At 37.9% G+C, this 69,866-nt stretch overlaps 4 protein-coding genes across 5 annotated transcripts; 3 read left to right on the plus strand and 1 right to left on the minus strand.

Annotated features, from left to right (window-relative positions):
• Positions 1-7,843: 7,843 nt before the first annotated feature.
• On the plus strand, positions 7,844-21,179 carry LOC121996168 (probable beta-1,3-galactosyltransferase 2). The gene is made up of 11 exons (XM_042550018.1): positions 7,844-8,170; positions 8,742-8,844; positions 9,051-9,115; positions 9,230-9,438; positions 9,520-9,583; positions 9,836-9,908; positions 10,010-10,130; positions 20,146-20,233; positions 20,323-20,448; positions 20,527-20,636; positions 20,832-21,179. The coding sequence occupies exons 1-11, from the start codon at positions 8,070-8,072 to the stop codon at positions 20,978-20,980; spliced, it is 1,209 nt and encodes a 402-aa protein (XP_042405952.1). The 5' UTR covers positions 7,844-8,069; the 3' UTR covers positions 20,981-21,179.
• Positions 21,180-21,346: 167 nt separating this feature from the next.
• LOC121996167 (protein transport protein SEC23-like) lies at positions 21,347-29,257 on the plus strand. Its single transcript, XM_042550017.1, has 12 exons — positions 21,347-22,245; positions 22,324-22,497; positions 23,134-23,295; positions 24,624-24,766; positions 25,503-25,578; positions 25,686-25,858; positions 25,944-26,022; positions 27,025-27,102; positions 27,307-27,468; positions 27,549-27,812; positions 28,147-28,251; positions 28,811-29,257. The coding sequence occupies exons 1-12, from the start codon at positions 21,466-21,468 to the stop codon at positions 28,955-28,957; spliced, it is 2,343 nt and encodes a 780-aa protein (XP_042405951.1). The 5' UTR covers positions 21,347-21,465; the 3' UTR covers positions 28,958-29,257.
• A 669-nt stretch (positions 29,258-29,926) lies between these two features.
• LOC121996169 lies at positions 29,927-32,948 on the minus strand. The gene is made up of 3 exons (XM_042550019.1): positions 32,477-32,948; positions 31,864-31,998; positions 29,927-31,780 (listed from the first exon to the last, which is right to left on the minus strand). Exons 1-3 carry the CDS (start codon positions 32,891-32,893, stop codon positions 30,149-30,151), a joined length of 2,184 nt encoding a protein of 727 aa, XP_042405953.1. The 5' UTR covers positions 32,894-32,948; the 3' UTR covers positions 29,927-30,148.
• Positions 32,949-33,468: 520 nt separating this feature from the next.
• Positions 33,469-37,170, plus strand: LOC121996170 (N-terminal acetyltransferase A complex catalytic subunit NAA10-like). 2 transcript variants are annotated; one of them, XM_042550021.1, is made up of 3 exons: positions 33,534-33,625; positions 33,701-33,814; positions 36,291-37,170. In XM_042550021.1, the coding sequence occupies exon 3, from the start codon at positions 36,319-36,321 to the stop codon at positions 36,955-36,957; it is 639 nt and encodes a 212-aa protein (XP_042405955.1). In that variant the 5' UTR covers positions 33,534-33,625; positions 33,701-33,814; positions 36,291-36,318; the 3' UTR covers positions 36,958-37,170. The 2 variants fall into 2 exon arrangements, with proteins under 2 accessions (XP_042405954.1, XP_042405955.1); XM_042550020.1 differs by lacking the exon at positions 33,701-33,814 and having other exon boundaries at positions 33,469-33,625.
• The last annotated feature ends 32,696 nt before the right edge of the window (positions 37,171-69,866 follow it).

Here is a 69,866-nt window from a genome sequence, read left to right on the forward strand (position 1 = left end):
GGAGGTAGGCCAATATCGGTCGGGATATACCTCCAAAGAGGGTAGGTTTGTATCGACCGAAATATACTTCCCAAGAGGAAGATTCATAACAAGTGGCATATACCTCAAAGGAGATAGGCTAATATCGGCCGGGATATACCTCCAAAGGAAGTAGGTTTGTATCGATCGAAATATGCTTCCAAGGAAGAAGATCCATCTCAATTGACACATACCTCAAAGGAGATAGGCTAATATCGGCCGGGATATACCTCAAAATGAGGTAGGTTTATATTGACAGTAATATGCCTCCAAGAAGGATGGCCAATATCGGCCGGGATATACCTCCAAAGAGGGTAGGTTTGTATCGACCGAAATATACTTCCCAGGAGGAAGATTCACATCAATTGGCATATACCTCAAAGGAGGTAGGCTAATATCGGCCGGGCTATACCTCCAAAGGAGGTAGGTTCACATCGACCGAAATATACTTCCCAGGAGGAAGATTCACATCAATTGGCATATACCTCAAAGGAGGTAGGTTAATATCGGCCGCGCTATACCTCCAGAGGAGGTAGGTTTGTATCGACCGAAATATACTTCCCAGGAGGAAGATTCATATCAAGTGGCATCTACCTCAAAGGAGGTAGGCCAATATCGGCCGGGATATACCTCCAAAGAGGGTAGGTTTGTATCGACCAAAATATACTTCCCAAGAGGAAGATTCATAACAAGTGACATATACCTCAAAGGAGATAGGCTAATATCGGTCGGGATATACCTCCAAGGGAAGTAGGTTTGTATCGATCGAAATATGCTTCCAAGGAGGAAGATCCATGTCAATTGACATATACCTCAAAGGAGATAGGCTAATATCGGCCGGGATATACCTCAAAAGGAGGTAGGTTTATATTGACAGTAATATGCCTCCAAGAAGGAAGGCCAATATCGGCTGGGATAAATAATATAGAAGGGCACCGATAGAAGCCTCATGAGGAAATAATAATCATTAAACTAAACCTAGTCATGATTAACTTTGACCGATACAAGGAACCTTGGTACATTGAGCTATCCGTGATATAATAAAAGCAGGAGAAGTGAGAAGAAACGATAGAAACACTTTAAGAGGACTCATGAGAAAGAATATAGGCAAATATTTCAAATAAGAAAATTAATAAAGATATCTGCAATATGTGATTCTGTGACAGGTATTATATATTTTGGCGGGAAATGTGTCTTTAGATTATTTTGCAGGTGTTAAACGACAAAGAAAGTACATCTGGGGTACAAGAAAGATTCCTTAAAAGTCAGGCACCACAAGTACGCAGCTGACGTCATCTCCTAACAAACTCTAACAAACCGGGGTCCACTCCATGACTACGGAGGTTATATGAAGTGGTATAAAAGGGGGAATCCTCTCCGTTGGCTAAAAAAGTTCACATCATCACTCACATCTAGAACCCTAATTTTGCAACTACTGTTCATCTTCTTCTTCCTTCTTCTTCCACACCAAGAGAGATCACTGACTTGAGCGTCGGAGGGTCTAGCCAGGGATTCCCACCCCGGTCTTAGGTCACTGACGGTAGTGTTGGTCGGTCTTTTGTGCGCAGGAAGCTTTGAGAGCTCCGGATCTGGGTGTTCTTCGATCAGATCTCTTCATCGCCATTGGTATCTTGCATCGGGAGGGCACTCTTGTGGCTTCATCCTCTTGGATCTGCTTTGAGTTTCTCGGATCGGCGTTCCATAGTATTACTCTCCATCAGCAGTAGGTTTTTTCTCCCGGCTCTCCGTTTTGTCCAGCTTCTCAGACAGGATCAGTTATGATTCTAACGATGTAACTAAGTGTGCAGGAGAAGTCCAGATAGGTCGACGGGCTGACCGGATAGTTGGCACGATGTCCAGATAAGTCTACGGATTGACCAGATATCTGGCACGAAGTCCAGCTAAGTCGATGGGTTGACTGGATAGTTGGCACGAAGCCCAGACAGGTCGACGGATTGATCGGATGTCTAGCAAAATAGTAAGTTAAGGTAAATCACTGGAGGGGAGTGACTTGATGAGGGCGCGTTCTCCGTTTGAGGGAACAGTAAGCGTCGATCCAACTTAGATCCATTTTTGAAATCTAAGTCGAGATCTTGACTAAATTCTGGTCTCAAGAAGACAGGATCTAATTACTACTCTATTTGTCATATTGTGCTAACTTTGTTTTGTAGGATAATATAATTTTTATTTTACCTCGGACTAACATTTTCTTGCAGGAAAAAGGGTTGCTGGAAAAGGGGGTTCGGGCACCCAGAATGCCTGAAGCTTATCTTGTCGCCAGTGTGGAGCACACTGATTAGTTGGTCGACGTTACGGTCCAGGTGCAAGAGAGCCCGGAACTGCTTATATAAGCAGTCTTCCACCAAGAGCCAAACACGACTTCTTCTACGATTGCTCTCTTGCGCGCTGCTCCAAAGACGCTCATGCGACGCTGCGAAGCTCCTCCAAGAACCTACGACTCAGTTTCATTTTCCTTATTGTCGGTATTTTGTATAGTTCTTGTACTAAATTGTATAATACTTTTGTGAATTATTAGTGATTGTCCAACGAAAGCACTCTCATGTGCAGGTCTTGGAGTAGGAGTCGACGATGGCTCTGAACCAAGTACAATTGATTTATTAGCATTGCTTCAATTTTTCTGTTTTCGCTGCTTACTCGATTAAGTTTTAACGATCGCTATTCACCTCCCCCCCTCAGCGAACTTTACGATCCAAAAGCAAAGATGTTACCGACAAATATAGCTTATTTCGTCACTAAACACCCAACTATTTAAGTCAAAATATTATGTGTTGGTGAATCGTAGCAAAAGGTGTTAGCGATGAGATCAAATATAATTGTCGCTAGCATTAATTTTAGTCACAATATTATTTAAATCATCACAAATGTTTTTGCGACGAAATAATTTTAGTTAGGGACTAATAGTTTCACGTCGCTAAAATATTAGCGACGAAATTATACAATTCGTCGCTAATATGTGTTTATGACAAGCTTATAACGACAATCCTAGCGACGAAATTTTATCGTCGCAAATATTTGTTACCAATGAAAATACATGTAGCAGCAAAAAGTTTCGTCACAAATTCAAGGCCATAATTGATATTTTTAACATGTGCATGATTGTTGATTTACTAATTAAAATCAATAAATTATATGTAACTTCTGACCATATATAAAGATTAATACTTAATTATACGAATAAAATAAAATTAAGTAGTTTAAAATATATATTTTCATTGCCCTAGCTGTGCAACCTTCAAATACAATGCATAATAATTATTTTCTTCATTTCCCTCTAAATTTAAAATTTTAGATATGTCCCTAAAGTCATCAATTTGGGTTGGACTTGTCGGGTTGGTCTGCCCCACCAAACAATTTAAGTAGGTTAGATTGAAATTTTATCAATCCAAATTCACTGCAAGCCGACCCGCCTAGGCCCGTAACCCGTGTAGGTTGGCTCACGACGGGTTTAGGTTGACCCACGGGTTGAGAAATATATGTAAACTAAGTTTTATGCTAATTTATTATTTTATTTTATAAATGTCTGTTTACATTTAAAATAACTACTTTTTGCTATATTTGATTGATAAAACATTTCTGAAGTAAACGTTGAAGATAGGAAATTTTTTATTTTTATTTTTTTAAATTTTTAATGGCCTTGTGGGTTGGCCCACTTAACCCGCAACCGTTTTAGATTGGGTTGAGTTAGAGATTTTTCAACCTGCCAAGATAACGGGTCGCCTGTCACCCTACCAAATGGTCAGCCCGCCACGGGCCGACTTGCCCCGTCACAGGTTGACTCGTTTGACAGTTCTATACGCCCATATTCACGATTATATAAGGTTCCGTGAATATAGATGAAGGTATAATTTTTTTCTTACACGAAGGAAAATTTTCTTCATCTTTTTTGAGTTTTTTTTTACTTTCTCATGCATGCAGTCTTACATTTCAGTTTTTTTTTACTTTCTCATGCATGCAGTCTTACATTTCAGTTCATCACTAGGCAACACTAATAATATTAACTCTGTCGACAAGTCTTGCTTTGCCGGATATAATTATTTTTTATAAAAATTTTTACATTTGACTTTGATTAACATAGGGTTAAAATTATTTTTTAAATATAAAAAGATAAAATTTTACTTATACAAAATAAAGGGAGGTCCATAGTTATTTTTCCTTTTATAAAATTTAGGATGGTGTTTTAATTTTTGTCCTTAATCATTAGTCTTTGGCTACGTTTGGTAAGGTGTAATCTGCCTTGTAATATAATTAGGATTACATTACAAGGTTAATTATTTTGTTTGATTTAATTTTAAATTTTTATGACTACGTTTAGTTGGGTGTAATGTAATCTAGCTTGTAATGTAATCAAATTTATAATGCAATATAATATAATCTTGATTACATTACTACGTTTGGTAATATAATGTATGCAATATTTGATTATAAGGGTGATTACATTCTTTTGTTTGGTATCCATTATTTTTTTATAAGAAATGTAATTCATATTATTATAAAATGATAAAAATATCCTGCAACTTCTACCGATGACCGCTGCATCTCTATCGGAGCTTCCGTCCGATGACCGATGACGGTCGGCCGGCGACCGGCGACGGCGGCTGGCGACCGGCGGCGGCGGCGACCGGCGATGATGGTCGGTGGCCGGGCGACGGCCGACGGGCGGTCAGCGGCTAACGGGGGGTGGGTCGACTAACTAGGGGTATATTCGACATTCAAATTTTGGTTAAACAGTGAACTCGTAATGTAATCGGATTATATAGTATTTGCTTTGTAATCTAGATTACAAAACTTCACTACCTTTTGTAATCGAGATTACATTACATTACAGGTTTAAAGTTAAAACAAACAAAATAATCAGCCTTGTAATATAATCCTGATTACATTACAAGGCAGATTACATCCTACCAAGCGTATTAATATAATGTAATCTAGATTACAAAAGGTAGAGAAGTTTTGTAATATGGAATTCTGGATTACAAAGCAAATACTATGTAATCGGATTACATTACGAGGTAACCGTTTAATCAAAATTTAAATGTCGAATATACTCCTAGTCAATCGTGGCCGTCATCCACTGTCGTCGGCTGCCACTGTCCACCGCCAGCCGCCGGTGACCACCGTCGGCCGCCGCCACGGACGACCACCGCCCGCCGCCTCCACCGGCGACCACTGCTGACGATCGTCACCGTCGCCGGTTGCCGGTGGCGACTGCCAATGGAGGAGGTGACGACCGTTGGTTGTCGCAAACTCTAATAGAGGTGCGGCGACCATCAGTAGAGGTCGCAGAATATTTTTGTCATTTTATAATAATACGAATTACATTCTATATAAAAAATAATGGGCACCCAACAAAAGAATGTAATCTAATCAAAGATTACATACATTACATTATCAAAACATAGTAATATAATCAATATTATATTACATTTCATTATAAATTTGATTACATTACAAATAGATTACATTACACCCAACTAAACATAGCCTTTATATTTTTATCGTGGAAATTTAATGGGCTGGGCCTTGAGAGGTATGTGCTTTGAAGCACATCCCCTTAAGGCCTTAAATAAAATACCTCTCCTCTGTATACGAGGGCTCTTTCGTCCCCGGCCGTCTAGGGTTCATTCCTCAGTCTGCGAACCTTGAATACGAGTTGGATGGCGGCCGGTAAGCTCTAGTCGTCTTTCGAATCGTATCGATTTTGCGTTTTTCTTCTTCTGTTTTTGTTTTGCTGTGTTCTATCTGTTGCCTCTGCTTCTTCGGTAAAACTTTGTACTTAAAAAATAATTAATGACGAAAGTTTTATTTAAAGGAAAATTTGGTCCTCATAAAAATAATATTTTCTATGCGCAAAATTGTCTAAAGAACGCTGGATTTGTATGGGCGAATAAATTATGCGAACGGTTGGTGACACGTTAATTATAATGACGTGGACATGTGGTTAGTGTGTCCGCAAAAAAAATTACTTTCATCGTTATCACTTATCAGAGAAAAAAAGTTGAGTGGGAATCGGATGGAAATAAGAATATTATAAAAAAATCTCAATTTGAATCCGAATTTAATTCATGCTCCAACATATCTGACCAACTTAGAATAATCCATCCCATCCGATATTTTTAAATTATTTTTCTATAATTTTTTATTTTAATGTTTTACGTATCTAAAACATCATATTTTTTAAAATTTAATTTAATTTTAAAAAATATCTAAAACTTAAATCTGGGTCAATTAAAACTCATAATCTAAATTAACCCCAAAATTTCCTATCCAAATTCAAAAACGTCCTAGTATGATATTTTTTTGAGTCAACTCGATCAAATTGATGGATTGGGTTTATTTTTGATCTTTAGAAAAAAAATGATTTATAAAAAAGAGAAATGATATTCTTAAAAAAAATCTCAAGAAAAATTCTTAAGGATAGACACATAAATAATGGGACTCACAAAAAGTGAAATGATGGATCCCATTATTTATGTGTCTATCCTTAAAAATTTTATTTAAAATTTTTCCTTAAGAATATCATAGCTCTATAAAAAAAAAAGTCCACTATCTTAAAAGGTCATCAGTCTGTCAAAAAAAATATAAATAGAAGTGCCAAAAATGAATAGGGATGATATTGGTATTGTCAAAAATAAATATGTATCAAAAATGAACTTGACTCGTTAACCTGCCAACCAGAATAAAATCGAATTGGAGTTTAAGATTTTCAGATTCAAATCACTTCGGATAAGAGATTTTGAAGTTGGTTTAGTTTCAGATCCATTTGAGTTAACCCAAGCTAAGCTAAATTTAAGATTTAAGATTTTTTTAGTTAAATTTAATTTTATTTTAAAAATTAAAATGTTTACCTAAATATAGAATATAGTAAATTATAAAACATTAAGATAAAAGTAATCTCACCCCTAAATATGAACAACATTTTATTTATAATTTTAAAATTCTCTCCTTTATTTTGGGATGAGAATCTAACTAAATATAAATTTAATCTCATTCTAATGATTAATTAGGTTCGGTATTGTTGAGTCTAGATGATTGATCTAATTTTATAAATTTTTTTCTTCGATTGTCAAAATAAATCAAGAAACATTTACACCTAGAAATTCAATTTCTTATAAACCTAAACTTGGTCCCATTTGGTTTAATTACAGTGACTTGATCAAGTGGCTCTCTTGATATATAAAGGGCCTCCGGGTCATGGTGTTGTGGTAGGACATTCAAGTTGTCTTCCAGATACCTGCGGTTCGAACTTTCGGTTACGGTATATTTATAGGAATTTTTTCTCCCTGGACTTCTAGGCTGGCCATTACGTGCACTTTCTGATTTATCCTGATGATCGATAGAAAATTTTCATGGAAACGAATTGATCATCCTAGACTCAATATTACTCAACTTCTTGATTAATCTTGTTTTTTTTCTCTTGATATATAAAGGATATATATCATTGCTTAGGGACGTCACTTATTAGCTTTAATTTTGTTATCAAGATACAAACGTCTTACCTAAATAGGGCTTATTTATTTAATTTTCTCGTCCAGTTTAATGGTCAAATGGGCTTGCTATTAAACCTTGGGCACGGCAATTTCTGTGATCTGAGATAGATCTGCTCTCTGAGACAAATTAATTCTTACTCTTTGAATTCTACTCAACATCGCACCAGCATCCTCCTCCAACAACTGATGGGTCCCGTCTCTGTATGACCGATGAAAAAGCAGGTACATCATTAGCATGAGAAATAAACAATTCTGCGAAGAAGCACGTCGTAGATGCTTTGCTTATAATGATCATTAACTCCGACAATTATAGATATTAAATGAATTCACAGAAACATATATCGAAGTGGAGAAGAAAGAACGTGCATCATTTTTGGCTGCAATCGCATCTCTCACAGGCGAAAACTCACAAATTTGCAAGATCTTCTCCGAGCATTACCCAAAAGAATCCTTTTTGGAGCACTTTTTGGGTTCAGAGTCCAAATCTGAGGTCTCGCGAGGTTGGGAGGAGGGAGAACTGGGAGGGTGAGAAGGAGAAGAGTGATGAGTTGGAGGAGCAGAGGAGGAGGAGAGACCGTGTCTAAAAGATGGACCTTTTTGCTTTGCCTTGGCAGCTTCTTCACTGGCCTCCTCTTCACCAACAGGTAGTTTCTTCTTCCTGCGTTTGATTTCTCCTTCTGCCAGTGGATTTTCACTTTGTGCTTGCTTTTTAGATGGAGGGATATGAGCAGTGGTTTTGATTTTTAAGAGATTGTTTGGATGAGAAAGTCGAAGTGGGTGGAAATAAATTAGGATTTGAGAATCTTAAATAAGGGGTTTCGGTTTTTGCCCCTTTCTCTTTATCCACGAAAAGGGATATTATTTCTTCTGTTTCAATCAGTTGTTATAGTCAATGTTTCTGAAACTTGATGCTGTGATGCATCTGTTTGAGATAGATTGTGAGCTCTATTCGACAAGAAGACAATAAGAACAGGAGTAGTTTGATGGCGTGTTAAAGATTGATTAAGCCACCTTAGCTTCTAAAGCTTAAGCTGCTGTTTATGTATAGGTTTAACAAGCATAGATCATGATCTAATACTTGTATGTTGACCTAAATTCTTCTGACAGTAAAGAGTAAGTGGCCGTGAAACAATTTGTTTTCCTAAAAGTGACATGTAGCTTGAGTTATGGCATTGTTGATTTGTTTCTCATTGCTGTTTTTTATCTCGATGACAGAATGTGGACAATGCCCGAAGTGAAAGAGAGCGATATAATTCGAACTAACAGTGCCAGTGTACCAAACAAAGAGCTCATAGCCGAGAGATATTTTTCGCAAATGGTAATTTCTCAACATTCTTTTATTGTTCACCAAAGAGTTGCTTTGACTGTTCAAGTGACTTCCTAGGTCTTATTTTATTCCACTGTGTTTCAAGGATAATTTTTGAATTAATAGTGAAGATATTGTTACTCTTGCCAAACTCTATAACATTTCATGAAAAAAAAAAAAATCCTTTCCTGTCTTGAATGCTCTCTCATTCTTTTCAGATGGATCAGAAGGAAGAAGCGAGAAAAATTCTAGGGGAAGGTTCATCAACTGTCGATGACCTTCAGTAAGCAAGCTTATGCCATTGTCATTACATTGCATCCATGCATTTCATAGATGATTGACATCTTTAATTAAGTATCTTTCAACTTGACAAGAATTTGGGAAATCATGGGTACAGATTGATAAATAAAGCAGTTTCAAACTTAGAGATGGAACTAGCAGCAGCAAGGACAACACAAGAATCTATACTTAGAGGTTATCCAATACGACAAGAAGTTAAGGTTATTAAAACAATAAGACACAAGTATTTTATGGTTATTGGGATCAATACTGCATTTAACAGTCGAAAACGAAGAGATTCAATTCGTGCTACGTGGATGCCACAAGGTTTGCAAATATATCTAATTCCCTTCTACTTCAGACAACTGAATCCTTTTGATAATTGATCGGATTTGAAGCATGGTGTAGGTGACAAAAGAAAGAAGCTAGAAGAAGAAAAGGGGATCGTGATTTGCTTTGTTATCGGTCATGGGTGAGCACCCTCCAAACTCATTATAAACTAGTAGACCGACAAACATTCTTCTGTCAGCTCTTTATACAGGAACTTTTTCTTCGTTGTGGAGTAAATTTCCTCAGTAGTATCATGTTAGTGTCCAAGAGAGGGAATTAAATGTCATTAATATTCTTACTAATATTGTATAAAACAAATCATTTCAATATATTTGAAGTATTATGTTACAAAAAGAAGAATTGTATTTGTCACAAGTTGATTGCTTTGTTGTAGTGCTACTTCAGGTGGAATTTTGAATCGAGCTATCGATGCTGAAGAAAAAAAACATGGTGATTTCTTGAGACTGGTAAGATTGCTTTCTTTGTCTTATGCTATCATTCCACATACAATTTATATCATCAAAAGGAAAATTGAGAATCAGGACCTTGATTGTGTATTTCTTTGCAGGATCATGTTGAAGGATACCTTGAGTTATCAGCCAAAACAAAATCTTACTTTGCAACTGCTTTTTCTTTGTGGGACGCGGAATTTTACGTCAAGGTTGATGATGATGTACATGTGAACATAGGTAAATTTCCTTTGAATAATCTCTGATAGTTCAAGATTAACTCGTAAGTATCTGCATATGTACAAAAGATCTATATTAGGTGAAATGTAAAATTGTTGGGATATGCCCGATGCGGTGTGTGCTTAAAACACGTTTCGTAAACATGTACAACGGAAAACTTAACAATAAATAAACTAATTTATTACATCACACACACCACACACATGCAAGATAATCGCAGAAGGGCATCAACTTTTTTCGACGTTATCGAACCTCACCTCTATTTGTATCCATGCCAAGCTCTTCAAGACAACTCCAAGATAACAAGCTTCACCTCCGGAAGGTACTAGCCACAAGAGAAGAGAAGGTTCAAGAAAAAGAAGAAGAAGCAAAAGGAAGATCTTCTGCCTTTGGGTGACTCACGGCAACAAGAGGAGACCCTCTTATTGTGGTCAGCGACAAGAGAGAGGGAGAGGGCGAGAGAGGTATTGGGTTTAGGTTTCCAAAACCTAATCAAACTAATAATGAATTGTGTGTTAATTCTCTCTTAACTATATCAATATATAGTCCTTTTTAATGAGTTGGATTAAAAAATCTAAATCCAACCCATTATGTCTTAACAAAAAAATTAGCCCATTAACCACTTGGTTTAGTTCACAACTAAATCAAGTTGGTTCATAGCTAAACCAAATTGGTTCATGACTAAACCAAATAAGATCCAACTCTTTCATAAGAGATGTGGCCCATCTGCACTTCCGTTCCGACAAATATTTCCATATTTGTCTTATATATGATCCAATCAAATATTTATCTCTTGATCTGAGAATCCTATTCTCTAACTTATTTTACGTCTTTTAGAGACTCATAATGCGTGTGATCCAATGGGTTCCCGGTTTATCTTGGTCACCCATAATTAACTACTTAATTATGGAATGGTCATGAGTGTTACCTAGTAGTACATCATGATCTCCAATTAACCGGAAAATCACAGTTGATTTTAGAACTAATTCTAAACCCTTCAGCAGCCAGGGAGTCGTGCCTCGTTCTTTTCATTCGTCTTATACTTACTTGGTTAGGACATGGTCACACCTAGCCCAAGTAATATTTCCTCATTCTGCGGATTCAAATTAGTCGTACATGTATACAAGAGTCACATACTCTTAACATGTGATGTTTTAGCCAAAGACTTTGAGTAATAATCCTAACGAGTGGCTAAAGAATATACGTCTCCTTGCAAGGAGCGTTGAATCCTCTGTGGGCTATTAAAACACCTTCGGACACTTCGACTTATACCTAATCATCTTGGGTCCACATCTCCATGAGATGTTCGCTTAAGATGTCAAAATATAAGTCTCCATGACTAAGATGACTTGTATATCTCAAGTCGAAGGAAACTTGCACTCGAGCTGCATGAAGAATTTCACCGATATATTCATATATGTACAGAACTATATGAAATTTTACAGTTATTCACTCCAATGAATTGATTACCATAACTAGCATCCATGTTTAACTCTGACATCCCAATGTCTCCAGCTAGTGAATAACAGCTGCTTGGCCGAACCAAGGAGTATAACCTGTGCTAGTCGTACAGAATTGATGATGTCCAAATGTATCAATTCGATGACTAGGAAAATTCCAATACGTTCATAATTACACATGTAGAGATAATCACAAGTTGTGATCCAATCACAAATTCTCTCATGCTATGAATTGTATTGCGGATATTTAGTAAATGAGTTTAAGACTATTCAAATATATAATATGCACTCAAATAGTGAATCTATATTTATCAGATAAATAGTAAAACTAGAAGGCGATTGCCTTAGGCTATCCCTCAAAATCTAACGCTCCCACTTGGTCTAATGCTTATCGCCACGGTGTCCTAAACAGTAAGCATGGGCGTGACTCTCAAACTTACTTTGTAGTACGGTCTTTGTCAAAGGATCCATTAGGTTCCTTTCAGTAGGATTTTTTTCGAGTAGTATTTCTTTCCTACTAATGATCTCCCTGATCAGATGATAGCGGTGAAGTATATGTTTGGATCATGAGATCTAGGTTCCTTTGCTTGTGCAATGACTCTAATGTTGTCACAGTAAACAAGTAATGTTTCAACCGTGGATGGAACCACACCAAGTTCGGTAACGAATTTCTTGATCCAAACTGTTTCCTTTGCTACTTCCGAAGCTGCAATATGTTCCGTTTAATAGGTAGAATCTGTAACAGTGTCTTGCTTGGAACTCTTCCAAATAATTGCACCTCCATTTAATATGAATATGAATCCAGACCATGACTTGGAGTCATCCTTGCCCGTCTGGAAACTGGCATCATTAGACCCGCGTATGATCATATCACCATCTCCGTATACTAAGAATATATCCTTAGTTTTTCTCAAGTACTTAAGGATCGTCTTGACAGCCGTCTAATGAACCATTCCTTGATCTGACTGGTATATGCTTGTAATACTCAGAGCATATGATACATCGAGCTTTGTACATAACATACATGATAGATTCTATTGCGGACGCATAAGGTATCTTATCAATGCAAATCCTCTCGTCTTTTATGCGTGTGCACATAAACTTCGAAAGGTGAATTCCATGCCTCATAGGTATGAAATCTTTTTTGAATTCAGACATGTTAAACCGTTTTAGCACTCTGTTTATATATGTCGACTGTGAAAGACCAAGTAATCTTTTCGGTCTGTCTCTACAGATCTTTATCCTTAGGATTAAGTTGTTTCTCCCATGTCTTTCATGCAGAATGGCGTGGGCAACCTTAGAACTGACATGTTGTGTCCTATAAGTAATATGTCATCAACATATAATATTAGAAATAGGATAACACTTCTACTAACCTTTTGATACACACAAGGTTTGTCTAGATTTTGTGAGAAATTAAACTCTTTAATCGTCTTATCAAAACGGATATTCCAACTCCTGGATGCTTGCTTTAGACCAAAAATGGACCGTTGAAGCTTGTATACTTTATTCTTTTTAATAGATGTGAAACCTTCGAGTTGTATCATATACACGTCCTCGAGCAGGTCTCTATTAAGTAAAGCTGTTTTCACATTCATTTGTCATATCTCATATTCATAATGAGCTGATATGGCTAGGAGTATTTGAATGGATTTAAGCATGGCTATAGATGAGAAGGTTTCGTCATAGTCAATGTCTTGCTCTTGACGATAGTTTTTCACCACCAACTTTGCTTTGTAGGTTACATTACCATCTATGTCAATTTTCTTCTTGAAAACTCACTTGCACCCTATAGGCGTAATGCCTTTAGGTGGGACCATCAAATTCTAAACTTGGTTTTCGTACATGGAATCCATTTCCGACTTCATACTGTAAGTCACTTGTCTTTCTATGAACTATTCAAAGCTTCTTCGTAATCAGTAGGTTCCTTATCCTCAATGAATAACACGTCATTCGATTCTCTTACAAGAGATCTATATCTCTCAGGAACATTGCGTGTCTTAATTGATCTACGAGGAGGTTGTGTCATAATCGGTTGCAGTTTTTGATTAGGCATTTCATTAGTGTCTATTGGTGTCTCTTAAACTTCATCAAGTTCAACTATACTCCCACTTGCTTCCTGCAAGAGAAACTCTTTCTCTAGGAATGCAGCATACCTTGAAACAAATACCTTTTGTTCCAAGGGGTGATAAAATTGATAACCCTTGTTTCCTTAAGAGTATCCAATAAATAAATATTTATCAGACTTAACGTCCAACTTGTCTGATACAGTTCTCTTCACATAAGCAGGACATCCTCATATCTTCAAATAAGATATGAGGTGTTTCTTACTACTCCATATCTCATATAGAGTAGTTGAAGTTGCCTTCGTCGGAACTCTAGTTAGCAAGTAAACAACTGTCATGAGTGCATAACCCTAAAAGGTTTTGGGAAGATTTGCACGATCCATCATTGATTTAATCATGTCTAACATGGTTCGGTTTTGCCTTTCTAATATACCATTATGTAATGACGTATAAGGTGGAGTCTATTGAAACAATATATCATTGTCCCTTAGATAAATTTGAAACTCTTGGCTTAAATACTCACTACCTCGATCAGATCGAAGTATCTTAATACTTTTATCAAGTTGTTTCTTTACCTCATTTATGAATTCTCTAAACTTTTCAAAGACTTCAGACTTGTGTTTCATTAGATACACATACCCATAACAAGAGTGATCATCAATGAAAGTATTGAAGTAGCTATAACCTCCTAGTGCGTGAGTTGGCATTGGTCTATATACATCGGTATGTATGAGCCCAAGTAACTCATCAACTCGTTCACTCTTTCTAGAAAAAGGAAACTTTGTCATCTTGCTTTTAAACATGAATCACATGTATCAAATGTATCTAATTCAAATGATTCGAGAATTGCAATCTTTTATAATTCGGACATGCGTTTCTTGCTTATATGACCAAGGTGATAATACCACGACTAAGAGGTTAATTGATTATCTATTCAAACGCGTTATTCAAAGTCTGAAGAACGTGTAGATATATCACCAGATATATCTAACGTGTAGATGCCATTGCATAAAGTACCGTGTCATAAAGAACGTTATTCAAAGTTATATAACAACAATTGTTACTAAAAGTTAAATGAAGACCTTTTCTATTTAGGCAAGAAATAGAAACAATATTCTTTATTAATACAGGAACAAAATAATAATTATCTAGTACAAGTCCACTAGGAAGCTTTAACAAGTATGTTCCGATGGTGACTGCAGCAACCTTTGCTCCATTCCTTACTCGTATACTTGATTCTCCCTTGACGAGTCTTCTATTATTCCTTAGCCACTGTATCATTACATATATGTGAGCCTCACTAGTATCCAATATCCAAGTGTCTGAGGAAATAGCATGACAATCAATAACAAAAGTACCTGAAAAAGATGAGTCATCAAATGTCTTATTCTTCTTCATGGACTCAAAGATAAATCTTGCAGTTTCTACGCTAGTGTCCCATCTTTCCACAATGGTGGTATGAGCTCTTTTGTGTTGGTTTTACTGTGTTGGCCTTTATGCTCTTCCCCTTAGCCTGATGTTTTGGCTTTCTCTTATAACTTTTCTTGGAGGAGTCTACTAACAACACAGTTTTATGTTCACCTTTAACAGAAGACTCCATAGTCTTGAGCATATTAATCTTCTCGGGGATGATCGATTCTAAATTGTTCATCTGATAGTTAATCACAAATTGTGAATGACTTTTCGGCAAACTATGTAGAATTAAGTCAATACTTAACTCATGATCCATCCTAAAATCGAGTGATGTTAAACGCTCTATGTAGTCATTCATCTTTGGTATAAATTATACTTCTGCATCTTTGATTAAAAGAAAAGCTTGGAGACCTCAAACCTTTCGGATCTAGCTTGCTCATCAAATAACTCACGAAGGTGATAGACAATATCATAAGCATCTAAATGCTCATGTTGTTTCTATAGTTCAGGAGTCATAGCGGCTATCATGATGCAACTTGTAAGTACAGAATCATCCTTAGGTTTTTGATGGGTCAACAATTGGCCCGTAGTTGCATCGACATCAAGACTTGTGGGAAGAGGCTCATCAAGGACATAAACTAGCTTCTTAGCTTTGAGAACAATTCTCAAACTTTGAAACCAGTCTAAGAAGTTCGACCCAGTCAGTTTCTTCGAGTCCAAAATCGAACGCAGATTAACAGAAGTCATAATTAAATGATTAACTTAAAATAAAAAAATAAGAATGTATTAGAGACATGATTTTATTTATGTAAACAATTTATATGTAATAAAAGTCCGCTTATTTATCAAATTCAAATACCTTTATTTTGAATTCGGGAGATAGTAGGGTTTTTCCAAGTGGATTGATATCCATCATAGATAAGAACAACCTTGACTTTGGTTAGCAAGCCATTCTTAGCTATAGCGGTAGGTAACAAGTTTGCCGATTGCATATCGCTTATGTGCAACTATCATATTATGCTAGCAACTAATTGATTTTCGCATAAACATCGGGTTGTTAACATATTAACAAGTATATATCAAATGCATATCACCTAACTTCATCTCTATCCATATTGATCATGACTTTGGTACAACAAATCAACGCTTTAAGTTTAAAATTAACCCGTTAATTATGAGATTACATCTCTATAGTTTGAACATATTTAATTTCAAGTTGAGCTTTACTTTGACAACAACATAAATAAGAACTTAAACTCTGATTCTTACCATAACGGAAGGTGTAAGTTTTAATATTGTGTAAGGGATTTGGTCTTATCTATGTTATGCAAATATTTTATCTACATGAGATTATACGCATGACATAAATGATGACATGACACATCGCATGTATGACATAGCATGACACATCACACATACGGCAAGATCTAATTATATCGCATACATGGCAAAATCGAATCATGTCATAATTAATACATCTATATGACATATAATATGACATGAACATTACATAAATTTAAATATGTTATAAATTCATTTTGAAAATAAAAATATGATATAAATCTAATTTTAATAAATCAAAATTTATCTAATCAAATTAGGAAATCAATTTCTAAATTTAATTAACATATCTCAAATTTTTCTATCAATCAAGAATCTTTAATTATTTTAGAAACAAAATTTTAAATTAATTTCCTAACAATTTAAGAAATAAATAATTAATATTTCTTAATATATTACATAAACTTTCTAAAAATGGAATATTTTAATAAATCCAAAAAAATTTCAGAAAATATAATTTATATAATTTAATTTATAATATCACAAATTTGTATTTTTAAAGAATTTCAGATTTTTTCAAATTTAATATTACCTAACAAATTAGGAAATTTTCTAAAAATAAAATATTTCTCAAAATTTTAGAAAATTTCAGAAATAATAATTTCTAAATTAATAGAATATTTCTAAATTTATTTTTTTTAAAATTATTTCAGAAAATTTTCAAAATTGGAATTTCTGAACAATTTAGGAAACTTCCAAAAATAGAAATATTTTAATAATTTTAGAAAAATCAAAAAAATTAATTACATCACTAATTACGAACCGTAAAATAATTTTACGATCATGTTGAAGTACGATCAGGTTCTGATACCACTGTTAGGATATGCCTGATGCGGTGTGTGCTAAAAACACGTTTCGTAAATATGCAAAGCGGAAGACTTAACGATAAATAAACTAATTTATTACATCACACATACCACACACATGCAAGATACAATCGTACAAAAAAGATCATAAAACAAAACGAAATCGAATAACAATTATTCTAGGTATACCTTATGGATGACCTATAACGAGAAGGACATCAACCTTTTTCAACGTTATCGAATCTCATCTCTATTTGAATCCACGCTGAGTTCTTTAAGACAACTCCAAGAGAACAAGCTTCGCCTCCGGAAGGTACTAGCCACAAGCGAAGGAGAAGGATCAAGAAAAAGAAGAAGCAAAAGGAAGATCTTCTGCCTTTGAGTGACTCACGACAACAAGAGGAGACCCTCTTATTGTGGTTGGTGATAAGAGAGAAGGAGAGGGAGAGGGAGAGGGAGAGGGAGAGAGAGGTATTGAGTTTAGGTTTCCAGAACATAATCATGTTAATAATAAATTGTGTGTTAATTCTCTTTTAATCATATCAATATATAGCTCAATTTAATTAATTAGATTAGAAAGTCCAAATCCAACCCATTATGCCTTATTAAAAAATTAGCCCATTAACCCTTGGTTTGGTTCACAACTAAATCAAGTTGGTTCATGGCTAAACTAAATTGGTTTATGACTAAACTAAATAAGGTTCAACTCTTTCATAAGAGATGTGATCCATCTGCACTTTCGTTCCGACAAATATTTCGATATTTATCTTGTATATGGTCCAACCAAATATTTATCTTTTGATCTGAGAATCTTATTCTCTAACTTGTTTTATGTCTTTTAGAGACTCGTAGTACGTGTGCCCCAATATGTTCCCGATTTATCTTGACCGTCCTTAATTAACTACTTAATTATAGAACGATCATGAGTGACACTTATTAGTACATTATAATCTCCAATTAACTGAAAAATCACAATTGATATTAGAACTAATTCTAAACCCTTCAGCAGTAACAGTGAGTCGTGCCTCATTCCTTTCACTCGTCTTATACCTACTTGGTTCAAGACATGGTCTATGTGTTTGTCCTCACTAGGCTGACTACGTCACATCTAGCCCAAGTAATATTTTCTCATTTTGTGGATTCAAATTATTCGTACATATGTACAAGAGTCCTATACTCTTAACATGTGATGCTTAGGCCAAAGACTTTGAGTAATAATCTTAACGAGTGACCATAGGGTATACGTCTTCTCATAAGGAGCGGTGAATCTTCTGTGGGCTATCAAAACACTTTCGGGTACTTCGATTTATATCCAATCATCTTGAGTCCACACCTCCAAGAGATGTTCGCTTAAGATGTTAAAATATAAGTCTCCATTACCAAGATGACTTGTATACCTTAAGTCGAAGGAAACTTGCGCTCGAGCTACATGAAGAATTTCACAGATATATCCATATATGTAGAGAACTATATGAAATCTTACAGCTATTCACTCCAATGAACTGGTTATCATAACTAGCATCCACGTTTAACTCTAACATCCCAATATCTCCAGCTAGTGAGACCCGTGCTAGTCGTACAGAATTGATAATGTTCAAATGTATCAATTCGATGACTAGGAAAATTCCAATACATTCATAATTGCATATATAGAGATAATCACAAGTTGTGATCCAATAACAAATTCTCTCATATTATGAATTGTATTGCGGACATTTAGTTAATGAGTTTAAGACTATTCAAATATATAATATGCACTCAAATAGTGAATCTATATTTATCAAATAAATAATTAAACTATAAGACGATTATCTTAAAATATCTTGCAAAATCTAACAAAAATTTCATAATCTAATGTTGTAGGTCCCTTGCGGCTGGCTAGAGGGGGTGAATAGCCTGCACAATAAATTCAAACAAAACACCTTCCTCAAAACTTATAAATTGATTAAAATAAACACTTGCATAAAAGAATTAAAAACCTAATTAAAAAGAAGAGGCACAGAAAGAATTACTTGGTCTAGGATTGCTAATCCAAGGAAATTAAAGCTCACTAAAAGTCTCCTTTGGATGGAATAACCTCTTATAGCAGTCAAAGTTCACAATTATAAAGCTAAACTCAAATGGAATCGTTTTCAAGTGTTCCGTTTTCAAGTGTTGTATTTAGTTTCTGGGATCAGGACTGTATTTATAGCTCTGATTGGGACGCTTGGAAGGGTTCCAGGCGCTTGGAGGGAGATAAAATTTTATCCTTGTTGCAACGGATCACGACAGCTGGCATTTCGATAAAGTTTCTGGTCCGGGCGCCTGGACCCGCTCCGGGCGCTCGGACTTGGCTGAACTGGCTCGACCAGGGCGCGAGCCTGGGGCGCCCTGGGTTCGGGCAGTCAGGGCGCCTGGAATAGCTTCGGGCGTCAGAGCACAGTCCACCTCAGTCCACCTCTGGTCGACTTTTCTTTCGGGTCTTCTGCTCCAACTTCGCTTGGTTGGGTAATTTCGGTCATTCGGAATAGGGTTCACTCGAACCCATCTTCCGACCTTCTTGAGCAACTTTCCGCTTCGATTTCTCTTCCCTCGGAAACACCGCGTGTCTCCTTATCGTTCGCCACGTATTCTTCTGTAGCGCCTTGTCCCTCGGACGCACCGAGCCTGTCGACTCTCTCCCGTGCTGTCCTTCTCACTAGTTACGTCTTTCGCTCGACTTCCTATGCTCCTTAGTTCCTGCACACTTAGACACAAGGATATCAAAATACAATAGGACCTAACTTGACTTGGTTGATCACATTAAAACTATCACGGGATACTTACAAATGTTCTAAAGACGAAAATCAAACCTTTAACAAAGCATAATTGTGTTTCTTTGCATTCATATGTAAAATTTGACAACGAAAACCTTAAACAATGCATCTTGATTATATTTCAAATTTTGCAGCAACACTTGGACATACTTTGGTGAAGCATCGAATGAAACCTCGAGTATACATTGGATGCATGAAGTGTGGTCCTGTCCTTGCTAAGAAGTATGTTTAAAACAAAAACTCCATTGTATCGACTTGTTTTTCATTTTGCTAAATAACCTATAATTCACATGCCTAATTTCATATCACAGGGGAGTGAGATATTATGAACCTGAAAATTGGAAGTTTGGAGGCGACGGAAACAAGTACTTTCGACATGCCACTGGTCAATTGTATGCCATTTCAAATGAATTGGCAGCTTATATCTCCATAAACCAGTGAGCTATAAATGGATATGATCTACTCTTATTCATTCTCTTAGTGTCACTAGATTAATTCTTTTTGTTTCATTTCAGGCATATACTGCACAAATATGTGAATGAGGATGTGTCATTAGGATCTTGGTTCATAGGTTTAGACGTTGAGCATATCGATGATCGCAAGCTTTGCTGCGGCACTCCGCCCGGTAATAATACTAACAATTTTTGTTGATCATTTAGTATAATAGCTTTACAAGCAGGCTCCAACTTTGCTGAAAAGTGAACAAAATGAGATGTTTGCATTACAAACTTACAAAAGTAGGCAATCAATAGACGCCCAAACTTTGAATTTGCTAACATCTAGCATCCTAATGTTGCTCTTCGGCATGGTGTGTAAACAGATTGTGAGTGGAAGGCGCAGGCAGGCAACACCTGCGTCGCGTCGTTCGATTGGAGCTGCAGTGGCATCTGCGATTCGGTTGTTCGGATCAAAGAAGTTCATCAACGCTGCAGTGAAAACTCGAGTGCCATATGGAATGCAGTTTTTTAGGATGCATCCCTTCAAACAAGAGTCTACACTGTAAATGTAGGAAAGTTATATTGAATGCAATATCTCTCAACTTTGAGAAGGGAAAGATGTAGCTGTTTATATTTTTATAGAGGAAGGAAACCCTTGTTCACAATTCACAAACTTATGTTGTCGATCAAGAATCTGTATAATAATATTCTTGGGAGGTATTGAGAATAAATTTTACATTAATGCAGAATCAATTAAGTTTACAGAATGAGCTAAGATTCCTAATTAAAGGTCAGCCCAAATTAGTTTAAAGGCCCTGGTCCAGCCCAAATTAGTTTAAAGGCCCATAACGAGCTACTCGGCCTGCTCGTTATTTCACCCGGTATTTCTATTTATAGACCGAATCGACTTTGACGGCCTTCTTTCCATCGCAACTCCAAATTCTTCTCCCAAACTGATCTCTTCTTACCGCCCTCGTCGACTCCGGAGCTGCTTCGGCCACCGCATCGGAAGCGGCCATGGCGGAAGACCTCGCTGGAGGCGCCGTTGTCTCAACCGATCCCGACGGCCCCGACGGCGTCCGCATGACCTGGAACGCGTGGCCCCGCTCCAAGGTGGAGTCGAGCAAGTGCGTCGTCCCTGTAGCCGCCTCAATAGCCCCGATCCGCTCCTCCCCCTCCCTCGTCGTGCTACCTTACCATCCCCTCCGCTGCAAGCCGCCCTGCGCCGCCGTTCTCAACCCCTTTGCGCGGGTCGATTACGGAGCTAAGATCTGGATCTGCCCCTTCTGCTTCTCTCGGAATCATTTCCCTCCGCACTACGCCGGCATCAGCGAGCACAACTACCCAGCAGAGCTGTACCCACAGTGCACCACCATCGAGTACGCGCCGCCGCCGCTCGATGCTGCCGCTCCACCGCCGCCTCCTGTCTTCCTCTTCGTTATTGACACCTGCCTCATCGAGGAGGAACTTGGTTATGTCAAATCGGCCATGCGTCGCGCCATTGGCCTCCTGCCGGACCATGCCCTCGTTGGTCTGATCACCTTCGGCACCCAGGTCCATCTCCACGAACTGGGATTTGCTGATATAACGAAGATCTACGTGTTCCGTGGTACGAAGGAGATCACGAAAGAGCAGATCTTGGATCAATTGGGGCTTTCCTCTGCTGGTGTTCGCCACGGTGGTGTTGCTGGGGCGCCAGGTTATCCCAGGGGACCCCAGGCTAATGCGTTGCATCCTTCTACATCCGTCAATAGGTTCCTGCTTCCCGCGTCTGATTGCGACTACACACTCAATGCTGTGAGATAGACTGAATATATCTTTTTTCGTCATTTTTCACTTAGCTAAGTTTTTCTTTCGAATTTTCTTTTATTCCAGTTGCTAGATGAGCTCCAGTTAGATCGCTGGCCGGTGGAAACAAGTAGTCGGGCTTTGCGTTGCACTGGAGTTGCCCTTACTGTCGCAGCTGGCTTACTAGGAGCATGTGTTGCAGGAACTGGCGCCCGGATCATAGCTCTAGTTGGGGGACCGTGTACAGTGGGCCCTGGAATGGTAGTACACCCTGCTTCATTTGATATGACTATTTTTGTTTTCTTGTTGAATAATAAAAGTATATATTTTATGGGGTGGACTATTATATTATCATGGATTAACATATCGATTGATGAAGATGAAACAAGATCCATGTGGCCAACCTGAAAAATATGGGATGTACAAGATGTTATTTGCTGATGTTGAAAGAATATATTATCAATTGGGATCCTTGGAGACTGTATGACTTCTTAGATAGCTGTCTATGTATATCTTTGTCTATCTTTAATTTTTGTTTTTTACTTTTGGCTAAAATTGGAACTCGTCTGAGGTTTTTGTTTCAATTCTAATATGTTCATGTGAGTTTCTCAACTAATTGCTTTTGCAGTCATAATTGCTTGTTTGGTACAGTGGTAAAAGTAGCACTGTTTGTTTGGTACAGTATGGTAAAAGTAGCATTTTTCTTTTCTTTTCCATAATTTTTCATCTACACTGTAAGATTTGTTTATGGGATGGAACATCACCTAGATACGTGCGCTGAAAAAGTTTTTAATATATTTTGAACTAAATGTTTGAACATGCTATTAGCTACTTTCTAAAGCTATTTATTGATTAAAACCTCTGGTTGTAATTACTTACAGTATATATGACTTGCAGATTGTGTCAAAAGACCTATCTGAGCCTGTGCGCTCGCATAAAGACCTTGATAAAGATGCTGCTCCACACTTTCACAAAGCTGTTAAATTTTATGATAATCTTGCAAAACAACTGGTTAACCAGGGCCATGTCCTAGACCTTTTTGCTTCGGCACTTGATCAGGTTTGATTAGTTTTCTTTGATAGTCATTTTACCATTTTAAAGCCAAAGAGTCGCTGCAATCAATTTTTATGATCTTGAAACATGATGTTTAGTTTGATATAAGTAGAAGATTAGGGGACACAAAATAGACATGAAATATGAAAAATTCAGAATGCTTTATGAAAACTTGCACACCGTCAATTTGAGAATTAAATTGTCATTGTTTACTATCTATTTACATGAATGAAGATGACATACAATCTTGATCTTAATTGTAAAGAGACTAACCAATGAGTTATATATTTAAACTTCTGCAAAGGTTTATTTAGAGAAGAAAAGAGGAACAAAAATTTCTGAAAATCAATTTTGTTTATGTTCAAATTACACCTAATATTGTGTAGAAGTCCAAGGGACTTGTTCCCATCCAAAATGCCAAGACACTTGAGCATGCCCTCACTTAATCATGTGGGACTGAGGAGGAGGATACTCTTACAACTCGTTTATGCTCCCTCAAACCCAACTCCAGCATTGGCAAGCTGAATGATTGACTCTATTACTCGGTAAAAACTCAAGGATCTTAGGGTGTCCCTCCTTCATATTTAAGCGTACTCAAGCATGACTCACTTAACCATGTGGGACTAAGAGAGGAAGTTCTCTCTCATGGCTGTTTTGTCCCCTTGGGCCAAACATTGCCAAAGGTAATGACTGACTCTGATATGACGTAGAAGCCTAACAGAGTCCATACATATTCAAAATGGCAAGGCTCTTAGGTTGGGAACCCGTGATACTTGAGAATGCTCAGAGGTAATGACTGACTCTAATATGCATATTTAAAATAATTAAATAGAATGTTATTTATGTGGCTGTATCTTCTTATATATAAATTGTACGGTAGACTGGTAGCCGTACGATGTTCACATCACATTGTACTGAAGAAAGTCACATTCAATATATATCATGCCTTAGTTATTTAAGATTTGTAGTGTTAAGGCACTCCTAGTTTGTCAGACCAAAAGGTCTCATGCAGATGCTTTATTTATCACTATTTCATGATAATAGCTTATGCCTCTTTACTTATCAACTGACCAAATTTCAACATCAGGATAATTTTATATTTAAGTGCGGTTGTTTAGAACAAATCAGATGTTAATGAACAAGTTCATTTGTTTGTAGTGTCACAATCGGCTTAGCATTATCAATTCACCTGTTCTTATAATTTAGAAATCCTGAAGAACAATGACAGAACTTTTATTAGAGATTTTAATTAAATATTGCCAACTAAAATGTCATGAGGTCATGAGTTTTGTGAAATATTGAAGTAATTTTCTTGTCCTTGAATATACGTCCAGGTTGGGGTTGCAGAGATGAAAGTAGCAGTTGAAAGGACAGGTGGACTGGTTGTTCTTGCTGAAAGTTTTGGACATCCAGTTTTTAAAGATTCCTTTAAAAGAATTTTTGAGGATGGCGAGCAGTCTCTTGGGCTTTCTTTTAAGTAAGTTGGGAATCAATCTCTTGGTTTCAATAAATATATATGTTTACTACATATGTAAATTTGAATCCATTAATAACACATAATTAGGTAGCTATAATCAATCATTCCTGTTATAGATTATATCCAAGTTAGGTGGGTTCTTATTCACAATCTGTGGTGTTAATAGACATATTAGCAGTTGATGGAATTTTCTAGCAGAATCTTCACTAGTAGATACACTATCAGCTTCTTAACTTCCTCTTCCCAAATTATTCATTCCCATTCAAATATACTATGTTTTAGTTTGGTTTCACCTTTGGAGTTTCTATATTGAGTCTCAGTCCTTATCTTTAATTAGATCATGCTATTTGGTTATTAAGCACTTACATCCATTTAATGCAACCATAATGGTCCATATCTTCTAACTTCTTCTCCTCTAGTTTCAATCTGATGCTAGTTGACCACATGCGTTTGATCTTTATAGTACACTCATTCCTTTAATCATCCTATTCTGATCACTCCTATGACTATAAAATATTCTCTTTCCTTTTACCGTTCATTCAGAGCAATATTTTGAAAATTAGGAATATCATAGGCCAAATTATTTCAGGTCTGGGAAGAAGTGGGAAGTTACTTTTGTTTTTCTTCCTTTGGGTAGGTTATTTTGACAATTCTGTTTGATTTCTTTACTTTGAAAATTTTCTCCAAGGAAGCAAATTGTGTCCTAAATTTATGAATCTTCTTGTAATAATCTCAGTGGCACTCTTGAGATCAATTGTTCAAAGGACATCAAAATTCAGGGAATTATTGGACCATGTACATCCTTGGACAAGGTTATTATATTTGAATGCTGAAGTTTCTTCTGTGGTTTGTGATTAGATGCATTTTTGGAGTGAATTCCCTTTCTAATGAATGCAATGCTGACTAATGGGGATTGCAGAAGGGAGCTCTTTGTGCAGACACTATTGTAGGACAAGGGAATGCCATTTCATGGAAGATGTGTGGGCTTGATAGGACTACTTGTCTTACAGTTTTCTTTGATATTTCACCTAGTGAGCGATCAGGTCAACAAGGGATTCCAAATCCACAGTTGTATATACAATTCCTCACCAAGTATGGTGTTAAGTTTTACTATTATCTGTATTCCATTTTCAAATGCAACTTTTCTCGGTTATTGTAATGCATTGGATTCTTACAGCTATCAGAACCCTGAAGGTCAAATGAGGTTACGTGTTGCAACAATTATGAGGAAATGGGTTGATGGTTCCAATACTGAGGTTAGTTCTAAAAGGTTTCCTTGTTCACGTGAAATTTTAGATAGCTGTTCCTTATTTACCTTTCCTTTTTGTATGATCTTTTGATAAATTCACCTTCTTTCTTTATTAATAAATACTAGATATTTACCTGTGCAATATGTAGACATTATATAATAAATGATTTAGAAGATTTCTCCTAACTAAAAAAATTTCACGTACAACCTCTAGGTTAGTAATATCTCATAAATCAAGAAAATTGATCAAAATTAAATCAAGTCCATTTAGAATCAATTGAATTCAAAACTAACAATGAGCATGATTTTGGTGATGATTAACATTATCAAATTAATAATGTTGTTAATCATGAAATATAATTAACTAAACATTTCTAATATTAAACATTTATTTCAATGAGAACATAATAGAAATTTAAATAATTCAAGAAAGAAGGAAATTCACCTCATTATGTAAGTCAACTAATAGCTCAACTCTTCTCTTTTTGATGTTGACACATTGGGATATGTGCACACAATGACATTCATTGGAATGTATAATGCTTCTTTGATGATTTTGAGAACTAATATCCCTTTGATGATTTTGCAAATTAAGAACACCTTTTTTACTTTTGCCCATAAATTTTTGGAAACTAAATTGGCTGTATATTGCTTCTTGAGGATGGCTGCTTGGAGATTAGCCATCTGTCCCTATATGACTTCATGAAAAATAAAATGCATAATAACTCCAATAGATGAAGTGCCAAACTATTTTTTTGGTGGCTTGATCTGCATTTGAGCGTATGAAACGTGGAAACTAAACCGTGGAAGATGGAACTTGGAAGGTAGACTATCTTCTAAGGAATAGATTAAATCATTTGAATAATATCTTGTATCTGGAGCAGTTAAGCTGGAGAGAGCTCTTTGCTCGTCTGCATTATATGTAAAAAGAGATATTTTTCATGCTTTATAATCACCATAGTTGATAATTAGACGTGATTACTTATCTGGAGCATTACTCCTAGTGCAGGAACTAGTTGAAGGTTTTGACCAGGAAACTGCAGCTGTTGTATTAGCAAGATATGTATCCTTAAAAATGGAGATGGAGGTAAGACTTGTTTTACCCCGTTTGTAAAGCTCTCTTCTTTTCTCTTAAATTTGTTGCTGCAGTTCATAAAGCTGTAAGACCATTATCTCAGAATATATAGAGATCCTTACACGCAACTTCAATTCTACAATCATGAAATATGCTTTCAGATCACACAATTAGAGAATTAATGAATTAACGAATGGTAGACATTTTATACTTCAGGAAGAATTTGATGCAACTAGATGGTTGGATAGATCACTTATTCGTCTTTGCTCACGATTTGGTGATTATCGAAAGGATGATTCTGCTTCATTTACACTACATCCAAATTTCTCAATACTGCCACAGTTCATGTTCAATTTAAGGCGCTCACAATTCGTTCAGGTACCATCTCTCAATCACAGTATCGCTGCTGGTGTGATACAACTCTTGGTTTATCATGTGTTGTGCATTTCTCATTGCAGGTTTTTAACAATAGTCCGGATGAGACTGCCTATTTCCGTATGTTGTTGAATCGTGAGAGTATTACCAACTCGGTCGTCATGATCCAGCCTTCACTGCTTTCTTACTCTTTCAATTCTCCCCCTACACCTGCATTGTTGGATGTGTCATCCATAGCTTTAGATCGTATACTGTTGCTTGATGCGTATTTCAGCATCGTCATTTTTCATGGCACTACCATTGCTCAATGGCGCAATTTGGGGTATCAAAATCAACCAGAGCACCAGGTATTGTTTGGTTCCACAGATGGATTATTTCTCTTCATGCTAAATGCTTTTGTTCCTAGAGATGGATAATGCCTTTTTAAGTTTGAATTGCCCATCACTAATCTTCAATTATTCATTATGCAATATCCTCCTAGAACATCGGCTTGATCAATTCATCTGTCTGACCCATAAAATGTCTATCTAATTTCATATCCATTACCAATACTGATAGTTGATTTTCCCAGAATTAATCTTTCAACATAAAGATTTTTTTTTTTTTAAAAAAAAAATTTAGTATGAGGTGTATGAATTCTTGAATGTTTTCATGTACTTGCCTTGTTTTTATCATTTACAGGCCTTTGCCCAGCTATTACAAGCTCCTCAGGATGATGCTCACATGATCATAAAAGAACGGTTCCCTGTTCCCAGATTAGTCATTTGTGATCAACATGGTTCTCAGGTATTTTTAAACTACAACTCTTTGCTTGATACTTAATGTGCATAGTAGTGTCTTAGTCGAAGGAATTGCTGCCCAATGTCTTCTGAGTGCAAAACTGATTTACGTTTGGTTCATAGGAATAAGAATAGCTTGGTCTATTCCCTATTAATTCCCATGGAATAAGTACTTGATTGGAAAAATGAATTCAGATACCATTTTTAATGGAATTTTATTAATATTTCTTATTTTATTTTAGTAAGAAAACATTTCATGTAGTACTTTATCATTATGGAAATGATTTCTTATATTACTCCTGCAAACAAGCTCATTTCATATCTATTCAGTGCATGAACCAAACTAATGAATAGTTATTTTCATTCTATTCCATCCTTAAATAACTTACTATTCTTTTTCTACTGCATTCTCTGAGCCAAATGAACCATGAAAGTTCTTGTTAAACAGTGTCACGCAAAGGAGACTACTTATATTGTATGAGTTGAATATTTTCTAATATATCATATAAAACCTCCAGTCAACTGTTCGATGGTTGCTAAAGTTTCTTTCTTCATTTCCTCTTCAGGCAAGATTTTTGTTAGCAAAGTTGAACCCATCAGCCACGTACAATTCTGCCCACGAGGTTGTTCCAGGCAGCGACATCATATTCACCGATGATGTCAGCCTTCAAGTTTTCTGCGAGCACCTACAGAGATTGGCTGTTCAGTCATGAGGAGAAGAGAGGTTCTTACTATCAACTGTTGTTCATAACTTCGACTTTGTTCGATTCCTCCCTATTCCATTCTGGGAAGTAATATGAGTCCCTCAGTTTTGTCATAAACAAATTAAAATGCTTGAATTATTTCTTGCTGTTGCGGAATGCTCATGACTATTTAATTTACAAGGATTTTGCTGCTTTGTAGATTGAAAGTCGAGGTGATGTTGGCATTAGTCATATTACTACTGTATTACAATGTAACGAATCTTGTTTGTGATTTGCTGTAGACTTGGAATCCAAAGCTTTATTTATCAATGAGCCTTTGGCAATTATTATATTTAGCATGGCAGATTGGACAAAACTCAAATTGTTTCAATTATTAATGTTAATACAAAAATTTACTTCCCATCGCAAATATTGTATCTTATAAGTTAAAAATTTCATAACTAAAGATACTTTACTATCAATAAGGTAAACTCATAAGATTTAACTTTGTAATAGCTCTCTCTTGCTGATAAATTTATTAGTTAAATTGTAAATAGGGTATTTTTTGAATCTACTTTAATTTTGAGGAAATTATATTGCTATATTGGAGCAAAAGTGAATCCCTATATTTGATTTGAGTTCGTGCAAAAGGATAGAATTTTTTTTTTTTTTGATTTGAGTTCCATAATATATATTTGAGCCTGCTAGAGTTTGGAAATACTCTCTTGCAAATCGATACGTCGAGTTCATGATAGTTAATTTTTTTTTTCTAGTCAATTTTTTTTTCCAAGTACAAATTTAAGAATGATTTATGCTAGGATCTTCGAAATTAATCGGTTCGACGAAAAGATATTTCAGATTTATGTTACTATTAGGAGAATAGGCTTAATTTATTTTTTTTAAAAATATTTTTTTATTTCAAATTGAATTACGCGAAAGTGAGGTTCATGGCATTTTAAGCGATGACAATACTGACTTGGTTTATGTAGCTCAGGCTGCTTTACCAGATCAAATGTATTATTGGAAATGTTGCGGAAAATTTAGTTGTCTCTACAACATTTACAACAGACCTAGCTAGAGTACAGGTTCAACATCATCTCCATACTAAAGTTCATATGTGAGTACAAGTTGTTCTTTCCTCTTTCCATAGGAAAGTGAAATATTCTTTTCCTGATACCCAATTACGTGCTCACCTTTGTGCTTCCATTTCGTTGTCGCGAGCTAAATTTTCTGTTTCAGGACATGTCGCAGCTGAACCTTTCCACTCTCCATCCTTGCCTCCATTAGCTTTGCCTTTAAATTGTGCTTCTGACTACTTCGTGGCCATTCAATACATCCTTTAGTTCCTATATGAGAGTTCAGTGAATCAGGTGAGCTCCACTGTCCTATGCTCTCTGGGCTTAAACCAATGTCGCCTGTTCCTGTATTGGGAGAGAAAGTTTCATTGGAGACGCTTCCTCCTTTGGTCAGCCTTCTGTTCGTGTCGCTGACTGAATGTTTCTTGTAGTCTTCGCCATTATTGGAAGCAAGTGTACCATTGGAAATCCTTCCATCTGATACTGAGAGTCGCCCGGGTTTTACCTCTGCAATATCATGTGTCGATGATCTCCACAGCCTACATATTGAAGGCACCTTTTTTCTAGACTTTGAATTTATAGAACAAACTTCTGTCACGGTTTCAGCATCTAGTTTGTCATCCCTGCTCTCCTTCCATTCCACTTCACTCATTGAAGCATCGGCATTGCTTTCCTTACAGTAATCATTGACAGATGGTTCGCTTGCTTGCTCCTCGGCATGACTCATTGTTTCCCAGTCACTTTCATCTTCTGCATCCTCATTGCTATCAATCAAATCTTGTGCCTGCTCCGCTATGTGATGCTCTAGAAAGACATCAGTCTCAGGACTTGCTTCGTTAATCTTGGAGCCATGGCTTCTAAGACTATGACCAGAGCAAGGTTGGAATTGGATGTCCCTTCCAGTAGTTTCTTGTCTTAGCTGGAGATCTTTGAAGACGGCATAAATGTCTTCGGAATCAGGTGGCGGCTGGTAAGCAAACTCTTTTATATCTTCAACATTAACTAAGTTTACTTTGTCTTTGAGCAACTCAGCTTTTCCCACTAATTCAACATCCATAGGCATGCTCTTTGTTGCAGCCAAAAATGAATCTAGATCTGCTTTGAGCTCCATCATCTGCGAATACCTCTCCTGAAGAGTTAGTTTTGCATCAATTAACTTCATCTGAACCCTCTCTTCGCGCCATACTTCTGCCATCTGCAGCATTCTCTTCTCCATTTCAACTTCTTCTCGTATCTTCATTGCTTCGATCTTCACTGCTTCAACTTCAGCTTTATCTTCCCCAATCTCTTTCACAAGTTCATCACAGACCTCCTCAACAAGCTCACGAGCTTTGCGCTCTTTCTCATAATCCTGCAACAGCTTCTTCGCAGTTAACCTGGCCTCAGCAAGTTCATTGACAAGCTTGGAATGAATGATCTCTATCTTTTGCCGCTTCTTCCTCTCTCTGTCAAGGTCAGCCTTCATTGCTTCAATGATTGCTCGGACCTTCTCATGCTCTCTGTTGCGCCACAATGCCTTCTCCTCTGCGAGTCTTTTCAAGAACTGATCCAACTTCTTCTTTGCTGATTTCCGTTCTGTCTCAAGTTCACTAACGCGGGCATGTGTCTCTTCAAGCTCAGTCCTGAGGGAAGAAATGATTGATGCAGAGTTCAGCCCCTGGTCTTCAAGAAGCTTCAATTGGCTGTAGAATCTATAAACCTCTTCTGCTGTCATTGAGCTCCCAGGGTCCCATTTAGTCGCCTTCTCCAATGCAGAACTTGGAAAACCAGAGAATTGCTAAACAGGGAAACAAACATAATTAGAGTAATGTTACAAGAAGAAATACAGTGTCAAGCAAATCTGTAAAACCGAAAGGTAACCTTGTGGATGTCACCATATTTTGGACTTAAGACCGAGACCGGACTGGTGAACTCATGATTCTTGCTCTTGTAAGTATGGAGGTCAGTGCTTCGGGGATTGCAAAGCAACTCAACTTGTTGATAGCCAGAGACTGGCTGCAGATACAAATGCAAGGAGCAGTGAGAAGAGTTATAAGATTTGACGATTTAATGAGAAATATAAACCATCTCAGGTACAAGATACAGTGACATTGTAGTTTGACATTTACAGACCACCTCAAGTGTCATTGCACATTAATTGGGGTACATGTACCAAACTGTGCAAACAACCAAATAGATCATAGATTGGAAGTGAATAAGAAACAGCTACATAACAAGAACAAATCACTAAATTAAGAGCCGAAGCATTCTTATGTGAGAGAGATCACGCATGTCCATTGCAGATTTATACGAGGTTATGAAGAGATGTTGAAGGTTTTGAACAATCTCAGCATCAAGTAGCAATTCTAACCCCAAGAATGCTGCCAAAATGTTAACTTCATACGAGAACAGTATTTGATCAAGCATCAACCAGGGAGAACAAACCCTAGAAACAAAATAAAAAAAGGGGGCGAGGTTCATAGCATTATCATACCTCAAAACCTGGACGAGTTCGCCGGCCTTCTCCCACTCCACCACAGGCTCCCCCACCAGAGTCTATATGCCCTAGGCTCCAGATCCCGGCTGCCAGCTTCCTCGCGGAGACCCGAGTGAACTTGGGAGGCAGCGACCGCAGCGGCGCCTCACTTGCCATGACATCCTCGGCCTTCTGCGGGAGCTTCTCGTTGAACTTCCACCTGAGCAGGGGGGTGTTGGGCCCGCTCCTCCTCCCGCATGAAGCTGCGCCGTCCTTTCTTGGGCGGGCCCCGGCAGCAACGCCAGGGAATACGGGGCCGCGGGTCCTTCGACGGGGGCGGGGCTTGCCCGTAGGACGGAGATCGGAGTGGGGTGGCAGCTCCGAGTCCTTGGAGGGGAGAATCACATGGAGACGGCGTCCGGCGGAGGTCGGCATTGGCCACAACTTTCACTCCGACAGCATCCGAATGAAAGAGGAGAGCGGACAGTGTGATCCGCTATAAAGGACGGAACACCAAGACATGGATGGGAAGACAAGCGCGTTTACCAAATGTCGCCCGAATTACCGAACTACCCATGCTCAATTCCAACAAAATGAGAAATCAAACTGATCATTTCGGTCGTACGCTTCCCGATCGCCCACACGATAGGCCCATGGCCCACAACCATGAGAAAGATGTATAGGTAAATAAAACCGATCATAGTGCACGTTGCACGATCGGGCCCCATTTTTGTCTCGGTCTGTAGCCCCATGTCAGGAAACGCGATTCTGTCGGTAAGAAAAAAGACAAAATATCCACGTTTTCATTGCCGATTGGGCAGATAAATGTTTGCTGTCCTTGGATTTATCCCGTCCCTAGGGACGGTAAAAAGGAATCCGAGGAAAGAGAGGATGCGGTGGCCGGTGGGTGCCGAGACGAGACAGGGGGCACGGAAGAGTACGGGATGCGGCCCCTCGTCGTCGTCACGTGCCATTGTTATTTCATATTACGTCATATCACGCATTTCGGGTCGACATAAAACGGGTTTTAAAGATCCGGCTCCTCTTCCTCCCTCCCAAACCCTACGCCCTCCCACTCTTTTCTTCCTCCTCATCACGCGTCGCCGCCTGCTCCCGCCTGCTCCGCCGCTGCTCTGCCGCCTGCTCGGTTGCTGCTCGGCCGCTTAGGTAACCTCCTCCTCTTGCTCCCTCTCGATCCTCTTCTTTACCTTACTGCACTTGACCCTGTTTGCGCCTTCTTAGAACTTAGGGGTGCTTTGTTGGCTTCAAGACAGTAGAGTTGATCAAAATTTGCCTGAATTCAGTTTGATAGTTGTGATTTACATTATGGGAGTGCAAATCTGTTGCAGGGTGCAGGTATGTCAGTGTCGCAATGTAGGTGCAGTGGTTTTTTGAGTGGTTGATAGTTTGTGCTGTCAGGTCTGGATGTTTCTTATGCCTGTATGTGGGATTATTGTGCATTTATTCGTTGATGATTAGTGTATATACTATCGGTTCATTGGATGAGAATTAGAGGAGGGTCAAGTTTGGTGGGTTTTTGAGGAGAAAGTATGATTGGAAATTTTGTTTTATGGTTTCGGTGCGAACTTGTCTCAGGATTTTGTTTAGAATTGTGTCTGAACTGATAAAGTCATTGTGGATGCTTGGATTTGGATAAGTCTTAATTGTTCATCTGGGCAGGGGGCAGGTTTACATTTGGTTAATCACGCTAGTGCTTTGTTGTTGGAATAGTCACATTTCGTGATGACCATATTAGCATTGGTTTTTCTATTGGTAGGATGACCTACGGCCTGTTGTTTACTATGAATTATATTTTTCAGTTCATCAGACATGAATCACAAATACCCAAGTTGTTTTAACATTATGTTGAGCACTGATTATAGGATGGAACGCCATTTGGGCTATGTATGATGGTAACCACAACATGCTTTTTGTAGCATCTAGGAAGTAGGACCTCTTTGTTTTTTGTAGCTTTGGTTGTAGCATGCATTGTTTGCTGAAGAACTTAATACTTTTTACTCAATCATAATGAAAGTTCCGAAATGTAGGTAAGTTAAATATGATATTTGTGTTTCTTAAGAACTATGAAAAAAGGGCAATTTACTCAATCGTAATGAAAGTTTTGAAACGTAGGTAAGTTTGTCCAAATCATGTACTCGATTCCTGATTTGTCTTTCGTCCACTTCACATGCTTGTCCAAACCATATTAAATAAAATAAACGGTCAAAAAATAAATTCAAACCTGAACCACTTTTACGTTTTTTCCCACTTGAGATCACCGGAGAGAATGTCATCGGAACCCTAGCTCCTTAGTGGTTACAGAGGAGAAGAAGATGACACACTCAACATAGTGACCTGTCAAAAACAAAAAAGAGATTAGCTTGGAACTTGGGGATATGCTTTCTTGACCGAGTTAGGGCTTACCAGAGAAAGAATGATCGGCGGGAACGCTGGAGAAGAAGGTGGTGTTTCCCAATCGATTATATTACTGTAGCAATCGATTTGGGATGCTTATGTGACGATGAACAATTTTCCCAATCGATTATGTTACTGTAACAATCAATTCGAGTTGAAAAAAAATCGCTACTCTCAATATTGTATAATGCATTGATGTTTGAGGGCATAATTATATTCAGGAGCACTAGCTGAGCACATAATATTTGGTTTTGTGTTATTCCGAAGTTTCTAGGTCCATCAACCGATTTTGAACAAAATTGAGGAGCTAGTGTCTTCTCCTTTGTGATCACTGAGGAGCTAGGGTTCGGATGACGTGTTCTCTCCGACGATCTCGGATGGGAGAAAATGTAAAAGTGGTTCGATTTGAGATTTATTTTTCGACAGTTTATTTTTTTTTCTCTTGTTCAGATGAGCACGCGATGTGGACGAGAGTATGTGGATTGGGCATTTACAAATTTACTTACATAATTTGAGTATTTCAATAAATTACCTCAAAAATTATATAAAATTGACTCTATTTGTGAAACACACACCTTAGTAATATATAAAATTATTACGAGGACATTTTACTCTACGCAGACTCTTTTTGTAAGGAGAAGCAGGCACCTTCACGGTAAGATTACAATCGATGGCAAAAATTCGTAAATATATATAGTTTTGGAAACCCTAATCAGATCCTTTATTTCCCGCAACTATCGTATAACCCACGATTGCACGCCTCTCACGGTCTCCCAGTTGCTTCGTCGTTGGTCCTCGACTACTTTCATTCTTTCAATCTCTCAGGCCAGTCTTTACTGCCAGCCACCGTCCGTTGGAGTACAGGTTAGTCCTCCCCTCTTCTTGTGACCTTGGTTCTTCCGATCTCATAGGCCGATCTTACCCCCTTAATCTTGATGACCTATCTCTCTCGGCCACAACCTCTATTCGACCGATCACTAATTCCTAATTTTGTGCCCCCATTTCTTCTTGCCAAGGTATGTGTTTTTTTCCCCTCGTTATATTGATGTTTGTAATTCGATTTATTACCATCAAAACTTTTTTTTTTTCTACTTTTGCTGATATTGTGTTGATGTGGTTCAAATTCCCTTTTCAATTATTTGCGTACTTAGGAACAGGTTTGACGGCAAGAAATGAACTTGAGAACCTTTTTAATATTTTTTTTTGATTTCTTCTAGGTGTCCTTATCTAAGATTATTGCATAAGATTTTTTTTTTTAGCAGTGGAAGTGTTTTGTTGGAAATAGATGCCATAGGTCAAAATATTTTTTTTGCCTTTGTTTGCTCTTGTTAATAATAAATGATTTGCATTCCATTAGTTTAATGTTCATAAATTTTTTTATATGATATAATCATATCAACTCGGCCAATCAATCCAGTTTATCAAGTTGAAGAGAAGAGAAGAAAATGGTGTGCATTCGACAGGCAACCGTAAATGATCTGCTAGCAATGCAGGCAGGCAACCTGCTATGCCTACCGGAGAACTACCAGATGAAGTACTACCTTTACCACATCCTCTCCTGGCCTCAGCTCCTCTTTGTTGCAGAGGACTATGATGGGCGCATTGTCGGATACGTCCTCGCCAAGATGGAGGAGGATGCTTCGGAGCCTTGCCACGGCCACATCACCTCTCTCGCTGTTCTTCGCACCCACCGTAAGCTTGGTCTTGCCACCAAGCTCATGACTGCTGCCCAGAATGCCATGGAGTCTGTTTTTGGGGCTGAGTATGTGTCTCTTCATGTCCGCCGCAGCAACCGTGCTGCCTTCACTCTCTACACCTCCAGCCTCAGTTATCGCATCCATGATGTGGAGGCCAAGTACTATGCTGATGGGGAGGATGCCTATGACATGAGAAAACAGCTGAAGGGGCGCCCGCATGGCCATAGCCACAGCCATGGCCACCATCACCACCACCATGGAGGCTGCTGCTCAGGGGAGTCTAAGGCTGCATCTTTTGTAGATGTCAGTGTAGCAGTTGATCCAGCTGCTGGCGCATCTGGCTCCAATTCATTAGCTTCAGTTCCAGCTTCAGCTGCTGGGGAGTGAGAAACTTGTGTTTTAGGTACACTTGGTGACTTGGATGCTTTCATGTGTGTTTTCCAGTTTCTTTTTTGACTGGGGTCCATCGTTTAGAATACTTTAAGTATTGATCTTATATTTGTGGTAACTTACATTCTCTGTTTCTCGTTTTTGTTGACATGTTCGGATTTTGTAATTGTTTATGCCATCAATGGCTTCATGGTGTGCATCTTATGATTACGTTTTGTGTTTTACGGAACGTTTTACTTATGTTACATTGTTGAACTCCCTTAGCTTCTTATCGTTTGGATTTTTATAGTTCTGTAATTCATAGTTAATTCTATATGTCGCTAAATCTGAAAAACAAATCGGAGGTTATTTGTATTCCTCAAAAACCCCCACCCACATTACTAATCAATATTTCTTGATCCACTATTGGCCAAACTACTTGGGCACTGGGTGCAATGTGGCTAAGATCACTTAGCCATGCTTCATAATTTAAAAAATGAAGTCCCACTCCACCAAAGAAAGATAATGGAGAGTGCAATGTGAGTAAGATCACTTAGCCATGCTTCATAATTTGAAAAACGAAATCCCACTCCACCAAAGAAAGATAATGGAGAGTTGATTGAAATGAACACTAAATATTTTTCTGAGAGATTTCCGAATCACTGGTATGATTATTGAAATTATGAGCATGAGCATATAGGTTTCATATACAAGTGATAGTCTTGGGGCCTTTAGCTATTGCTCTTGAGAAATGACCGAGTTTAACCCATTCCTCGAAAGAGGTTTTTATAGGATCTCTATTTGCAACAATTTTAACTTTTGGTTCCGACGAACGAATAATCATTAAGTCCTCTTTCCAGACAATACATACAAAGAGACCTGCCAATAATCAAGTTTGTAGTGAACCTCATAAATATAGTTATTTTTTTTAATGATTAATCCTTTTTTTCCTATCTCCCATCCATCTATTTAGTTATTCACTAGATTAATATGATATTGAAGTCAATCTGATGGATCTATTATGACATAACGATTAAGTGCCCAAGGGGCCTATTTTTCCTTAGAAAGTACTTTTCCGGTGAAACAAAAAAAAATTACAACTTAAACTAGTACACTTATATATGAATATATAAATACCCATATCAATCTACTTCTATAAAATATTCTATTCCTTTACTATAAAATATTCTATTCCATTACAAATGGACAAATATTATTCTTCACTGATCTATTCAATGCTTGACCTAACCTGCTATTAATGTCGGTATTTATCTTTCCAGAGTATGATCTCCAGCTCAAATTAAAACCATGAAACAAGTAGCTAGCAAATTAAAATTGGAACTAGCGCAATTTGTGAAGTTAGAAGCCTTTTCACAATTTGCTTCTAATCTCGATAAAGCTACTTAGAATCAATTGGCAAGGGTCAACAATTAAGCGAGTTGCTTAAACAATCCCAATTAGACCCTCTCCTTGTGGAAGAACAAATATCTACTATTTATACTTGAGCAAATGGATATTTAGGTTCGATAGAACTTGGACAGGTAAATAAATTTCTCGGTCAGTTACGCAATTACTTAAAAAAGAATAAACCTCAACTTAAAGAAATTATATCTTCTACCAAGACATTCACTGAGGAAGCAGAATCACCGGTGAAATGCGTAGAGATCGGAAAGAAAACCAACGACTAAAGCACTCTACTGGGCCAACATTGACACTGAGAGACGAAAGTTAGGGGAGCAAATGGGATTAGATGCCATAGTAGTCCTAGCCGTGAACGATGGATACTAGGCACTATGCATATCGACCTATGCAGTGCTATAGCTAATGCTTTAAGTATCCCACCTGGGGACTACATTCGCAAGAATGAAACTCAAAGTAATTGACAGGGGCCCGCATAAGCGGTGGAACATGTAGTTTAATTCGATGCAAAGCGAAGAACCTTACCAGAGCTTGACATGCCTGAAACCTCTTGAAAGAGAGGGGTGCCTTCGGGAACGCGGACACCGGTGGTGCATGGTTGTCGTCAGCTCGTGCTATAAGGTGTTGGGTTAAGTCCCACAACGAGCACAAACCTCGTGTTTAGTTGTCACCATTGAGTTTGGAACCCTGAACAGACTGCCGGTGATAAGCCAGAGGAAGGTAAGGATGATGTTAAGTCATCATGCCCCTTATATTGTGGGCAACACACATACTACAATGGTTGGGACAAAGGGTCGTGATCCCACGAGGGTGAGCTAACCCCCAAAAATCCGTCAGTTTGGATTGCAGGCTACAACTTGTCTTATATCAATGGAACGAGTGACTTATTATTTTGATGAATCATTTCTTCGAACAGAAGGAGATTCTGGAAACATTTACTCGAAATCTCATTTATCAGACTTGAAATCTTACTTTTTAGAGTTAGAGTTCGTTGTGGAAGAATCTTCTAAGGAATTAGGCATGATATATCTGATACATGCATAATATATCTCAAAACAGAGACTAATTTATGCATGCTACTTAGTATCCTTATAGTATTAGCAATGATTCTTAAAAAAATCTCTAAAAGGGTGGTGAAATTTAGATATTTCCACCCTGTCGAAGTAAGGAATCATGACATATATGTTTAGAAGAGATTCCATTTTAACAGATTGAAAAGAGCACTATCTCGATGAAAGATTCTATACATCTGCCCTTTTTCAATGCATTTCTTTAGAGAAAGACTCCGTTTTTTTCCTCTTTCCAGATGGGAAATCCTTCTTAGAATATGGAGTGTGAATCAAATCTATATTTGAATTGAAACTGAGATACTCATGCAAGTTCTTCCTTTCTGAATCAAATAGATTCATATTTAAAAGAGGCTGACAATAAGTTCTTTCAAAATTAACTATTTGTTCCTCTGTTAGAGGTGTTGTAGAAATTTTTGTAATCGAGTAAATAGCTCTATGAACGAATGACTCGTATCGAATTGGAAAATGAAAAAATTTGTACAAGTTATACCTTTTGTTGTCATTTGGTGTAACATCATTAGGTATAAATATGTTAGATACCTGTGACTCGATTGGCAAAATAGTCTCTGTCTATCACCAAAAATATGTCAGATACCTATGACTCTGATTATTATTTTTCATAGTTTTGAATCATATCTAACTGATTCCTTGGTTCGAACCAAAGAAATAATGTCACTTGATTATTATCAAACTAACTGTAATATTTTTTTTGTCCGTGAAGATCCCAACAGAGCACCTTCTAGTTCTAATAGGCCATGAACTAGATCAGAATCATTCTCAGCGAATCTATAAGAAGCAATCCAATTATTTGTGCAATGGGCTGCCCTTTATTAAATGGTATTAATTGCATATTAAGTACATGCTATTTCGCTGTAATTTGTTTTTGGTTTACCCTAACTTAACTTGGGTTACTCGCATAAAAAAGGGGGAGATTGTAAGTACCCTGTGATAGTTGTGATGTGATCAACCAAGTCAAGTTAGGTCCTGCTGTCTTTTGATGCCTTGTGTCTAAGTGTGTAGGAACTTAAGAGCATAGGAAGATGAGCGAAAAATGCAGCTAACGAGAAGGACGACACGGGAGAGAGTCGACGGGCTTGATGCGTCTGAGGGACGAGACACTACGGAAGAGTATGGTGGCAGACGAGAAGGAAGCATGTGACCTTTCTAAGGGATGAGAAGCTGGAATGGAAGGTTGCTCAAGAAGGCCAGAAAATAGGTTTGGGTGAGCCTTATTTCGGATGGTCGAAATCACCCAAGTGAGCGGAGTCAGGGCAGAAGACCCAGACAGAAAGTCAACATGGAGTTGACTCTGGTCCGAGCACTGGAAGCTGCTCCGGGCCCCCGGACCAGTTTGGTCCAGCTAGGGGCCTCGACTCCATGGCACTGTAGATCGACATCAGCAGGGGTTTGGGCGCCCAAAGAGGGTCCAATCGCTCAGACCAGGATAAAGTTTTATCCTAATTCGTCGCATAGCTGTTTGTGAGATGATAAGAGTTGCCACACTGGGGCACCCGGAGAGGGCCCGAGCGTCCGTACCGTGCCATGTCAGCAAATGGTCGTTTTTGACCAATGAGCTATAAATAAAGCCCTAGTTTTTTCCTTTTCTAACAACACACTCTGTACTTCGAGTTATATTCAGTTTTTCACTTTCAAGCTTCATTTTCATGTATGAGGCTTCTCCGCCTCCAACATTTTGTTCAAGAAAGAGATTTTCTTACTGAGCCAATTTGCCTTGGAGTAGCAATCTTTTGATTGCAAACCAAGTAAATTTGTGTGTCTCGTACTTATTTTAATTATATTATTCTATAATATTTATTAAGTGTGTAATTGTTTTAAAGCCCAATCGAGTTGAGAAAGATCTATTTTTTATGCAGGGCAATTCACTCCCATCTTGCCGACCGCAAGAGACCAATAGAAACTTTACCACAAGACCAACCAAGACCTCTTGGATTACAAAGAGTACTTGAGAACTTGTTGACTACTAATTAGGGTTAACCACCACTAATTTCATCAAGTCTAACCAACCTCCAAAGCCTTGGTTATATAGGTCACGGATTAGAAACCCCCGCTTACTAGTCGACTGGTAAGTATACCAGTCGACTGCCTTTGTGGAAATTCGATGTTACACTCCAACAGCTTGATATCAGTCGACTGGTGAACGAACAGAAGCATTATGTTCTCTCCCAGTCGACTGCACAGTTGACTGAACTAGTCGATTAGCAAAGTCACCAGTCAATTGGTAAACCCTAAACCTAAGATTTTACTCCGAGTACAATCTCTCAGCACTCAGACCCTCAAAACTCACTTGAGTCTTCCTTATATCCTTGACCTCTTTCCTTCAAGCTTGCTTCCTTTGGCTCTAGTTCCTTAGATTCATACAAGCCCAGAGCTTGTCCCAATGCCATCCTTAGCCTATGCCTCGAAATGCGCTTCTCTCAGCTTGTCTTTACTGTCTTGTCTATGGTCCCTCGGATACTCGATCCTTCACCGGACCTGAATGTTGGTGCAATCATGCCCTAAGGAAGAAATTTCGATGATTGACAATTATTTAAGTTTAGGCTAATATATTGGATCTAATATGAGTTTGAGTTTCCAGGACCAAGAAGTTTGAGGACCGGATTCCTGGCAAGAGAAGCCCTTGCAGGTTGGAAGACCGAATGCAAGGCAAGAGAAGTCCAAGGAGGTCAGGGGACCAAATCATTGGCATATGAGAAGTCCTTGCAGGTCGGAAGACTGGATGTAAGGTAAAAGAAGTCCAGGGAGGTCAAGAACAAGATTCTTGGAGAGGCAATTAATAATTACCTAAAGCAAAGTGTGTTAATCGATTAAGAGTTTTTATTAATCGATTAAGAGGGTGGTAAGCGATTGAGTCAATCACTTAACAAACCTTTTGTTTGAAATATAAGGTTTCCTAATCGATTAGGAAACTATAAGCGATTGAATCAATCGCTTACGATGTCATTTTGATTCGAATATAATGCTTCTGTTCGAAACTTAAGCGATTGGCTCAATCGATTAAGAGATTCTGTTCTAAAACAGAATAATTCTTAATCGCTTAAACTAGTCTATTACCCTAGTCTTAATCTATTAAGGTAGGCGATTTGGAGGAGTCGCGTAAATGAAACACACACCAAATCGATTAACGCCTAGTAATCGACTAAGATCAATTTTTAATCGATTAAGACTTACAAAACGACAAGAAAAATGGCTCTTTCTCTACTGGTTAAGTAGATTCGACGCGCCTGTTGAAGTATACTATTCCATTGCAATCGATTGCTCTCCATTACTCAACAATGCTCAAGCTCAAGTTCAATTTTCAAGTGCTCAAGTTTTCACTAGTGCTACAATCTCAAGGAACTCAAAGAAGTAGAAGGTATACTTAAACCCTAATCTTTTGTCTTCTTCTTCCTTGTGGAGTTTTCTGTTAAGAGGAAGATTTGTAGACTATTGTGTAAGGTTTCTTCACCTTCAGTATTGATCCGAGAAGGAGAAGTTTCATAGTACAAAGTGTAATCATGGTGTGGACCCTTGGATTAGTTACCTCAAGGAGGTGAATACCAAGTAAATACAAGAAGTTAGCATCACCTTCAAGTTTCCGCTGCGGGACATCAAAGTAACCAAGAAATCGAAGTGAGACATTCACCCCCCCCCACTTCTAAGTCCTAACAAGTGGTATCAGAGCTTGGTGGGTTTTGAGGATTCGCCTCCAACGAAGCACAAGTTTAGAGCTACAATATGTCATTGAATGAGGGACACAACACTTCACAGCCACCATTCTATGAAGACAACAACTTTGCTTACTGGAAGAGCCGCATTGAGCATTATCTTATAACCGAAATTGGCATGTGGTTCTCAATCACGGAGAAATTTATGACACCAACTGAGGATGGAAAAGTGCTTGAATCATCAAAATGAACTATTGAACAAAAGATAAAGGCTCAAGCAAATGCTAAGGGAATCATGACTCTTCAATGTGGGTTGAGCTTGGAGCAACTCAACAAGGTTGAACCCTTCAAGAGTACCAAGAATTTGTGGGATAAGCTCATTGAGCTAAATGAAGGCACCAAGGATTCGAGAATTGCAAAGAGAGATCTCCTAATAAATCAACTTCAGAACTTCACAATGAAAGACGAAAAATAGTAAGCTCACTACATGAGAGATTCAAGGAACTCCTAAACGGTCTTCATTCAGTTAGAGAAAGTGTGGAGCACCGGAATCTCATAAGGTATGCACTAAAATCCTTCCTAAGAAACTCATTATGGTCATCCATGGTGGATGCCTATAAGATTTCAAGGGATTTGTCAATATTAAAGTTAGATGAATTATTTTGTGAACTTGAATTGCATGAACAAACTAACACAAGCCATAAAGAGAAAGGTATTGCATTGGTTGGAGGTGAAAAGAGTAAGAAGAAGCACAAAGAAAAGAAGAAGGAAAAGGAGGAGTCATTTCCAAAATCGGAGCAAGATAATGATAGTAATGAAGAGCTATCATCAAGCGAAATTACAAATTTTGTTCGAAGAATGATGAGACGCTCAAGGAAGTTTGACAAGAAGGATGTCAAGAAGATCTTCAATGATGACAAAAGAAAAGGCAAATCTCTTGTGGATTTAAAGTCCAAAACTGATATAATTTACTATGAATGCAAGAAAAAGGGGCACTACAAAATGAAGTGTCCAAAATTGAAGAAGCAAGAAGAAAAGATTAAGAAGAAGAAGAAGGCCTTGAAAGCCACATGGGATGAATCATCTTCAAGCTTATTGAAAGAAGATGAAAGGAAGAGTTCAAGGCATGTGGCACTCATGGCATTAAGCCATGTAGAAGATAGCGAAAATGAAGATAGTCATGGGGAGAATGAGGAATCTTCAAGTGAGGCATCATCTAGTGATGATGAGGTAATTTCTCCCAAGCTTGATAAAATGTATGCTACCATTACATGTTTTAACTAATGCTCTAGAAAAATCAAAAGATAAGTTCAAAAAGTTGAAAAATGAATTGAGATCATTTAAAAATAAAATTGTGCCATGTGAAAGTTTCATGCATCATGAAAATGACATGATTGAATTAGATGACCTTAAGAATGAGAAAGAATCATTGAAATTGCAAGTTGATGATCTTAGAGGTGCTTTAGAAAAGTTTACTTCAAGTTCTAAATATTTGGACATGATTCTAGGAGCTCAAAGGGGTGTTTACAACAAAGCCGGTTTAGGTTTTAAATCACAATATAAAGAAGTCAAATTCATGTCTTTAGTTAGTAGAAACCATGTTTCAAGGATTAAGATTATGCAAGCTTGGGTACCCAAGTAATTTGTTATTGATGCTACTGGACCCAAAATTTGGATACCAAAACATTAAGTTTATCGTATTTGAACAGGCATGCGCTGAGGGGGAGCATCCAATAACATAATTTATAGATAGTGGATGTTCTAAACATATGACGGGATATTCATCAAAATTCACATCATTTAGACACAAAAGTAAAGGTACCGTTTTTTTGGAAATAGTGGTGAATTAAAAGTAATAGGAATTGGAGATATTAGAATTTCTCAAAAATTTGTGATAAAAAATGTTTTATTAGTGAAAGACATGACTTTTAATCTTTTAAGTGTTAGTCAACTGTGTAATTCGGATTATAGAGTTGAGTTTACCTTATCTCAATGCCTAATCAAGTATAGTGGACTAAACACTATTATGCTCATAGGCCAAAGAAAAGAAAATATTTATCAAGTTGAATTATTTGGTGCTAATAATGTGTTTTCTAAGTGTCTCATATCTAAAAAATAGGAGACTTGCCTTTGACATTGGAGACTTGCTCACACCAACATGAGGAACATCAAAAGGCTCTCAAAGAAAGAGTTGGTGCAAGGATTGCCAAAGTTGAAGTTTCAAAAGGACAAAATGTGTGTGACACATGTCAAATGAGCAAGCAAATCAAAGCTACCCATAAAGGTAAAAATGTTGTAAATACTTCAAATGCATTGGAACTCATTCACATGGATTTGTTTGATAGTAATAGATATGTTTCTTTAAATGGTAGTAGGTATTGCTTTGTGATTGTAGATGATTACACTAGATATACATGGATATTTTTCTTGAAACATAAGGATCAAACTTTAGATACCTTAATTGCTTTTTGTAAAAGGGTAGAAAATGAAAAGAATCACAAGATAAACAAAATAAGAAGTGCTCATGGAGGTTAATTTGAAAATGATAGGTTCACAAGTTTTTGCGTTGAAAAAGGCTATAAACATAAATTTTCCACCCCTAGGACTTCTCAACAAAATGGAGTTGTTGAGAGGAAAAATAGGATTTTGCAAGAGGCCGCTAGGAGCATGTTAAATGAATATTCACTTCATAGCTACCTATGAGCCGAAACAATTAATACGGCTTGTTATGTACAAAATCGAACATTAATACATAGGTTTCTAGGAAAAACACCTCATGATTTGTGGTTTGGTAAACCACTTATAATTAAACATCTTAGAGTGTTTGGATGTAAGATTTACATTCTAAACACCAAAGATCAATTAGGAAAATTCTCCGCTAAGGTGGATGAGGGTATTCTCGTAGGTTACTCAAGTCATAACAAAACATATAAAATTTATAATAAAAGATCAAAATTAGTTGAAGAATTATTAAATATTGTGTTTGAAGAAAATCCTCCATCAAATCCTACTAGAACAAATGAGGAAGAATTATAATTTGAGTTAGAGAAATTAGTATTAAATGAAGGAAATGATCAAGGGGGAGAAAACCAAGAGAGCGATAGTGAGAAAATTGAAACTTTACCACTTGAATCCGAAATTACAACAAATTAAGAATCAAGAACTACTAGGATTCATGTAAATCATCCCTTAGATCAAGTAGTAGTAGATATCACACAAGGAGTGAGAACTCGATCTTATTTTAGAAATGAAGGAAGTCAAGTAGTCCTAATCTCTCAAATTAAACCAAAAACCATTGATGATGTCTTGCTTGATCTGGATTGGATTTTAGCAATGCAAGATAAATTATCTCAATTTGAGAAAATTCAAGTTTGGGATTTAGTTCCTAGGCCTAAAGAAAAATTAATTATTGATACAAAATGGGTTTTTAGGAACAAACTTGATGATAAGGAAGTACTTATAAGAAACAAAGCTAAATTAGTTGCTAGAGACTTCAATCAGCTAGAAGGGTTGGACTATGATGAAACTTATGCACCTGTAGCTAGATTGGAGTCTATTAGGATGATGTTGGCATTTGTCGCTTATAAGAGATTTAAATTATATCAAATGAATGTAAAATCAGCATTTTAAAATAATTTTATAAAGGAAGAGATATATGTTGAGCAACTACCAGAGTTTGAAAATTTAGAATCTCCAAATCACGTGTATAAGCTTAAAAGGGCCTTATATGGGATAAAACAAGCTCCACGTACTTGATATGAACAATTGTCAACATTTTTAGTGTCAAAAGGATTCCATAGAGGAAAGATTGATCCTATCTTGTTCTTGAAAAATAGTGGTAATGATATTTTTATGGCCCAAGTCTATGTAGATGACATTATTTGTGGTTCTGCAAATAAAGATTTCTTAAATGAGTTTATCAATCACATGGAAAATGAGTTTGAAATGAGTTTAGTTGGCGAGTTGATATTTTTCCTAAGTTTACAAATTAAACAAACAAGAGAGGGAATTTACATTCATCAATCTAAATATGCTAAAGAATTATTTAAGAAGTTTAGAATGGAAAATACCAAAAATATATCTACTCCCATGACCACTACTACTAAATTGATATCGATTTTGAAGGAAAAGAAGTTGACTCTAAGGTGTATTGTAATGTTATAGGGAGTCTTCTTTATCTCACGGCTAGTAGACCCGACATACTATTTACCGTAGGTATGTGTGCAATGTATCAATCGTGTGCCAAAGAGTCACATTTGAGTGTCATTAAGTGAATTCTCCAATATATCAAGGGAACTCAAAATGTAGGACTTTGGTATCCTTGAACCGAAACCTTTGATCTAGTGGGTGTTAGTACCCTAAGGTAGTTTTGATATGATCAACCAAGTCAGGTTAGGTCCTGTTAGTTTTTGACCCCCTGTGTCTAAGTGTGCAGGAACTTAGTACCACAGGAATTCAAGTAAAAGATGCAGCTACCAAGAAGGACGACACAGAAGAGAGCCGACGGGCTCTATGCGTTTAAGGGATGAGGTGCTGCAGAAGAGTATGTAGGCGGATGAGAAGGAGGCATGGGCGTTTTCGAGGGACGAGAAGCTTGAGCGAAAGATTGCTCGAAGATCGGAAGTTGGGTTCGGGTGAGTCCTATTCTAGATAGTCGAGATCACCCAAACGTGTGGAGCTGAAGCGGAAGACCTGCACCAAAGAGAGCGGAACCGGAGCGGAAGACTGGGACTGAAAGTCAATAGGATGTTGACTTTCTTGGTCCGGGCGCACGGACTCCAAGCACTAGGAACCCTTCCGAGTGCTTGGACTAGGATTTTTATCCGAAACGCGTCAAACACGATTTGTTGTGATGAGGATAAAGTTTTATCCCCCTCCAAGTGCTTGGAACCCCCTTCTAGGAACCCCGATCATGGCTATAAATACAGCCATGGTCTTAGAAGCTACATATAACACTTGTAATCGATTATTGTTGAGTTTAGCTTTCTAGTTGTGAGATTTAATTGCTGTAAGATGCTTCTCTACCCAGAGGAGATTTTTACTGAGCTTTTTATTTTCCTTGGATTAACAACTTCCCCGGTTGTAACCAAGTAATTCTTTCTAAGCCTCTTCTTTTTTTAGTCTTTTAATACTTTTAATGCAAGTGTTTATTTTGATAAAGCTATAAGTCGAGGAAGGTCTTTTCATTTTATTATGTAGACTATTCACCCTCCCTCTAGCTGGTCGCTAAGGGACCAACAAGTGGTATCAGAGCTAACAGCTTCAGGAGGACTAATCGTCGAACGAAGCACTAGAGATGACCGGACCAGGCATCTTCCCACCAAAGTTCAAGGGGAATTCATGAGCTGGAAGAAAAGGATGGAGGTATTCTTCAAGACAGATTTTGATTTACTCTTAATAATGGAATTTGATTTTGTAGCACCCGAAGGCAAAGAAAAATACCAATGGTCTAAGAAGGAGTAAGCCGACTTCATGGTAAACAACAAAGCAGAGTTCCATTTGCTAAGCGTCTTGCTGCCACAAGAAGTCAACCGGATAGGAGCCTACGAGTCTGCCAAGGAGCTCTGGGAGAAATTCTTGGAACTTCACGAAGGAACCTCAAAGGTAAAACTCACGAGACGAGATCTGCTCAGAAACCAGATCAACAACATCAAATTAGAAGAAGGTGAAACCGTTGCACACCTTCACTTAAGGATTAAGAAGCTCATCACCGGACTCACGAATCTTGGAGAAATCGTAAGCAACCGAGATTCATTAAGGTACGCGCTTAACGCATTCCCTAGAAATACTGAATGAGCATCATTAGTAGATGCTTATTATATATCTAAGGATCTAGAATTAACTACTTTAGAAGAATTATTTTCAACATTTGAAGTCCATGAAACAAGATATGCAGATCTGAAGAAGGAGCTAAAGCACAATATTACCTTAAAGGCAAAGATAGATGAACGAGATTCTGAATCGTCTCTCGATGATGATGAAACAACGCTCATGGTAAGAAAATTTAAAAAATTATTTAAATCTAATAAATTTAATCAAGTGCAGGGTACAAAAAGAAAAAACAAAGATGCTACCACTGCAATGAAGAAGGACATGTCAAAGATAATTGCCCAAAGTTGAAGAGCAAGGACAAGGACAAGGAAAAGAACAAGAAACCAGTCTGACCCAAGTATAATCTAAAAGTGACATGGGACGACACGTCATCCGAATCGGTGATAGAAGCCCTTGCCGGACTTGCGCTAGTAGCAAGTCATGAAGAAGATGAAGACGAAGCAAGCTTGTACGAAATGAGCATCAAGAGTATCAATGAAGGGGAGCAACATCAGAAGAAAGTAGTACTTCAAGTGGAGTTTCAGATTACTAAATCGACAAGGTAAGTCAGGTACGATCTCTACCTCCAAATAAAATGCTTACATTTATAAAACTACTATCGAAAAATTACTGTAAATTAGAGAAAGAAAATAAGGATTTAAAAACAACCTTAGCTGGTTCTTGTCGATTAGAAGATTTCGACAAAATAAACTTAGAAAATGAAAAATTGAAAAAGGAAATATAAAATTGGAAAAGTCATACATGCTCAAAGTTTATTCCTTCTAATTTTAAAAATTATTCAGAACTTAATTGGTATCTCAAAAATCATAAGGGTCAAATTAGAAAATTATCTAGAAAGTATATTCCTCGAAAATTTTTAATTAACCTAGTAGGAAGGAACCTATATCGTGTGCCAAAAACATACTTAAGTTGATTATTTTTGGACTTAGGGCTTTCAGAGAGTAAATTAAATATCCAATTTCTTTAAAAGATTTGTCTAGAAAGTGATTGTTATTCCAATATCCAAGAAGACCTAGTGTCTCGCCACAGCCTGAAAGTTTATTATTGAAATAAATATTTAATTGACTAACTGTTAAATATTTAGTAGTTATAAAAATACTTTAAATTGTCTATCAAAATTTCTGATCATAAAAAAATTACTTAATAAAAATCATATTTGTTAGAATTACTTTAGCAAATTTATTTTTCTGTGCAATCTTATCTAAACATTTTTTTCTCTTTTGAAATTTTCTATTAGAAAACTTTTTCAAAATGCAAAATTCTTGAAATTTTACTAAAACTTCCAATTTTACTTAAGAGTTTTTGATTTCCCTTAGACTTTAAACTTAGATTTTCTAAAATTATTTTAAAAGTATCCTATTTAATGTGATCAAAGGAGGAGAAGAGAAGATTAAGTCTAGGGGGAGGGTAGGGTAATTTAATTTTTTGCAAATTCTTAAGTTGCAAATTTATTACCTTATTATTTTTTTATGTTTGTTTGCCCTAACTTAACTTAAGTTTGATCACATCAAAAAGGGAGAGATTGTTAGTACCCCAAGATAGTTTTGATGTGATCAACCAAGTCAAGTTAGGTTATGTTGGTTTTTAACCCCTGTGTCTAAGTGTGCAGGAACTTAGTAGCACAGGAAGACGAGCAAAAGACACAGCCTACGGGAAGAATGACATGGAAGAGAGCCGACGGGTCGGTGCGTCTGAGGGACAAGGTGCTGCGGAAGAGTACGCGGGCGGACAAGAAGGAGGTGCGCGGTGTTTCCGAGGGATGAGAAGCCTGAGCGGAAGATCACTCTAAGGTCAGAAGTTGGGTTCGGGTGAGCCCTATTTCGGATGGCTGAGATCACCCAAACGAGCGGAGCTAGAGCGGAAGACCTGGACTAAGGCAGGAACTGGAGCGGAAGACTGGGATTGAAAGTTAACAGGATATTGACTTTCTTGGTCCGGGCGCCCAGACTCGTCGGACTCTAGGCGCCCGGAACCCTTCCGGGTGCCCGAACCAGGATTTTTATCCGAAACGGGTCAAACGTGTTCCGTTATGATGGGGATAAAGTTTTATCCCCCTCTAGATGCCTGGAACCCTTCCAAGCACCCCGACCAGGGCTATAAATATAGCTCTAGTCCTAGAAGCAAAATACAACACTTGTAATCGATTACTTTTGAGTTTAGCTTTCTAGTTGTGAGATTTAATAAGAGGTTTCTCAACCCAGAGGAGATTTTTACTGAGCTTTTTATCTTCCTTGGATTAACAACCTCTCCAGTTGTAACCAAGTAATTCTTCCTGAGCCTCTTCTTTTTTTAATCTTTTAATACTTTTTATGCGAGTGTTTATTTTGATAAAGCTAGAGGAAGGTCTTTTCATTTTATTGTGTAGGCTATTCACCCTCTCTCTATCCAGTCGCCAAGGGACCAACAATAGGATATACCGATTCTGATTATGCCGGATGCAAATTGGATCGCAAAAGTACTAGTGGTGGATGCCAATTTCTAGGGTTCTCTCTAGTAAGTTAGTCAAGTAGGAAATAACATTGTGTAGCATCATTTTATTTGTGATCATGTGACTCGAGGTGATATAGTTCTCAATTATATTGAGTCAAAATCAAACTTAGCCGACATTTTCACTAAACCCCTTCCCGAAGTTAAATTTAGTTTTCTTCGAAGGGAATTGGGAATGTGTTGTATTGAATAGACCATAATCCACCACGATCATTTCAAAAATAGAATTCTTGAAGTCTCCTTAATCGTTGCTTTGCCTCTCACAAAAACATAGGATTTCCCTTGTTTGTGCTTTTAATATGTTTAGATGGAAGTGAGAGATTAGGGTCAATTCTCTTGGTTATAATGCTTATTACAATGCATTACTTTGATAAAGAAGATTGAATTTTTCCATTGATCATTTATTTGACCAATCATGGGGAAGATCAATACATAATTAATGTGTATTTGGTCCAAAGATCAGGATTGAACATTTTAAATCTCACCACAATCTTAGTCAAATTAAATCACTTTACTCTTGTTAGTGATATTCTTGGAGTATTTGACTCTAAAGGTGGGCTCAAGTTGGTGACAATTCGATACAAATATGAATATTTGCGGAGTTATCAGACCTTAAGCGATTGATATCAATTATCAATTGCTTAAGATTTCAACTTTTCGTACCTGTTCAGGTCGGAATCGATTGAGTCAATCGATTAGGACAACCCAAATTGATTTGGAACCATATTTTGTGCCAAAAGGTATGCCGAATTGATTACGGTAATCGATTCGACTAACTTCACGCGATTACAGTGGCTTTCTAAATCATTCACAGTGATTGATTCAACCTCTTTAATCGATTATGCTAGTCGCTTACCTAATAATTTTGTGATGCACAAAAGTCATCTGAAGCGCTTGTCCTAATCGCTTACTGCCATTCTTAAGCGACTAAGATATTCCCTAATCGATTACGCTCTGGGCCTTTGCGATCCCACGTCTTAAATAAGTCACCTACCCACTTTCCCCTTTTAAAACCTTCTTGCCTCGCCTCGTGTCTCTGCCCTAGCCGAACACTTCTCTTTGACCGTCGATCGAGTGCCCGAGCCAACCCTTCCTCATCTTCGGCAAGCTCTCTCCTTCAACATAACTCATCAGCGCCTCCTCTCCTCCTCAGTGATGTCTTTGAAAACTAATTAGTAACTCCTTAACCCTAGTACTTAATTTTAGTATTTCTGTTGCTCTATGTCGCTAATCAGTTGCTTCTGTTGTCTTCATGCATCATCTTATTTGCATTCACACTTTGTGTTTAACATTGTTGGTGCATTTTTCACATGTTGAAACTTGTTTGCGTTTTCATCCTCATTAGACAAAAATCTGCTGCAGGTGAGGGTTCATCTCATTCCCCTCAGCCACCTACCGATTCTAGGTTTCCTAATACCTCATTACAGTACAAATTTAACACCCATAAGTTCAAGCTTATTTCTACTCGATCCATAGATCGAAAGTTCTTTCATGACCACTACTCCAATGTAGTGTGCTTTTTACACCACTATCAATTGAAAAAAATAGTATATCTTGAGCGTGGGATCCATGAGGAGTATGTATCCCAATTTTATAACAACCTACATCCTCATGGTGACGAATACCACTATCTAGCTCGCGTTGCTAAATGCATGTTGAATTTCTCTCCTTTTATTTTACGATCGTTCTTAGAGTGTCGATCATCCATTGAGACGTTTGTTTTCTACCCTACATTGCCAGAGCTTCTCCCTCCACCATTTGATCACATTTCTCTTGATAGCATGCATCAGGATTTTTATGGCCAGCTACGTCCTGATGGACCCCTAGCTTCCATCACCACTTATTCTACTATGGAGCTCTCTCCATTTGACTATGCCTTATTTAAGGTCATAGTCAACTGTATTTTACTCATTGTCACTCAAGCTCTTGCATCCATCAGACTCATGAATATGTTCATGTTATATGCTCTCAGTCAGTCTCTTGACGTCAACATTGCATTAAACATGTTCCAATGCATTATCCATTTCACTCAGCCAGCTCATGTGATGATACACATGCCGTTTGACCATATCATCACTGAGTTGTTGGAGTGTATGGGGATCGATATGACACGTGGTTGTCAGCTTCAGATGTCACGGAAGTATTCGAGGATCTCTACGCACTCCTTCTCCTTGCCTCACATTGTACCCGAGGGTGATAATCTTTGTTGGGACGCGCAGCGGCCGAGGCGACAGGCGGCCGAGATTGCCGGAGCTGATGTTGAGGTAGAGGCTGGATCTGACACGTCCGAGTCTGAGGATGATGTCTGGGCTTAGCTTCTTCAGTTTGAGGAGACCATGTGTAGGACCGTAGGGCCGGCTAGAAGGGGGGGGGTTGAATAGCCTTGAAAAAAATAAAAACAACCCTTCGCGACTTTTCAAACCAACACTTGAAGAATAATAAAGTAAACAGAAAATATTAAAAAAGGCGAGGCACCGGATTTGACTTGATTATAACTGGGGAGGTTGTTAATCAAAGGAAGATGATCACACTACTATCTCCTTCAGGCAGAGAAACCTCTTTTACAGCAGTGTAGGCACAAAAAGAAAGAAGCTAATCTAAACAGTGGAAGCGCACAAGTGTTGTTACATTTTCTGAATTGATTTGATTAGCTTCTGGACCAAGGCTATATTTATAGCATTGGTCGGGGCGCCTGGAAGGGTTCCGGGTGCCCTGGGGGGATAAAACTTTATCCCCCAACGTTCAGATCGAGATTGACTCGATTTGGTCAAACTTCACGGTCTGGGCGCTCGGAAGGGTTCCGGGCGCCCTGGGCTGGTCCGGGCGCCCCGGACCCCCAAGTCAACAGATGTTGACTTTTCTCCGTCAGGACCTTTGCTTCGATTCGGTCCGCCTTGGTCCGGGTCTTCTACTCCGGATCCTCTCACTTGAATGATCTCTGCCATCCGGAAAAGGGCTCACCCGAACCCAACTTCCGGTCTTCTCGAGCGGGCTTCCCTCCGGCTTCTCGTCCCTCAGAATCGCCGTGTGTTTCCTTCTCATCTGCCGGCGTACTTATCCACAGTCTTCGTCCCTTAGACGCACCGCGTGTCGTCCTTCTCGCTAGCTGCGTCTCTTGCTCCTTGAGCAGTCTTCCGCTTCGGCTTTCGTCCCTCGGAACCACCGCACGCTTCCTTATCATCCGCCGGTGTACTCTTCTGCAGCGTCTCACCCCTCGGACGCACCTCGTGCCGTCCTTCTCGCTAGCTGCGTCTTCCACTTGACTACCTGTGCTCCTAAGCTCCTGCACACTTAGACACAAGGTTAGAAAGACACAGGACCTAACTCAACTTGTTGATCACACCAAAACAATCTTGGGGTTCCAACAATCTTCCTCTTTTTGGTGTGATCAACCCAAGTTAAGATAGGGTTAAAATAGACAAAACAAATAAATTAACTGATTTTATAATTAAGTATAAAAAGTATAATTTTTGACCTACCTTCCCCTAGATTTATACTAATCCTTCTCCCCCTTTGATCACAAAAAAATGGGGTTACAAGAAAAAAAAAAATCTAAGGGTTAAAGACTTAGAAAATTTTGAGATCCTTTGCAATAATTTTAAGAAAGTTTTCTAAGTGAAAAAAAATTCTAACTTAGCCAGCTTTGCAAAAGCATTTTTTGAAAATTTTCTAAAAACTTTAAGCAGAAATTTTCAATTTCATAACAACCTTTAACTTAAAAAAAATCTTTTGAGAATTTTTCTAAGTATTAAAGAGAATTTTTCAAATTTTTTTTTCTAAGTTAACAAAAATTAATTTTTGAGAGAAAATCTTTTTTTGAGTATTTGAAAAAATTATTTTTGAAAAAAATCCTAACTTAAGATTTTCTAAGTAAGAATTTCACGTAAAAGTATTTTTGTAAGCATAAACATATTTTGAAAAAAAATGTTTGAGAAACTTTAAAAGCATTAATTAATTCTAATTTTAATGCTTTGACAGAAAGTTAATTAAATATTTATTTCAATATTTTGGCTTCCAGGTTGTGGCGAGACACTAGACCTTCTTGGTTATTAGAGCAACAACCACTTCCATAGATAAAGCCTCATAGAGAAATTCTTTGTTTAATTTTCTCACTGAAAGCGCTAATTTCTATTAATATTTAGACTATGTAAGATTTAGGAACCCAATAAAGGTTCTAGCCTACTGGATTGACTAAAAATTTCTTAGGGACATATTTTCTAGAGATATTCCTAATTTGTCCCTGGTGATATCTATAATATCAATTCAAATTTTTAAATTTTCTAAAATTAGATGAGCATGCATGGTTTTTCAAATTATCTATTTGAATTTTCAGATCTTTATTTTCTGATTTCAATTTCTTATTTTCTAATTTTTGATTTATCTAATTCTTCTAAGGGACAAGACTTAGCTAGAATTACTTTTAAATTTTTATTTTCATTTTATAATTTGCAACAATCTTTTGTTAAAAATTTAACGAACTTAAACATTTTGTCGGGAGGAAGAGATCGTACCTGACTTACCTTGTCGATCTCGTTATCCGTTTCTCCCCCTGAACTGCTGCTTTCTTCCGACGTGGCTCCCCTTTCATCGATGCTCATTTCGGAAGAGCTTGACTCGCAGTCGTCGTCTTAATGACTTGCCATTAGAGCAAGTCCGGAGAATACCTTGATTTCCGACTCCGACGACGTATCGTCCCACGTCGCCTTTAGGGCCTTTCGCTTTTGGATAGACTTCTTAGCCTTCTCTTTATCCTTGTTCTTCAGCTTGGGGCAGTTGTCCTTGACGTGCGCTTCTTCGTCGCAGTGGTAGCAGCGGATCACCCTTTTCTTCTTTCCCTGCGGATGGTTAGTAGATCTGGATTTACAAAGTTTCTTGAATCTTCTTACCATCATTACCATTTCCTCATCGTCGAGAGAAGATTCTGATTCATCTCTCGAAGCTTTGAGGGCGACGTTGTTCTTGGGCTCCTTCATTCCTGCACATCTTGACTCATGCACTTCAAATGTTGAAAATAATACTTCTAACAAAATTTTTTCTAAATCTTTAGATATGTAAAAGACATCTACTAATGATGCCCATTTGGTATTTCTAGGAAAGGAATTCAGTGCATACCTGAGCGAATCTCAGTTACTTACCTTTTCTCTGAGATTCGAAAGTCCAGTAATGATTTCTTTTATTCTCGAGTGCAGATGCGCGACTGTCTCGTCTTCCCCAGGTCACAAGATGGTGAGTTGATTGCGAAGTATATCTCTTCTGGCGAGCTTGGCTTTGGATGTCCCTTCATGCAGCTCGAGGAACTTCTCCCAAAGTTCCTTTGCCGAGTCGTAGTGCCCGATCTTGTTGACTTCTTGAGGTGGAAGAATGCTTAGCAGATGGAATTCTGCTTTCCCGTTCACCACGTATTCAGCCTGCTCCTTTTTCATCCATTGATATATTTCCTTTTCCTCTGGAGCTACAAAGCCGAGTTTCATAGTTAAAACTAATTCAATATCTGTTGTAAAAAAAATACTTGCATCAGTTTTTCCAGGTGGCAAAGTCCCCTTCGTATTTCGACGGGTGGATGGTTGGTCCGGCCATCTCGTTGCTTCATTCGGCGGTTAGTCCTCCTGAAGCGCCTCGGCTCTGATACCACTTGTAGGACCGTAGGGTCGGCTAGAAGGGGGGGGGGTTGAATAGCCCTGAAAAAAAAAAACAACCCTTCGTGACTTTTCAAACCAACACTTAAAGAAAAATAAAGTAAATAGAAAATACTAAAAAAGGCGAGGCACCGGATTTGACTTGGTTACAACCAGAGAGGTTGTTAATCTAAGGAAGATGATCGTACTACTATCTCCTTCAGGCGAAGAAGCCTCTTTTACAGCAGTGTAGGCACAGAAAGAAAGAAGCTAATCTAAACAGTGGAAGCACACAAATGTTGTTACAATTTCTGAATTGATTTGATTAGCTTCTGGACCAAGGCTATATTTATAGCCTTGGTCGGGGCGCCTGGAAAGGTTCCGGGCACCTTAGGGGGGGATAAAACTTTATCCCCCAACGTTCAGATCGAGATTGACTCGATCTGGTCAAACTTCACGGTCCGGGCGCCTCGGGTTGGTCTGAGCGCCCCGGACTGTTCCGGGCGCCCCGGACCCCCCAAGTCAACAGATGTTGTCTTTTCTCCGTCGGGACCTTTGTTCCGGTTCGGTCCGCCTCGGTCCGGGTCTTCTACTCCGGATCTGCTCACTTGGGTGATCTCTGCCATTCGAAAAAGGGCTCACCTGAACCCAACTTCCGGTCTTCTCGAGCGGGCTTCCCTCCGGCTTCTCGTCCCTCGGAATCGCAGCGTGTTTCCTTCTCATCCGCCGGCGTACTTATCCACAGTCTTCGTCCCTCAGACGCACCGCGTGCCGTCCTTCTCGCTAGCTGCGTCTCTTGCTCCTCGAGCAGTCTTCCGCTCCGGCTTTTGTCCCTCGGAATCTCCGCACGTTTCCTTCTCGTTCGTCGGTGTACTCTTCCGCAGCGCCTTGTCCCTCGGACGCACCTCGTGCTGTCCTTCTCACTAACTGCGTCTTCCACTCGAATACCTGTGCTCCTAAGCTCCTGCACACTTAGACACAAGGTTAGAAACACATATGACCTAACTTAACTTGTTGATCACACCAAAACAACCTTGGGGTTTCAACACCATGGACACCCGATTTGAGGAGTTATGCTTGATGCGTGTGCTAGAGATGACACAGATCCATGGGCGGCTTGATACTCTTACACAGGGCCAGACATGCACTCAAATAGCTCTTGCTGATATTCGATCAGATATCACCTCTTTGCATGAGTTGGTTTCGCTCTTGGACTGTCGGACCATCTTTTTAGCCTCCTCCTCCTGCTGGTAGTGACTCTACTCTTGATGTTGGCACCTCTGGAGTGATCGTTCCTCCTGTAGCTAGTGATGATGCTGCTGGTGCTGATGACATGATGGATTTTTATATACCATTAACCAGAGACTAGAGGATATCTATAGTGTATTTAGTTAGTTTCTTTTGGGTTATGACTGCTTGTATGAACTTTTTGACTTCTTTATGTTGGATCGTAGAGTTCGCAGAGGGGGTGGGGGTGGGGGTGGGGGGGGGGGGGGAGTGAATAGCGATCGAAAATTCATAGCAAAGTTAAGTCGAGTATGCAGTGAAAATAAGAAAGGCACAATGCTAACAATACTAATTTTACTTACTTCAGAGCCTTCGTCGACTCCTACTCCAAGGCTCGCACTTGTCGAGTGCTTTCGTTGGGCAATTCACTAGCAGTTTGTATAAGGGATTACAAGAATAAGTACAAGAACTCTTAAAAGAAATACCAAAAATAATTGTAAAGAACTTGAGCCGTAAGTTGTCGGAGAAGCTTTGCAGCGTCGCAGGAGCCGAGCGCAACATAACAGTTGTAGAAAGAAGTTGTTGTTCATAGCTCTGGAAGAAGGCTCCTTTTATAGGAGTGCTCTGGGCGCTCGGATCCCTTCCGGGCGCCCGGGTCGTGACGTCGCCCGATCAATCAACGTGCTCCACATTTGCGATGAGATAGACTTTTGCCTTCTTGGCGCTCGGACCGCCATTTTCCAGAAAACTCGATTTCCTATAAAAAAAATGTTAGTCCGAGGCAAAATAAAAGTTATACTACTGCAAAACAAAATGTTAGTACAATTATATTCAAATAGAGTAGTAATTAGATTCTGTCTCACCGAGACCAGAATCCAGTCACGATCTCAACTTAGATTCCCGAAATGGTTCTAAGTTGGATCGACGTCGAAGTTCCCTAACTGGGAACGCGTCCTCACCAAGTCACTCCCCTCGAGTGACTTACCTTAACTTACTTGCTAGACATCCGGTCAGTCCGTCGACCTGTCTGGACTTCGTGCCAGCTATCCAGTCAGCCCGTCGACCTAGCTGGACTTCGTGCCAGACATTCGATCAGCCCGTTGACCTGTCTGGACTTCGTGCCAGCTATCTGGTCAACCCGTCGACCTAGCTGGACTTTGTGCCAGCTATCCGATCGGCCCGTCGACCTAGCTGGGTTTCGCACCAGCTATCCGGTCGGCCCGTCGACCTAGCTGGATTTCTCCCACACACTGAGTCAAAGTATTAGATTACAACGAAACTAACTTAACCTTCTTTGTCATTCATCAAAACCTGAGTTAGACCGTTAGTGCTAACCACACCAATACTTTATGGATTTTTGGAGGGGATGCCCCTATTCTATCTATTTGTATCTCTGGTTATATTTTTCTTGTATTGCACATGCTTAGGGGGAGTGCTCCTACTATGTTTATGTTCTTTGTCTTTGGTTCAAAGGAGCACAAATGCTTTTGTGATATGGATTATATGCATAGCTTTGTTGGAGTATATACTAAAAGCCTATGTTTTGTAAACATTTATTTTTGAAATAAAAGAATCATATTGGTCAATATCTACATTTATTTGTTAAATGTAAATTGTTCAATTAATTTATATAGTAGATAACATGGAGTGTGGTGTCACACTGATAACCATGATTTTGCTATATTATTTTGAATCACAATGCATGTTTTTAGTGATCCTTTTCATAGATTAAATCCACATTTACATCATAATTCATAATTGCATGTGATTTTGGACTTTAATGCAAATTAGTAAATTTTCATGGTATTTGATGCTAATATTTGCTTATTATTTTGTAGGCATCAAATGGGTCATGGACCCGATCAGATCAGGCTGCACTTGGGCTCAAATCAAGGGCTAATCAAGTCGATCAAGCCTCGGAGCATTATAGGCCGTTCATCCAAGATTGAGCAGATCTGAGTCATCCGTTGAAGATCTGGCCCAACCAACCTAATGAGGAGCAGATCTCATCCGTAGATGAAGATCCAGGAAGTTTGATCCAGATCAGAGACGATCCAACCGTTGATCAAGCCCCGAGAAATCTGGACCGTCCGATCAGATTAGGAGAGGTTTAAAAGCTTTGAGAAGCTACAGTGTCTTGCGGGCTCGGTTCGCGATTTTGCTACAGTGCCTTCATCTTCTTCTTCGCCGCGACGCCGACGCTCCCATTCCTCGATCCAGATCGTGAGCTAGATTTCTTCGACGACGACGATCATAAGCTGCCGACGTTTATCTTCCGGTGATCATAGAGTGTTGAGAGAGGTTTCTCGGACGCGACTCAGGTTCTGCTTCATCGCCGCGATTCCGATTGTGGAGGTCTCCCAATCGGCGATCTTCGCATCCACCAGAGCTTAGAGGGAGGTCTCCTGAGAGCTACTGGACCTTTTCCGATCTTCATTACGCAGCAAAGTTGGGTCGATTTGGCCGATCGATCTGATTTGCGACTCAACAGAACTTGAGCTCTGTTTCTTCGGCCGATGAGGTTTCCAGATGGATGGAGCTTGAACGGAGGTTTCCGTGAGCTGTGAGTGCCCTATGGAAATAGCTAGAAGCTTGTTTGATTGTTGTTGAATGCTTATAGGGGTTCCGAGAGCATTTCTATTGGTTTCACAGCAGATTGGAGAAGTTGAGTTCGGGATTTTGGTTTGTGGAATGCTAGGGTTTAGATTTCCTTGTTCTTGTCTTTGAATTGTTCATCAATTTGCTCAGATCTTCAGATCTAATACTTTCTCTTGCAATTTCAATTTCGTTTGAGTTTTTATATTACATATTTTGATTTTGTGCTTACAAATCCAGATTTTACTAACCCATTAGAATTGATTTAGGTTCTATTATGTTTCTGAAAATCTATTACTGCTTGTTTATAGGTTAGGTAAATTTGTTAGCGATTCCTTGCTCTATACAATCAATCTTGTTACTGTGATCTTGTTTTCATGTTAAATGCTACTTGAGTTTCCGATTATTACCTCTATTTCGCATTATGTTGTTGAAGATTGAATGTTTAAGTTGATTGAAATTGTGAATTGATTGTTGATTTTGTCCAATAACATTGTGTTTGAACTCTTGAGATTAATTGTTGATTGTGATTGAGAATTGAAGATTTGGAAAGTGAGATGAGTATAGAATTGGATTATAATGGTGAATGCAATGTTGATTTCGGTTCACAATTGTCTTTAGTTCTTGAGTTTAATGGCTACTGAGAATTTGAATGCTTTGTTATTGTGAATTGAAAGGGTATGTGTATTAATTAACTCATTTGATGAGATGATACTTAAGAATCTGAATTCAATTGCGTTTATCTGAAGAGAAGGAAATGGATCATGTTTAGATGAGAGTTATCTTTCTTTGATACTATTCTTGATCAAGTTGAGATTAGATTTTGATTGGAACCAATAATATGATTCATACACACCTACTAGTTATCCTTGGAAAAATACGACTTGGGACTCCTTACTACACGCATTTTCTTTAGCTTAAATGGGTTCCAATCTTTATTAATTTGGAGCGCCTTGTGACATGCAAAAAGGCCGATACCACACACTCAAAAGATCATGTTGTCAGTTCTCTATAAATTATAAACAAGTTGCTCACGACTAAGATGGAAAGGAATAAGCCATCAGAATAGTCGTAGTGTAATTAAGTATCAGTTTATCTTGACTAATAAATTACACTAATACACTTAATTAAATGTATTGAGTATGACCATTTAGGTAAGTTCTTTTTGTACTGACTTAGTAAAAGAACTAGACCTTAGTTATTATGGAAGTGTGTGCTCTTAATCCTAATATAATAACAAGCACATATATTTAATATTTATTTCTTTGACTTATCAAAAGGTGAGGTTTAGCTCGATAAATCAATATGTCTGATAAGTTGGGAAATTATATTACTTATAGTGTGTGTTGTTGATTATAGAAGAAATCTGTGTCCTAGTTATCTAGGTTGAGAATGTCTCCAAGAGGAGCTCATAAGGATTTCCATGTTAAACCCTGCAGGTGGACTTAGTCCGACATGACAATGAAGTTGAGTGGTACTACTCTTAGAGCTAGATATTAATTAAGTGAGTTGTCAGTAACTTACTTAATTAGTGGACATTCGTAATCTTAAATACAGGGAGACTAACACACTCATAATAAGAAGGAGCCCATAATGTAATTTGGGATTGGTGCGGTAGTGCGGTAATAACTCTCTAATGGAATGAGTTATTATTGATGAACTTGAGTTGTGTGCCCGGGACGAGCACGGGATACTCAAGCTCATCGGAAGGCCAAAACCAATTTCTCCTCTAGGTCCCTGTCATAGCCTCATTATAGCCTCAAGTCCATCCAAATGTAAGACTCTTCTTGGTGTCTAAGAAGTGGGCCGGTCCAATGCTTGGTGATCAAGCAAAGGCCGTCCACATTCTCTTCTATAGGGGTCGACCCTTTGCTTGGTGACCAAGCATGAAGGGGCCGCCCACAATAAATAAAAAAGGGAGGGTTGTTTTGAATTTTTAAAATCTTCTCTTTGTAGAAAATTATAAGTTTTAAAAGATAAATTTTAATTTTTAAAACTTTCCTTATTTGAATTAGGCCACATGTTTAATAGAGAGTTTTAAAAGTTTTAAAACTTTCCTTTTTTAACCATCCTCATGATTTAAGAAAAAAAAGGAAGATAAATTTTAAAATTAAAATTTTCTATCATCATGTTTAAAAAGGAAATTTTATATGAGAAGTTTTAAATTTTAAAACATGATTTTAATTTTTAGAACTTTCCTTTTTTAACTTCTACTTTAGGAAAGAGAGTTTGTAAATTTTATAAGAAGATTTCTTCTTGTAAAATTTTAGAAAATATATTTCCTTATTCCTCTTGATGAAGTGGTCAGCCACCTTGCTTGGTGCCCAAGCAAGTGGCCAACCATAAAAAATAAATTAAATCATCACAAAATCAAATTTGGTGATTGATTCAATCAAGAGGAAAGAAAAGGAAAAATTAAAAGGAAAAAGGAAAAACTCTTGGATGATTTTATTTTTTGTAAAAAGTTTTTCCTTATTTGCCTTGGGCAAGTAATATAAAAGAAGGGGTGAAGGGGCTTCATGAGACACAACTCTTATTCTTTTGCTTGGAGATCTCAAGTGGCCGACCCTCCCTCTCTTCTCTCTTTTCCCTTTTGCTCTCTTCTCCTTGGTGGTGTTGGTGGCCGGATTTAAGAAGAAGAGGAGGAAGCTTTTGGGTGGTGTTCATCTTGGAGGATCGTCACCCACACGACGTCCAAGGCGAGGCGAGGAATACGACAGAAGATCTTGAGGTCATTAGCTTACAAAGAGAATGTATAATTAGTAGTTTTCTTCCACATCGTACTAGTTATTTTTCTTTGTATGAATTCTAAATACAAGAGACAATTAGATCTAGTTTTTCGAATTTATTTTTCGAGTTTGTGTTTTCTTCTTTTTCGAATTTGTGATTCGATTGTTCTTTTTGGTTAACCTAGAGTTATTTAATGAAATTAAATATTAGCTTTCCTTAAAAGGCTTTGTCTAGGCAGTGGTGGTTGCTCCCATATCCAAGAAGGTCATGTGTCTCGCCATGCAGTCCTGGAAGTCAATTTTGGAAATTAATATTTAATAAAATTAATAACTTAGGTAGATTTGAATCAATAGTGTAAGTTCCGCTTGCGATTCAAATCTAAACCATTAAGAACAGATAAGTTAAATTTGGAATCAATGATGTTAAGTTCCGTCCGTGATTCCTAATTTAACTTCTAAAGAACACAATAAGTTATTTAAGGAAAGGTTCGACACTTGTACAAAAATTTTTGTACAGTGGAACCGGTACATTTTCCTAGAATTAACCAATAGGCTTAGTTTCACTTCCTTCATTTTTTTTCTCTTGTGACTCATTCTTTTTTATATTTGCTAAGGGGGAGAACATATTTCATTTAAATTTCATGCCATTACATAACATCTTTTGCTAGTTTGCAAATATAGTTTACGTTGTTTCATGCTATTGCAAAAGTTTATTATCCTACATGATATTATTTACGCTTATGTTATACTGTAAATTAGTCTAAACTTAAATAAATTGTCAAATATCAAAAAGAGGAGATTGTTGGTGCAATCATGCCCTAAGGAAGAAATTTTGATGATTGATAATTATTTAAGTTTAGGTTAATACATTGGATCTAATATGAGTTTGAGTTTGAGTTTGAGTTTCTAGGACCAAGAAGCTTGAGGACCATATCCCTAGTAAGAGAAGTCCTTGTAGGTTGGAAGACTGAATGCAAGGTAAGAGAAGTCCAAGGAAGTCTGGGAACCAAATCCTTAGCACAGGAGAAGTCCTTGTAGGTCGGAAGACCGGATGTAAGGTAAAAGAAGTCCAAGGAGGCCGAGAACAAGATTCTTGACGAGACAATTGATAATTAGCTAAAGCAAAGTGTGTTAATCGATTAAGAAAAACTCTTAATCGATTAAGAGGGTGTTAAGCATTGAGTCAATTGCTTAACAAACCTTCTGTTTGAAATAGAAGGTTTCCTAATCGACTAGGAAACTATAAGCGATTGAATCAATCGCTTACAATGTCGTTTTGCTTCGAACAGAATGCTTCTGTTCGAAACTTAAGCAATTGACTCAATCGATTAAGAGACATTTTGTTCTAAAACAGAATAATTCTTAATCGCTTAAGCTAGTCTATTACTCTAGTCTTAATCTATTAAGGTAGGCAATTTGGAGGAGTCGCGTAAATGAAACACGTACCAAATCGACTACTTTAATCGATTAACGCCTAGTAATCGACTAAGATCAATTCTTAATCAATTAAGACTCACAAAACGATAAGAAAAATGACTCCAATTTTATATTTCCATGCATGAAACACATCCCATATGTGCCAATTCCCTAGGTTTGAGATTCAAGTCCGTCTTCAAACCACTTTGACATATTTTATGACCCATCTAGAATCTTAAACAATGTCCACTTAAAACTCATTGGACATGAGTCCTAAATTGACTCTTTGAGTTCTCTCTAGAGCTCTTAACCTTAGCCATCTCCCTAGGTGACTCATCCACTATGGCTAGGCCACTTTGGTGCACTTTGGGTGATACTTGACCTACAACTTACCTTTCTTAACCTTAAACACCTAGTCTTTGGTTAATTTCTTCTTGTTCTTAACCTTGGACACCTCATCCTTGCCATAATTATATGCAACTCTTGCATATTTCTTTTTATTGGCCTTGGATGACTCTCCCTTACTATTATCCTGTGTCACTCTAGCATAGGATCTCTTTTTGGCCTGGAGGGACTAGATCGGTCTCCCAAATTCGATCTATTATTGTTGAGTTTTTGGCTATCCAACATCATACTTAACCCCTTAGATTTAACATTAAACCTTTCTAGGGGTTTCTCCAAATTATCAAGATTTTCCTTCAAAGCTTGATTCTCTTTTTCTAGACTCCTAATTCTAGATTCTTGTTGTCCACTATAGGCATTCCTAGATTTACCCATCTTTCTAGGAATATGTCGCCCTTTCTTGATATTTTTACCTAGGTTCTCCATTACCTTCTTCTCCTCAGGTGATTAGAATCTAACATATCTAGGTTTTTCATGTATAGGTACCTTAGGGTTAATTCCAAAATTTATCCTACTTTACTTAAAGCCAAAATTATGCATGAGCATACTATGATTAAAAAAATCATTTCTCCTAGCATGCATGGGAAAATAAAAATTTGAATTACATTTCAAATTAGGATATATCTCCCTTACCCTTGAAGCTCCCTCTCAACTTAAGCTTTTCTCCTTCTCCCATTTCTTCAAATGTGCTAGTTTCTTACTCTACCTCTTCTTAAGGCATTTGGTGTGGTAATGACCCTTCTCCCCACATGTGAAATATACTATACGCATTCTCCTCTTTTGGACTTCTTCATTCCTAAAACCCATGTTAGTATTTAAAATAACTTGATTAGGTTTAGGAGTTACCTTCTTCTTATCCATTGGACACCTACTCTTGTAGTTCCCCTTCTCATTGTAATCAAAGCATATGAGGCGGTCCTTTGACTTCACTTTGGTGGAGATGCTTGCAAGGTTGACTTCCAAGACTTTCTCTTCATCCATCTTGACTTTTTCTTCAACCTTTGATGATATAGACGACACTTCTTCATCTTCCTTCTCCTTGGAAGTTGAACACACATTACCTTTCGGTTGCTCCTCCTTTACTTGAGCCACTTCATCCATTTCTTCAGATTTTTCTTCTTCTTATGTAAGCTTAGGTTCTTTGCCTAAAACCATCTTTACCTTGCTCCACAACTCATGAGCATTTTCATACTCACCTATACGTTTCATCACATCATTAGGCAAGATATCACTTAATATAGATATTACCTTTGTATTTGCCTTTGATCATGAGGCTTGCTCTTCCGTCTAATAACATGGTCGAAGTCTCTTCCCTTTCTTATCTCTTGGGACTTCGAATGACTCCTTGACAATCATTATGATGCCCCAATCCATTTCGAAGAACACCTCCATCTTCATCATCCAAAATGTGATGTCACATAGACTTCCTCCTTCATACTTTTGGAGGTTCAATCAAGTCGGTCATCCTTGAAAGCTGCTCTTCTTGATAGTTAGTTCGATAAAGTGAGACCTCACTTTGATATCACTTGTTGAGGATCGGTGACTGACTAGATGGGGGGTTGAACAACTCATTACCCCAAATCGCTTTCCTACATATTCGTTAGCACAGCGGAATACAAAGAATATAAATACGAATGCAAAAGCTAAAGATAAGAAAAGAAATGCAAACTACTACACGCCAATTTACGTGGTTCGAAGATAACTTGCTTCTATTCCACGGTTGTCCGTAAGGTGGACAATCCCTATCTGTCGGTGGATTAGACCCTGACAAATTCCAACTACCTTAAATCTCATTGTGGGTGGAGAAACCTCACCACAACACCAACCAAGATCTCTTGGATTACAAAGAATACTTGAGAATTTGTTGAGTACTAATAAGGGTTAACCACCACTAATTTCATCAAATTTAACCAACCTCCAAAGCCTTGGTTCCATGGGTTGGAAACCCCACCTACCAATCGACTGGTAAGTATACAGTCGACTACCCTATGTGGAAATTAGACTGTTACACCCCAACAACTCGATACCAGTCGATTGGTGACTTTACCAGTTGACTGCTCCATATTATCCAAGCGAACAGAAGTATTCTGTTCACTCCCAGTCGATTACACAATCGACTGAAACAGTCGACTGACAAAATCACTAGTCGACTGATAAACCCTAAACCTAGGGTTTTACCCCGATTATAATCTCTCAGTACTTGGACCCTTATGCCTCACTCGACTCTTTCTCATAGCCTTGATCTGTTGGCTTTAAGCTTACTTCCTTTGGCTCTCATCCCTCGGATATATTCAAGCCTGCGGCTTGTCCCAATGCCATCCTTCGCATATGCCTCGAAGTGCTTCCCTCGACTTGCCCTTGCTGCCTTGTCTACGATCCCTCGGATGCTCCATCCTTCACTGGACTCAAAGCCATCAAGTTAAGTCATATGTGTATCTTGCAAACCTGCACAACTCAAATACACATATCAAATACAAGGCTAAACTTAACTTAAATCCTTTTCCCAAATGTCAAAACACATGGTCACACCATACCCTTAAGATTACTTCCAACATTATTTTCATCAGATCTAAGTAAAGATCAAAGATCTTGAGCGACCAATTTGGCAGAACAATTCAAAAGATAAAGAAGTATCATTAATTTCTTCATGCATGTTCCAAGTTCGAAACACCATTTATACAAATAAGAATATCCTTCTTTACATGATTTCTTCTTCGTATAGATAGATATAGGATCTACGGGGCAATTACTTAAAAGTATATTTTGTGAAACAACCATTCCTCTCTCTCCCCAAAATAGTCTCCTCTATTCTAGGTCCATCACAAGGGAAACGAAAACAAAGATTTTCTTTATCAGGGATCAAACGAGAACTGCGAGAAAATAGAACATCCTTCAATAGTATTAATACAGTTACGTGGATCGTACATACATGAATATGATGGACTAAAAAGTCTACGGTTCCTAATGGAATAGGTAACAAAGCAACTTTGCTGCCTATTGCTACCAATTCAGCACCTCCCCAAGTTAAGCTGGTACTTGTTGCACCAGAGAGAGATCAACATAAATTATTAAAGTATGTCATTCACGATACATAAAATATTCAACCAGAGCCGCTCCTGTATAAGGAGCGAGGTACTATAATGTAGCAGGTGAACTCGCCATTTTGGCTACCATAATGGTGCATTCTATCACTCCTCTTTCCTGGAAAGTAGTCACTACCTGAGCCACAGAAGATGCTTTTTGACCAATGACTATATAAACACATATTACATTTTGACATTTTTGATTGAAAATTGTAAATCAAAATAGCAACCCAATTCTTTTTTTTTTTTTGGTTATATTTACTTGTGTCTATTTCGATCAATCCAAAATAATCGAAAGCCAATTGCTTTAATTCTTAATCTATTTTAGAATTTATTTATATAGGATAAATCCTGAGATCTATCAAAAGAATTAATGAAGCAAGAATAATGTGAGCGTATACTAATTTATTAGAAATTTAAATATAAATAATAAATAAAATAAAATAAAACCAAAGAATCTTTTTCTTTTTTTAGATTTCCTACCATAAGAATCTCTTGATTGATCCATTAGTAGAAAATATGATTCGTGGAGTTCTATTCTATGATAATTTATTCAGATTTGTAAAAAGGAATATGTTAATATAGTAGACTTCTCTCCATTCCATTTTTTATGCTTAAGACATGAGATGAGTCAAAAAAGCATAAAAAATGGGATGAAGAGGAGTATAAAAAAAAAGGTGAAATACACAATACGTGAATCGTGTGCAACGAAAGAAGGATATAATCTTCTTATGTGTGAACATCTTTTCTTTGGTTTGGACAACAATTAATCACTTCCAATAGAAAGTATGTATTACCATAATCTAATTAGATTAGCAGAACAACTTTATGTTCTCTTAGAACAGTAAAAGTAAAAAAATAGAGAGAAACAAATAAAGAAAAAAAAATCTATTTCTATTTTTTGATCATTGTAATATCCATAATTCTAGTAAGAACTGGTTTATTAAAATAGAATGTTTAAGAAGTAGAGTAAATGCCTAGATCATTTTACATAAATAGGAGAAACAATGTAGGATTTTATATTTTTGTTGCTGATTACTGAATGAGATATTTTGAATTGAAAATGACTTATTTGTTTGCACGATATGTTTCCAAATCCTTTAACATTGTTTTTCGTATCTTATCGTTTGAGACATGCTTATTTGTTACTATTATCTTTGAGGAAGTATTTGAATAGTCCAAGCACATCAGTTTAGTATCTATCAGAGGTAGGAAGAAAACTGCTTGTTGGATTACAAAAATGTTATCAGTATCACTTTCTCATGAATTTAAATTAGATACCTCTCTCTTTCCATGTTGATCTATAGCTCTTAGTTATCTTTGAATTTCTGTATAATCTAGTAAGATAGACATTTGTTAGAAGTGAAGAATACTTGAGCATGAGATC

Source organism: Zingiber officinale, chromosome 6A (assembly GCF_018446385.1).
Source record: "Zingiber officinale cultivar Zhangliang chromosome 6A, Zo_v1.1, whole genome shotgun sequence".
Taxonomy (NCBI): Eukaryota; Viridiplantae; Streptophyta; class Magnoliopsida; order Zingiberales; family Zingiberaceae; genus Zingiber; species Zingiber officinale.

Bases quoted from the DNA above. Each gene is read 5' to 3' on its own strand.
- LOC121996168 (XM_042550018.1), top strand. From the start codon at position 8,070: ATGAGTTGGAGGAGCAGAGGAGGAGGAGAGACCGTGTCTAAAAGATGG. The intron at 9,584-9,835 runs GTGAGCACCCTC...GCTTTGTTGTAG, and splicing joins TGCTTTGTTATCGGTCATGG to TGCTACTTCAGGTGGAATTT. The intron at 20,637-20,831 runs GTAATAATACTA...GTGTGTAAACAG, and splicing joins TTGCTGCGGCACTCCGCCCG to ATTGTGAGTGGAAGGCGCAG.
- LOC121996167 (XM_042550017.1), top strand. From the start codon at position 21,466: ATGGCGGAAGACCTCGCTGGAGGCGCCGTTGTCTCAACCGATCCCGAC. The intron at 23,296-24,623 runs GTTTGATTAGTT...ATATACGTCCAG, and splicing joins TTGCTTCGGCACTTGATCAG to GTTGGGGTTGCAGAGATGAA. The intron at 25,579-25,685 runs GTTATTATATTT...TGGGGATTGCAG, and splicing joins CATGTACATCCTTGGACAAG to AAGGGAGCTCTTTGTGCAGA.
- LOC121996169 (XM_042550019.1), bottom strand. From the start codon at position 32,893: ATGCCGACCTCCGCCGGACGCCGTCTCCATGTGATTCTCCCCTCCAAG. The intron at 31,999-32,476 runs GTATGATAATGC...TTGTATCTGCAG, and splicing joins GAACTCGTCCAGGTTTTGAG to CCAGTCTCTGGCTATCAACA. The intron at 31,781-31,863 runs GTTACCTTTCGG...TTCCCTGTTTAG, and splicing joins AATATGGTGACATCCACAAG to CAATTCTCTGGTTTTCCAAG.
- LOC121996170 (XM_042550020.1), top strand. From the start codon at position 36,319: ATGGTGTGCATTCGACAGGCAACCGTAAATGATCTGCTAGCAATGCAG.